Raw genomic sequence first — 72,089 nt, 5'->3', positions numbered from 1 at the left:
CTCTCATCTGTCATGCAGTCAAAGGACAAAGGGAAGCCCTCAGTGTCTGTCCCATGGTGCTTTCTACTCTGCTGCTATGATGGCATTTACATGTCAGCCACATAAAACAGCCCATTTACATGTGAGCGCTGCTGACATAATGCCATGTGGCATCTCTTTATAGACACAGTAGGCAGGCTGGATGATTAACTGACTGCATGCACGAGGCAGTGCCTTTGAATCTTTATTTCATGAAGGCAATCCAAACACTATTTTATTTTTAACATCTAAGAATGCAAATTAAACTACTTATTTAAAAAAAAAAATGTAGCTGATTAATTTGATCATTAAAGGATCTCAGCTTTAACCTCCCCACCACTGCTATCCTTTCAGGTAACAATGCCGCCGTCACTCTTCCTATAAATAAGCCCGGATCATGCTGGCAGGAAGGTGTTTGGAGTGATGGTGAAACAGCCCCGGTTTGATTAACAGCCACCTCCAATGTTCTCAGAAAATTAACAGGGTGTCGACCTGCCTGCTCCCCCCGAAACAGGCGACACAGAGGGTCTGCAGAAACCAGCTGACTGAAACAAACGGGGGTAAAAATACAGGAAAATCATTACAGTGGTGTACAATTCTTTGGGAAAACAGCATCCGAGTAAAAGCAACTGTACTTTTTTACAGAATAATACAGAATACTTTCTTTCATGCGTAGATTACAAACAGCAAGGAAGTGAATTTAGGCTAAAACTGAATTTTACTGTAACTGTTTATGAAGATTTCAGTAAAATAGCAGCGTCACTGAGAGTATTAAGCCGTAAATCTAATATTCTATACACAACAATGCTGTTATTTGTTTTTAGCGGTGCAGCTTCTCGACAGTTTAAGGATAAGGAGCTGAATTAGGGGTTTGTGAGCGACAGTATGAAGGTGTCTCCTACATTTAGATCAGTAAAATAGCAGCGTAATGCCAAACAAACTGACTGTATTAAACTGTAAAGGTCATATAGGCTATATTACATTAAAATATCTGTTTAATCCAGGAAAATCAAGCTTTCAGTCCTTTAATTTAACAGTTACATTTCTTGCAGTGTACATCTTAATAAAGTATTTATTTATTAATTTGCATTAATTATCTACAGTGAAAATATCGTCATAATAAAACAACGACAAACACAGCGATTAAAATAAAAATCATCACAGTGATGATACCATCTGAAAGAATGGGTGCAGTTTGGATTATCTGACAGCTTCAAAGACGACCCCTCGGTAAATAGAGACATTTACGCACAAGGGACACACAAACAATGTGTGTAAGTTGTGCGTCTACAGTGCTGGTGGCAGTGGAGCTACACCTCTGAAGTGTGGGATGCGAAGCGAGCAAGAAAATGCATGAGATAAAAAAAAAAAAGATGCTGGAGAAGATCAAGATGGGATGGAGAGAAGGGGAGACAGAAAGGAGAGGGAGGGCTGGTGGCTTTTCTTTTGTCTTGAGCTGCAGCCTGTTTCATTAGCACACCAGCCAGCCCACTCCACTCCTCCTCCTCCTCCTCTTCCTCCTCCTCGCTGGCTCCCCAGCCCCAGACGGTAGGCCTGGTTACTGTCCTAATGGCAGCTCTGTATTCATTATCACCTCCACATACGCCTCCACCCCCCAGCCCTGCCCGGGATGGGGGGCTGCCGTAATTGATAATTAAAGAGCAATAACACAGCGGTCAATGCAATCTCACCACAGGAGCGCCTGAGACCCCCACCTTTCTCTCTCTCTTTCACACAAACACACACACACACACACACACACACACACACACACACACACACACACACACACACACACACACACACACACACACAACAAGTGCACTGATCACTGCAGTTAACCCACAGACGACCTGCATAAGAAACACACACAGAAAAAAAAATTGTCACAAACGAGAACAAACGTATGCTCAAGTTTGTATGTGAATGCAAATAAATACACCCACACACCCCAGTAGCCATATCCATGATCACGCACACACGCACACGCACACACACACACACACACACACACACACACACACACACACACACACAGTGGGGGAAGAGTCAGGAAAAGAAACTAAATATAGAGAAAAACATGCTAATTTAGCAGCACAGTAGGATTGATGCCTCGGCGAGGAAGCAAGGCCGCGGCATTGTTGATTAACAGTGGGTCCTATTCTCTGCCTTTGGCTGTGTCAGTGCCTGTGTGTCAGCAGAGTTACATCTAGTAATATTCTTGACAAACGCCACTTCATTCAGGACAAAAGGAAATATTGTATAACTGGATTTTTGATAAAAATTTTAGAAAGTCTGACTCTTACGCGTCTGTGCAGATTCGGTGGCGAGCGTGAGTCGGTTTGTGGGTTTGTTTGATCGGGCTGTCGTATAAGGACCTCATTCTGTCACGCACACAGTGACTGACAGACAGACGACGGGGATGAGAGAAATGATCACGAAGGCACGAAGGATCACGAGATTTCTCTCGATCTCGGTCTCGCCTCTGGAAACTTGTTTAGCAGATTCAATCTGCCGCTTGATGCAGTACGAGGGGAAGTAATTACCGAAGGAAAGAACAAAGCAGAGCCTCCGCTGATTACAGAGAGAACTAATGATTATGTGTGTACTGTATGGCTGTGTGGGAGAAACACAGGTGATGTTTCCTCTGCGCTGTGTGAACATTTGGCAACTCTTTACATCGCAAAATAAAACATCTTTTGGATCAGTGGATTGAATCCTGATCTGGCATTTGTACAGGCTTCTCTGCTTTTGCATCAGCTGCACTACAGCACAGTACTGTGTTTGAACAGCTACACATCTTTGGCTCTCCGGGCTCTTTGAAAATACAACAGATACTGAATTAAAGTCTCAGTTTTAATTTTATCAGGTTTACAGACAAAACGAAGGCCTCTGAGTCGATGTTTAGCCCTTATTCCGGTCTTTAGTGAGAAGAATGTAGCGGGATTATTTCTGTTTCCGTACAGTGTCAAAGAAACTTCTCAGGAAGTCTAAGAAATACCCAGAACCTCATCCATCCATCTGAGGTTACATTTCTGGTGAAACATTAAATGCAAATCTCTTTATTTTAACATTATTTAACCTGGAAATGAAACTTCTTTTAAAGGCTGATGCACAAGCAGGAAACATGCAAACTCCACAGAGCAGGGACCTCCCCGGGTTTGAACACAGGATCCTCCTAAGGCAACAACGCAAACCACCAAACACACGTGCTGCAACCAACATCCTAAATGCAAATTATATTTGCTCATATTGCATTTTTAATATGGAACTAGGTTGTAATCATTAGCTGCCCTCCACATGGAGTGTCCCAGGTCAGGAAACAAAGTTACTCATTAACAGTAATACTGGTAACAAATCATGTAAGTATACGCAGCTATCAGCATGTTTGTTAAAACTCTCCAGTGCAATAAAACAGAGCACACACTGTCCATGTTGTTTTCACGTTGCACCTGAAAAACACATGAAGTCAACAGAACAAATTCCCAAATTGGGAAATCCTGTTTATTCTGTCGAGCAGTGAAACCATCAGTAATTTTTTTTTTTTTTTTGATAGTGAATGAATATGTTGATGTCAAAGCTCTGCAGGTCTCCTTTTGCTCTGTTTTTGTCCTCTGAGGTTGAAGATATAACGTTGTTTCTTGAGTGCTGCACCCTGGAGAGCATTCCTGGCACACTCTGCAGTCATAAAGGAAATTTTCTTCACTACGCAAAGAATTATATGCTTCGTCTATCACGTTGTTCATCATTTTTCTAACCCAAACCAATCATCTTGAGGTCCCTGACAGATTATTTTTTCATCTTCTTTGCTTGCATGATCAACATTTTCTTCCTCATGATGACAGACAGCTCTTCCTCGATCTAAGTAGCAACTCAATCAAACCATCTGTGAGCAGCAAATGTGCGACTGACCAAATACGACTTGTGGTCTGTTCTCTATTCATAATTCTCTGTTGTTTTCCTGCTCATTCGCAAAACAATCTCAAGGTTTGGAAACTTTACATGATGGTGGTTCTGTTTTTTTATGCGCAGCTAGTCGACTAGAAGATTAGTCAGCAATCCTCAAGTTACACTAATTATTTTTGTTTCATTAAAAAAAAAAAAAATGCTGAAATGCCACTGGCAGCACCTCTCTGACTGCGGTGGGAAGCTGTGCACGAGAGAGGTGGAAAGTGAGCAGATGACAGCTTTCCCGACCAGACTTAATGCAGAAAATGTTGTTTTCAAGCAAACTGACATATAAGCACTCGACCGGACCGATGGGCGACATCGTTCTGCTCAGGCGTGTGGACGTGAGCCTGCAAGGCAGAAAGGCTGCTGGCGTTCACCACGTTCAGCAAACGTAACTGATGCCTCATCTGCGTGCGATGATGTTATGCAGAGCGTAAAGTTTCAGGAACACTTAAAACATGATTATGACAGGATGTGATTAGCAGTTCTTAAAGGACACAAGCAGGTTTCTAATGTTTAACCTCAGCCTTGAGATCGGGCCACATTCTGACGACCTCTGCCATCCATCTATTCTCTTCTGCTTATCCTGTTCAGGGTCGCAGGGGGGCTGGAGCCTATCCCAGCTGTCATAGGGACGAGAGGAGGGGTACACCCTGTACAAGTCGCAAGCCTATCGCAGGGCTAACACAACTAACAGACAACTGCACACAATTTAGAGTCACCACACTCCACACAGAAAGGCCCGGGCCGAGGTGGATTCAAACCCAGACCTTCTAGCTGTGAGGCAACAGTGCTAATCACCACGCTAAGGTTAGCCAGACTCTGCAAACTAATCTAAGTAATGTCACACACGCGTCGCACATTTCAATAATATTTAAATGAGATTTGATTAATGAGGAATGTGATTAACAGTTTCATGCAGTTCAATTTAAATTTTCTGTAAAAAGGGGACCATGGTACCAGAGTTAGCTTAAAGCTAATTTACACCTGCAGTCCCTTAGTAGGTTACATATAAAAAAAATTAAGACGACAGTTTAGTTCCTAAAATATCCATCAAATGTTTGTTTGGTCATAGTGTAACCATTTATAGTGTGCTCATTTAGAGCAGATGACCAGTCTCAATTTTTTCCTCATGTTTTTTTTTTTTTTTTTTCACTCACAAATTTGTCATCATCCCTAATTCTAACAATCAGGCATCAAAAACTGTTTCTAAAATGATCTTTTTAGCTTTTCTCTAAGACATGCAGTAAGGGGCGGGGCTCGATTTGGGGTCATTACTGATAACAAGAGATAGTCATAGTCAGCTCATCCTCTCAGGATGAACTGACTGTGACTGACTAGTAACTTAGTCACCAACCATATCCCTAATTTGAAAATCCAGTGTCAGATTATAAAGCTTATTCATGGTTCATAATTTTACCTGATATAAAGAATACTAACATGACATCCGCTCTGCAATCATTAGTTCAAAGTGAACCTATTATCCTTGTATCTATGCTGTTACATCATTGGATGCTCAGAGTTTTAAATAATGAGGTCACTGGTTTTGTAATCCCTGTGAGCCAAGACTGCTCTAAACACTCAGATTCAGACAGTTTTTTACACCCTTGGCTCTGTGTGGTGTCACAGAGAGGGGATCTTATTAATATGGTCATCTTAGGCACAAAAGCCTCACAGAGCAGCTGTTCAAACCTTCTGTTCACAAGAGGCAGCCAATCACAAGAAAGATGGCTTAAAGAGATAGGAGCAAAAATGGCTCCGATAAAAATATGAGCATAATAACGTTTATTGTGAAGACGTCATACAGAACTGCTGTAGTAAGGCCTAAGAATAAAAAATATTAAAGTAGAAAAGAGCATAATAATAAAAGCCTTAATGAATTTATTCCCCTTGTATGAGTGGATTTCTGCTTTACTGAAGACACGCTGATCTGCACCTCATTAAACTAGAACTGAAACACAAATAATCCTGTCACTGAGAACAAGACCACAGTTATCATTTACAGTCGCTTCTAACCCTGATCAGATCAGGAAAGCCTAAAACATCGGGGCGCGCGCAGGTACACTGACTCTCTTTGTCATACGCATCGCAGATTTTAAAGTTTCCACATCGGCTCCTCGTCAGGCAGCCCCTCTGTGCAACATGTTACAGTTTACTGTCAACATATTTCAGCTCTGACACAACGCACTGCTTCACACACACACACACACACACACACACACACACACACACACACACACACACACACACACACACACAGTTACAGGGATTCACACCTGCGCGCTTTGCCACCATTTCCAACAATTCAAAGAGCTCGAGGCTGAATGGAAAAACTTTACAGCCTGTAGCAACATGCTTCGCTTGTTTGACACAAAAGTGGGCAGAGGGCTGGAAGAGGTTGACAAATCAAATCAGGTGTGGAGACGTGGCATTTCAGAGTGATGGACAGCTCAGGAACCCCTGAAAGACAGCCCGTACAGCCACGCAAAAGGTCAACGAAAACAACAGAAGACAGAAAAGAAAATTTCCCAGCCTCGCTCAGTGGCAACTTAATATTTTATAAGAGATGGAAGCCAGTCTCCACTTGCTTTCCCTTCACATTATACTCTATCCTCCTTTACTCAGTTTTCCTCATATTTATCTCATTTATATGCATCTGACTTGGACAGGTATTAATTTAATATAGACACAGAGATGGAAGAAATTAACAGAAGAGCAGAAAAGAAAGAGAGGCGAGCAAACGCATATGGCGGTGCATGTGTGAGCACTTGTGTGGGAGAGCCATATGCTGCAAAATGGCAGCCCAGAGGGGGTGAGAGACTGATAAAGATACAGTGAGAAGTGGAAACAGAGGGAGAGGCACGGAGAAAGAGTGCGTGGATGAGAGAAAGAGAGGAAAACCAGTGAAAAGAGAGAGAGCGAGCATGAGAAAGAGAGTTTGAAGACTAGACTGAGAACAGCAGAGCTGTCAGAGAGCTGCGTGTCACACAGGGCAGATGAAACCTGACATACTCGAGCTATCGCCCACTCCTCCCTCCATCGCCCGCTCTCTGCGGCCGCGGCGGCGAGAGTCCCTTTCAGCTCTTTTCTGGTGAGTGGTATTGACTGCGTCGGTTCGATGTTGGCTATTTCCATTTTCTCCTGCGGGGAGAGAGGAGACAAAGCAACAGACAGTGGATTTCACTTTCACCGCAGCTGAGGCTCAAACCAGTAACACATCAGTCACTGTGACATCCCTCGCTTCTACTATGTGTGTGTGAGATGTTTTAAAAGAAAAAATACACACATGAAACAGCTTTGGCACGCGCGCACACACACACACACACGCACGCACGCACGCACGCACGCACACACACACACACACACACACACACATACAAAGAGGCCCAAAGCGCTGAAATTCTGTTTGTAGTTCATCCCCAGGAGGAACTCAGATTGGAAGAGGGCGTAAACAAAGCCAGGTACGGCCGTCCATCGTTACCTCTCACACACACACACACACACACGTTTACATATGCAAAACACACCAACCGCACCAACGCAGACTTGTCATTCATGCATTAACACACAGACATACACTGACACTGAGGTCTAAGGCAGGGAGAACACACACACACACACACACACACACACGCACACCTCTGAGCTCAGCTGTGTGGAATGAGGCCACTTTGAAGTGCTTAAAAACATCCTCCCTCCATCTCCACCACTATCTGCTCCCCGCGGGATGTCTACTATGGCAACAAACACCACACACTCCTCACTTTTGGTCCACACACAAACACACAGCACATTAAGAGCATCGGCACCAGCACCTCGTTGCGATCATGTGGCATCTGATAAGAAAATACACAAATAAACACGCAGCTTCATTGTCAGACCTGATTTTATGATGGCAAAAAAGCGGCATGAAGCACCGACATGGTCACGCGCTCTACGGTGGAAAACAGGAAAGGTGTTAGTGAGGAGGAGAGGGAAGGATTCAAGGAAGAAAATTAGTGAAAGATAGAGAGGTTTTAGGATTCAGGTGAAGATTACAGATCTCACACCAAGGCGAGGCATTTGTCTGTCATCCGCTGCTTTGTAGCTCACAGCTGGTTGAATTCAGGCTCTGTATTATTTTCACTCAATTAATGCAGCACTATCAATCCGGCATAAAGCAAAAGGTGAGGCACACGTGGGTGGCAGAGCTGTGCTGGCCTTGGTGCTTCTGTGCTCGCACACAATGGGCGACAATAGAGAGAAAGACACAACGAGGAGTTAAATTCCCACTCTGAAGCCTGTACCAGAGCCCGTGATTGTGTGAAATACTTAAACTGGAAGTCTCCGATACAAGATTAAAAAAATGAAATAAATTCAATAAAATAATTCAAAATATTAGAAAAAATACTATTAAAGGGAAAAATATATAGTATAAAAGAATATAAATCACTGTACGGGAGGCGAATGCATCTGCAGATCTAAGTTTATCTTGCTTATGTGCGCGGATGCCTCAGGTCCTTCCTCAGGCCCAGCAGGCCCTCATGTAGCTTATTTAGTTGCAATTTCAAAATGTCATGTCATGACATTAATGTTTGGTTGATTCTTAGTCGATGTGGCCATGTTTATGAAATCAGTTTATTTACCAATAAAAAAGCTCAGGTTAAAAGGAAAGTGATGCTAAATGCTTCTTTAAGCTGAAATAAATCAGCAGAATATAATTTTAGTTTGCCGATATCATTAGCAGCTGCTTATTTTTGCACAGTGTGTTTGTATTTTTGGTTTTTGGGCTTCACGGTGACACACGGACCGTTGCTGGACCCGAGCGCAGGACTTTGTTGCTAACCGCCCCGACCCCTACAGCCGTTCTACGTCAGCTCACAGAGTCTCGCTTAAATCGCACAACTCTGGTTTTAATCTGTGCCATTTGCACTGTGATCAACCCTCACGCCCCCGCACACACATTCCTTCCAAACAAGCAGGCAGAGGTCGATACTACATCCTCTAATTCTGGCCCACAGGCACAGGCCACACACACCCCAAATCAAATTTTTGCCCCAGGCTTTTTTTCTCGGGGGGGGTGGGGGTGGGGGTGGGGGGGTCTCGTCTGTCAGAACAGGCAGGCTAGTTGCCTCTACTTCACAGGTAATCTCTCCTGTATTGACTTAATGGGTTCAGGCTCTGTAATAGAGGTCATTTAGCGCAATGGTTTAGTGCTGTGGAACATTATGGGTGAAAGTGGGGCTTACCAATCCTAATGTTACATTTTAGCTGCAATTTAGGGATATTTACGCCTTTCCTTCAATCCCTGAACCCCCATGGTAAGTCCCCCCGCCCGCCCGCCAAAAAAAAGCCCTGGAGCAGCACTCAAACAGCCTCTCGAGACCGCAGATTTACAGGATCATCTTCCTGTGTATGTGTGAGCGCCGAGCGGTTTGTGCATGGCTGAGGGGTATAGATTGATTTGGTTTTGTTAGGAAGAGAGGATTTGCACCGCAGCGAAGCTTTAGCTCTTTTAAAATCTCTCTCTCTCCTGATTTCTCTCCCACTCTCTTCCTCTTTTCAATGGGGACGGGGAAGTAATTAACAGCTACTTAAATTCCCTTGATGGATTTTGCGGACCGGGGAGCGAGGGGACGGGGGCATCATGGTGGAAGATGTGTAGTTTTTTTTTTCTCTCTCTGAAGCTTAATGCCACCATTTACAGAGTAATTTTGTTCTAGAGAATTTTCTTAAGATTAGTTGGGGAAAAAAATCTATTTCCTGATGTGGCATTATTCAGTAATGAAGCAGAATATTACAAGAAGCTGCTAATGCATTATGAAAACCTCTTTGAATTTATGCAGCCACCACTGATTGCATCAAAATTTTAACCGCCCTCAGTGCAGAGCTGCTTCTCATTGTTTGCTCTCCTATAAAGGCTTCTCTGCTGACTCTCTGCATCCTGAAAAATCAATTCCTAACACGTTTTAATGATTCACACCACAATCAGCTGCCACGTCCCCACTTGTCAACAGGAAGCCAATAAAGTCACTTTTTTTTTCAAACAGGTAAAGTCGATCACATTCACATTTGGTTCCCCCACATGGAAACCGCATCACTTCCTGTCAGCGAAGTTCACCTTCCCCTCCCCTCCCCAGTTCTAACTGCTGTGTCAAGTGTGTCAGGGCTGCCAGATCAGATGTCCCGGGTCCTGCGTGGATATCAAACCAGACAATGGACCTCCTGCTGCTGGCTGAGAAAATGCCGTCTACCAAGAAAGCATTCATTTCCCGTCCCGGGCTAATCCTCGATCCCAGGAGAGACGGGCGGGAGGCTAATGAATACAGAGGAGGAAATATGAGTCTGTGTGCGCCACACCATAGAGTGCACGCCATCTTCATATACACATACGCGCAGTGTTTGGACTGATGCATCAACACATCCACACATACTGCGCACTCGCACGGCGCTTAGTTTCCCTCAGCTGCTGGTCAGCGGCATAAATATTCATCACAGTGAAAGGGGAAATGCTCGACTGCGCGCACACAAACACACAGAGTTTATTTGCTGTGTCAAACTTATCCACGACGGGATCAGCGGTTAGGTAAGTCTCATTATGAAAGAGAGTGATTATGGAACTAACATGGCCTACTTTCCACACAGGTGAATGTGTGTGTGTGTGTGTGTGTGTGTGTGTGTGTGTGTGTGTGTGTGTGTGTGTGTGTGTGTGTGTGTGTGTGTTTAAGTTGCATAACTGTGCCAATGAAATATTCAATGACTGTCAACCTCAGTTAACCTTCTGCTGTTATACAGGCACACACTGATTTTCCCACCAAGTTACTTTTAATCTTTTCCATCTGTTTCCACTTAGATTAATTCCATAAATCCCCACACTGCTTCATAACATTATCATTTCTTTCATTATTATTCAGCCAAAGCAACTTATTTAATTTAAAATGGGAAATAAACATCTGTATTATATAAACCATGTGCTACTAATGTATATACAAAGCATTACAAATGTAAACTGAAACGGTACAGCTGTGGGCAGCTGGATTTCAAGTACGCCTGCACATCAGAAATGTTACCATGACATGGGAACAAACACCGCCATACTGAAAAAGCAGTTCACACAATGAGCTGCCACAGGTGCAGCGCTGACGTAGCAAAACGGGGTATTCAACGCATCACTGTTTAAAAGAAAAGTGTTTTGTGTTGACTGAATGCCGGGCGGATTTCATGGAGAGAATGGCTGTTCTACTGGTGTTCTACCAGCAGGAATCTTTAAACCTGAGGCCCTTTCACACAGGAAGCGGTGAGGCGCTGCGCTCTGAATCCCATTCTTTTCTATGGCCGCTGCATTGAGGAAAGCACAATGTAGAAAGATGTAGTACAGGCGGACGTCAGCGGTCAAACCAACACAAATTTTGGGGCCATTCGGTCAACCTGACACCGAGAGGGCCTTAGGCAGGGTGTAGGGGACAGGAGACGGGAGAAGGTGATGCGCTTTTGGTCCACAATATTTGTTACATTTTAACTAAATGTTTGTCATAAATGGACAAACAAGAAAAATAACATGTTTACAAGAAAGTAATCAAATGGAGGTCCTGATTTAAGCCAAAAAAAACATAAAAGGACTTTTGAGGATGCCAATGTTCCCATTTTGGACCGGGAGAACAGATGGTTTGAAAGAGGAGTAAAAGAAGCATCTATGTCCACTGTGAACAACCATCACTGAGCAGAGGAGGCGGATTATGTCACCACCTTTCTCCTGCTTACAGTCCGATCCTAAGCTTCCTCCCCAGGCACCTCAACCCCCATTCACACCTTTGTTCAGGTGGCCTCAATAGGTCACTTGATAGAATAGGGTGAAGACCCAAATTGGTTTCACCTGAAACCCCTGATTGTAATGACCCACACCTCCTATCATACCTTGGCACATGAACAATTGTGGGTCACAACCACCTCCAGGGGACTACGCCCACTGGGGTTTAAATAGCTGGGTCTCTCCATCTTTTGGTATGAGAACTGAAGAAGCCTTTTGGAGGAGAGGTGAAACATCTTCAAGAAGTCCAGTCGCCCTTTTTTTCAAGCTCCAGAGACTACACAAAAGACTATCATACTGGTGTGTCCATCAGCGGAGCTTATCACATACAAAGAGATGAAAGAGGCAAAAACATATACTGTAATTTATGCATCATTTATAATGCTGTACTCAGGATTTAAAGTGGACCAGAATGATCTGAAACAGTGTTTTGGTGCAGATGTGCATAAGCTGTGGTCACAATACTTCAGCATCTGGTTTGTGCTACAGAAGGGAAGCGAGCATAAAAGGAGTACGTTTTTTTTTTTTTTTTTAAGTGTCGGGTAATTTCAAACACAACGTTTGAAGTTGTCCCTCCATGTTAGGCTGGCCCAACACTAGAGGCCATTTCAAAATTAATACTACTTTCTAGTTAGTTTGTCAGTTTGGTCATTTTTTTGTCTTATTCTTTTCAGTTTTATTTATTGTATATATTAATGTTTAACGGTTACTGTTTTTATTTTTATTATTTTAAAATCTTTTCCTTTTTGTGTATTATCTGTGTTGTATTGTAGCGCTGTCTTTTATCTGGAAAGCACTTTGTTCAACTATGTTGTCCTCTTTAAAGTGCTCTATAAATAAAGTTGGATTGGATGATATATATATTTTTCATATTGTGAAACATCCTGCAAAACAAACTGAGGTATACCAACTTAGTGTTTTTCAAAGGTTTCATGGAAATACTGCAGTTTAGTGCAGGATAAACAGGTTAGTTTGCTGTACTGTGGTGACTTTACAGTAAAGCTCTGTGCTGGGCTGGTGCAGAGCAGCTGTGGTGTTCATGGTCAGAGTTACAGGTTACATCAGTGCAGCAAAGATGAGTTTGAATTTAAGCTGATGATGCTGAGATTCATTCACTGAATTCAACCTGTATACCAACTGTATGCTGTCAGTATGAAGACTGTATAAACATTATAGTGTTAGTGTAGGGGATGGAAATCAGCTGAGACAGGTTGTGGAACATCTGATTGTTGAATTCAGTTGTGTAAATTCACAAAGAGCAGCACACAAAGAAATAAAGCTCGCAATAGAAATTAAGTGAGCTGTGATTCTTTTTCCCACACTGATCTTAGGGTCCCCCCACCTGCTGAGTCCCGTGACTAGTCAATAAAGTTTGCATTTACATTAATAGATTATTTTTATATTAATAGAGCAGAGGTCCAGTTAGCTTTGCACCAAAGTAGCTGGTAGAAACGTCCTCCAGAGAGCTACTTTGAGTACTTTTAATTTCCTCTACTTTTTTGACTTTTACTTGAGTAAAGAAGCTGAATGTTCTTTGGGAGGTTCTGCGGGAGTATGGGGTGTCTGGCCCATTGTTGCGGGCCATTCAGTCCTTGTACAACCACAGTGAGAGCTTGGTCCGTATAGCCGGTAATAAGTCGGATTTGTTTCCTGTGGGTGTTGGACTCCGTCAGGGCTGCCCTTTGTCAGCGATTCTGTTCATAATTTTTATGGACAGAATTTCTAGGCGTAGCCAGGTGGCGGAAGGCTTCTTCCTTGGTGGCCTCAGAGTCACATCTCTGCTTTTTGCAGATGATGCGGTTCTGTTGGCTTCATCACGGGGGGGCCTCCAGCTCGCAGTGGAACGGTTCGCAGCCGAGTGTGAAGCGGCTGGCATGAGAATCAGCACCTCTAAGTCTGAGGCCATGGTCCTCAGCCGGAAAAGGGTGGAGTGCCATCTCCGGCTCAGGAACGAGTTCTTGCCTCAAGTGGAGGAGTTTAAGTATCTCGGGGTCTTGTTCACGAGTGATGGGAGAAGGGAACGGGAGATCGACAGGCGGATCGGGGCTGCTTCTGCAGTGATGCGGACGCTGCACCGGTCCGTCGTGGTGAAGAGGGAGCTTAGCGTAAAAGCGAGGCTCCTGATTTACCGGTCGATCTACGTTCCTACCCTCACCTATGGTCACGAGCTTTGGGTAGTGACCGAAAGAATAAGATCGCGAATACAAGCGGCAGAAATGAGTTTCCTTCGAAGGGTGGCTGGCCTCTCCCTTAGAGATAAGGTGAGGACTGCGGCCATCCGGGAGGGGCTCGGAGTAGAGCCGCTGCTCCTCCACATCGAAAGGAGCCAGTTGAGGTGGCTCGGGCATCTGATTAGGATGCCTCCTGGCCGCCTCCTGGGTGAGGTGTTCCGGGCATGTCCCACCGGGAGGAGGCCCCGTGGTAGACCCAGGACACGCTGGAGAGATTGTGTATCTCGGCTGGCCTGGGAACGCCTTGGGGTCCCTCCGGATGGGCTGGAGGAGGTGGCTGGGGAGAGGGAAGCTTGGGCTTCTCTGCTTAGGCTTCTGCCCCCGCGACCCGGCCCCGGATAAGCGGAAGAAAATGGATGGATGGATGGATGGAAGAAGCTGAATCAGTCCTTCAACTTTTACCAAAAATGGATTTGGCACTTACTCCCCTACCATAACCACTCTGAGTGGATCCCAGAGTACATCCATTAAATAATAACAATGGAAAGTTACATAATACAGTCCAGATAGTGTTTTAATATTTTCACAGTTTTTTTATTTTCAGGCCTTGGATGCTACAGCAATTAGCCAAAACATTAAAACCACAGTCAGGTGAAGTGGATCACACAGTGATAATCTCATCACAAAAGATGTTCTCCTTTAACAACTTACATCCTTGTGTTTGTGTGGATGTTGCTTAAACCAAACGCAGCCCTCCATGGCAACACAAACATCACCACCCAGGATTATGTGCCCCAACACACAATGAAAACTAGTGAGGAAAGAAAAAAAGAGCCAAAAGGTGCTGACGCAGCCTCCAAACTCCCCATTTCCCAGTCTGATTGAGGAATTGATCCGGCACAGAACCCCACAGATCTGCTGCCAATATCGCTGCTTCACATCTATTCAGGGCCAGTGTCCACGCTAAAGGGACGTGGACTTCAGAGTTATAACAGCATGCACACAACTGTGTAGTACACACAGTCTATTTAAAATATGGAGAAAAGGTTAAAAAGCAACCACCTGATGCAGAGCTGACATAAGAGCTCACGAGTAGCTAAGAAATCATCAAGAGCTTCCATTTAAATCTGTTGATTCACCAATAATCACATATTTAGTCACCACGGTGACTCTTTTCCAAAAATTCCCCAACATGACACCACTTGGATCTTTTATTTTCCTCGAGCCTGCTTTTAACTCATTGCACTATATTTACCCTTTACAGCGAAATAAGCTCATGTGGGTCTGATGATATCATGGTATTAGCTGTAATGTGAGTTGGCAGAAAAGGGAAAGAGTCTCGATTCTCTAAAAGTGAGGGCTGACACCTTGATAGCTACCTGTCCAACCACAAGCCTGTAATTTGCCTCCATCAGGTGTCTGATAACCCTGGATATAAATACCCACCATTACTGGGATGTTGCCAGGGGACCAATCGAACTGGAGCCGTGGCCTTCTTTACCACACACACACACACACACACACACACACACACACACACACACACACACACACACACACACACACACATAATACCACCTCTTCAACTGGTAATCACAAGCAAATGTTCTCAAAATAGAAGTGATAACTTCTACTTGAAGTCAATATATGGATCTAGTGAAGTGTAAAAGGCCTTGGTAATGCTTTCAGGCCCTAAATGAATAGGGGTGTGTGTGTGTGTGTGTGTGTGTGTGTGTGTGTGTGTGTGTGTGTGTGTGTGTGTGTGTGTGTGTGTGTGAGAGAGAGCGAGACAGAGAAAACCAGGACCACATCAAGCTGAGGGACAGGTGCCTCCCAACTGCCCTTCAGTGGATCGATAGCCCTCGCTCTAGGTTTTAATTAGCTAATCAGTGGAACATGGCCTTTTAAGCGTGGTGGGAGAACGTGGCTAAAACTTGGCGTCAATACCTATTAAAATGGTTGCCTTAAAACGAGGCTGGCATTGACCCAGAGCCATTACTTTTTGCGGTATTCACCAGCTTTAATGGTGTAACGAAACTGAGCAAAACAGCAGAGAATGGACACAAGCCTATATAGAAGTACTGGTTTGTTAATGTGTCACAAAACCTCATTAAATAACATTATTGTTCAATTTTTTATTATTGTTATCTCCTTAAGGCCTTTCTAAGAATAAAAACACATTTCCAGGATGAACTCTCCCAAGAGAGCACCAAACATTATTACGACACGAGACAAACATGACTACAAATGAGGGAAACACAATATCCAGTTCACGAGCAAAAGAAGAGCAACGTCAGGACGGCTCCAACTTCACACTGTGCAAATGCAACCGGTCTCATCCCGGGATGGGGAGGGTAACATAATGCCATTTTGTCTCCCTGTTACGCACAAGTTGTCCTTTGGCTTCAGTGTCTCGTTGAACCGGTTACAGCCTACAAAGTCCACAGGAGCAGACCGGAGGGACGGCGGTCATGCAAGTCGCAGGATTCAGCCAGAAGACTACAGTTCACTTCCCTGTGAAACCTTTATGTTTTGCTTTATGCCCTTTTCTTTAAAATGTGCACCTTTGCAACAGTAACTGACCGAGCTGAAAAATGAGCATACTAAAGCAAAATCTATTCAAATCCTCCCACAGGAACCAATCTCAGGTCCTTCTGTGTTTTATTACAGAAAAACAGAAATATATTTAAAAGCTTTTTTTGGAAATTCTGTTCTAATTCTGGGGACAAACATTTGTTAAATATTTTGAGAGCGAAGGCCGTGTTGATTTTGGGTTTTACATGTGCACACAGTCGAAAAGCCAAGCAATGAAAAATAAACTGAAGACACACAGATGATGGCATCATAGCATCAACAGTGGTGTAATAAACTAATAAGATGTAAAAGGGAAACCAGCTTATGTAGGTGCTGTAGCTGCTTTCATAAAGAGCAGGTAAAGGTGAAAAGTTGATGGAGAATCTGGATTTATTTAAAATAAATAAAAAGGTTTTTAACATGTGATGATAAATTCTGATCAATACCAAATACTAGAGATGCACCAACATCTTAGTATGGTTAACTGATATCAGTACATTGGCAAATAAAATAGCATTTATCAGTGTCAGTGTTTGATAATTATCTGTGATATAAGATCACATTTCACACTCGCAAAAGGTTACAAAATACAATAATGAGCTGAAATGACTTTTAAACCATAGCCGCCAACATTTAGGCTTCAGAATCTGGATGGTTGGTTGGTAGTGGTTTGAGAGGGGAAGAATTCAAGGCCTTTTCCCCCAGCTGAAGCATCACATTCATCTGACCTTTAAAACGTGAAGTGATTTTGATGACACAGTATAACAGTGAAGTCTGGTTTACGAGGCGCTAGTGTGATCTGCTGTGATGAATAGTTTAGAGATGGTGACAATGACAAAAACACAGGAGGCCAAGATGAAGGTGGCAGAGCTGAAGATGTGATTTTCATTAGCGGTGACCAGGATGGACAAGATTAGAAATGAGCACATCCGAATAACAGCTCGGGTCAAGTGCTTTAGAGACAAAGTTAGAGAGGCGGGGCTGAGATGATGGTTTGGTTTGGAGGGATGGAGCTTATATGGGACAAAGGATGTTGAAGATGGAGCTGCCAGGCAGGAGGAAAAGTGACCACAGAGAAGATTCGTGGATGTAGGGAAGGAGGGCATGCAGAGGATCGGTGTGCACACAAACACACCTATGGGCAATTTAGAATCACCAATTAACATAACCCCACTAACTGCAGGTCTCTGGACTGTGGGAGGAATCCAGATTCCCTGGAGAAAACCCACGCAGACACGGGAAGAACATGCAAACTCCACGCAGAAAGGCCGAGCCAGATGGGGTTACAGTGAAGTTATCAATATTAAATATTTCCAAATTAAATAGGCAAAAGGCTCTTTTTTTCCCCCAAAATGAAGTTCCTATAATAACCAACAGGAGACTAGCCATGTGTGAAATGATTTTCGCGACACTACGGTGCCTAAATTATCTATTTAAAAAAAAACTTTATAGATGTATGCCATTCTGCCTCTTTCCAACTGTAGAAAACATCCAACTCAGATCATTTTGATGAAAATTGCTGAAACTCCCTGTCTACGGTTGCTTTTGTTTTCATGTTTTAATTATGCATTAATATTCCTGAAGCTCAGATCGATGGAAATCGTTCCAAGTATAGATTTCCAAACATACAAGTCAAAAACTCCTTTAGTCACACATATTTATCCTGGTGTGTTTGTAAATTGTTGCACTTTACTCTGTCTTCATAGTTCACAGCGGTGGTGTGTCTGCACAGAGATTAGCATGTTGCTCTGTGTTTGGAACAACACTGATTGTGTAACAGAGGAGGATACTAGGGAGAGGATGAGATGGAAGCAGATGATCCACTGTGGCGACCCCTGAAGGGAGCAGCCGAAAGAAGAAGTACCCCTGAAGGGGTGAGCAATAGATAACTGTGTCATCTGCACAGAGAGGAAACACAGCATTTGATTTAGTGCCACCAAGAATATTTACATCAGTTGAGAACAGCAGTGGCCCAGGTACGGAGCTCTGAGGCACCTCTTATGATACGAGGAGGATGGAGAGAGAAGACTGAGCAAAGTTGGGAAAAAGTGCAGTTTTAGAAGCAGAATCTCTGATTGCACTGAGAACATTTACACATGGCTGTTCTGTTATTAAGGAACAAACCACCCACTTCCACGTCTCTGATGCTAAGCATAAATTAATCCAAACATCAGCAGATTAAAGGGTTAGAGAGTTGTGCTGAACTTTCAGTATCACAAATGTGGCTCTCTTTCACCCTGACTAAACTGTCATGATAACTTTTGCTGAACACATAACCTGGTCCAGAGATCCAGCTCCAAACTGACTGCAAAAAGCTCTGCATTGACCCTGGATTTCTTCCTGACACAGCAGAGTGAAATCACACGTCAGCTGCCCTGTTTTATGTGAGTGCACACAGAGCCTGCAGCAGAAAGTATCATCCTTCATGTGGCAAAATAATGTCATAAAACAACAGCTGGTTGGTTTGCAAGAATGTTACACATACAAAAAAAAATACGAAATGCAAATGCACATGAGGAGGATGTTTGTGTAAGAAAAAAAGAAAATTCAAAGCCCCGCCCCGTGAATCCTGGATGAATCGCTCTGTCACATACTGTAAATACCACAGGGATTAAGATGACAGAGTGACATGCAGCCAAGAGAGAGGCCGAGTACTCAGCAGCCACGATAAACTGTTTGGTAAATACGCTGCTGTGTGTATGTGTGCGTCAGAGGTTAGGATGACATGTTTGCTTTGTGTCACAGGGCTCTCACTCTCTGCACGTTGTGTCACATGCCCCAATTTATGTGCTTGTCAGAGGACTTACTGTGTGTATCTATTTGTATATGCATATGGACTGTGTGTGTGTGTGTGTGTTGGCAGGATTCACGTTTACCTTGAACTCGAGCCTGGAGGTGGTGTCTGATTTTGGGTGACAGCATGCTGGCGGTTTTCCTGAACCACATGATCACCAGTCAACTTTCAGGACAGGGAAGATACACTCCCTGCAGGGTGACAGAGAGAAACAGAGGTGTTGATAAAGGATCCAATAATGTCTGAACTGTGTTTTGTGGCTGTTGCAACAGAAAAGTTAAAGAGCTGTTACTTCTTGAACAGGTAGGCTCTGCTACCTGTGTCATACTTCCTCTTTCCTCTCTGTTTCACAGTGACCACTGAGCATCTGAGGGACAACTCCCTCACACCCACCAGTGGCCTGTAATCAGGACCTTGGTTTGATTCAGCTCCACTGTGATGATATAGCAGAGTTAGAAAAACACAACTGATGCAACCCAGAGCAACTGTTTAGTCTCTCACTGCTCAGACAGCATTTGCATTTCTACCACAGGAAAGAAACAGGATGAAACCGACTTTCTTTGTGCTGCCGAATATGAGCAAAAAACCCACTGGAGCAGATTTCATGAAGCCTTTAAGTGTCGAACACTTAAATCCCTACATTATGATGATTTGAATGCAGCATTGTGTGCCCCTTTATGCGTTAATTTATAGTGGAAATGTCTTTAAGAAAAAAAGCACAATTTACTTTATCCTGGGCATTCTTTTAATAATTGTTCTCAACTTCTGTCCTTTAAAAAGTCAACACACAAACATCGGCAGGAGCTGCTCTTCTGTCTACTTTCAGAAGCGAGAGTCAGAGTGTAACAAGTTGTGTCTGATATTGGAATGTTTTTGTGTCTCTTAGTTGTAGATGTAACCTGCTTAAATGTGCACGTTTGACCTGTTTTTAAATTCATTTACAGCCCTGTAAGTTTGAACAGCTCAGATTTCCACGACGTGAATCACGCCACGACAATAATACCAAAAATGTTTTGTATTATTTTTAGGTATCGTTTGCATATCTGCTACCTTACTGAACCTGAATAGAAAGCAGAAAAGCAGGAAGTGTTAGCTCTAAATTAGACACACTTACAATAGACTTGAAAGCATTAATTAAGATGTGTGTCATAAGTCAGTGCAAGCCTGCAGCTGGATTCCTGTTGGGAACATTTCCCCCATTTCACTCATCAACAATGAGGTAGAAACAGGAGGAGGTTTTGGCCACTGCTGCCCTTTGTGTGTGTGTGTGTGTGAGAGCAAAGGTTTGCTCTGAAAAACAACCCAAAACAAAGACTCGCCGCAGAATGTGGACACGGGCTTCATGTGAACCTGTGAAACAGTCAAATACATGAGAGGGGAGAGAAGCTGAGACACAAGATGAACTTAACCTGAAGTACCACTGTAGAAAACGTGCATCTACTCTGTGGTACCACTGCTCACCTGAATTAGATCCAGACATTATTATTAAGTGGAAACACGACCTAAACACCGTATTTTCTGTCTTTAAGATCCTACAACTGGTTTTTAAAAATCTGTGCTGTTGGTTTTTAACCTCGTTGCTGGTTTGACTAATTCAACATGTCGAGCTTCAGCAGCTTTAGCTGTCACACTGAAATCACTTGATTTTGAGGCCAGCATTAACGGGTTAAAAATGATCCTAAATGTTGGACCACCTCCTCCTTTTCTCTTTTTGCCTCCGCTCAGCTCTTCATAGACCTGCTGCAGCACCTCTGACGACTCTGAAGCAGGAAGCAGCAGGTATGTAGTGACGAGGAACAGGTGTGGCCAACACGAGCCTTTCAGAAACCAGAATATAGGTAACAAGCACACACTCGTTAACTAAAAATCGCATTTTGGAAATAAAAAAAAAACCCTCACCTAGCCTGAGTGATGTCACAGCATTTTCTTCTTTTACATCAGTCTTTATATGGCAGGCTGTTTTAATTTCAGATATCTGAAATTGATTTATGACTAGACGTATTAGTAAATTAAGATATCTCTAATTACATTCTGTGAGAGTGACCATCTCACAGGACCTGTCCTGGACTCATCACATAAACATCACTGTGAAGAAGGCCAGACAGCGTCTCTACCTCCTCAGGCGGCTGAGAGACTTCAAGCTCCCACTCAAGGTGCTCAGGAACTTTTACACCTGCACCATCGAGAGCATCATGCGTGGGAGCATCACCACCTGGATGGGAAACTGCACCAAGCAGGACTTCATGGCCCTAAAAAGGGTGGTTCGTTCAGCTGAACGGACCATCAGAACCACCCTCCCCAACCTGCAGGACATTTACACCAAGCAGTGCAGGCTGAGGGCCATGAAGATCCTAAAACAGCCCAGCCACCCTGGACACTCTCTCTTCTCCCTGCTCCCATCAGGCCGGCGTTACCGCTGCCTGAGGGCTAAGACTGAAAGGTTGAAGAAGAGTTTTTACCCACAAGCCATCCGTCTGCTCAACTCTGAGCCCTAACTGGACCATTATTGCACAATGTAAATATTATAATTTATAAAAGTGTGTATAGTGTATAGTATATAGAGTATAGTGTATAGTGTGAATTACTTTTAGTTTTTATTCTTCTTATTTATATGTGTGTGTATATATGGTTGCAGGTACAAAATACATTTCACTGTGCATTGTACTGTGTATAACTGTGCATGTGACAAATAAACACTATCTTAATCTTAATCTTAACATTCTGACTAGTAGAAATGACGTCAGATTTACCACTGAGCTGAATGGAGGCTTTAATTCAAGATACCTATAACGAATTACTGACTATATGAAACACATATTTCAGATATCTACAATTAAATTATGACTAGTCATAAAGTTAATTTGAGATATCTCGTTTGTCAAAATTCTAATTAAAGATATCTTAAATGTATTTTTAGATAGGCAACATTTAGTTTTGACTAGTGCAAATTAAATTCTAGATATCTTAAAGCAAATAATGACTATGCAAAACTAAATTAGAGATATCTAGAACGGTAATTTTGACTAGTCAAACTTCCCTTTAAGATATCTCAGATGAATTAGAGATATCTTAAATTATTGTTCTTACTAGTCAGAATGTAATTGCAGATATCTTAAATTCTGGATAGTCAAAATGCAGTTTTAGATACCTGAAATTACGGATAGTCAGACAAACGGATTTACGGCCTGCCGTAGTCTTACATCTCCTGCAGCCCCCCCCAAATCAACAGCTATGTGTTCAACTACACACAATAACAGCCCGTCTGTTACCACTACTGAAGATCATGACTCCGCTTATCTAAACTCCCTCATTTCACTTCAAATGATCCAACCTGCAGTTTAAGAAAGCATCAAAACAGCATTCAGCCTTTTCATCAGGTGTTGTTTAAAGCCATTAAACTTTATTGCTTTTCCATCTATAGCATTTTATATAAAGAGGACTACATCAGAGATGCAGATTAAGCATCTGCAGTGAAGAACGCTTTAAAGCAAGGATGCACTGAGCGGTATAATTTGATTTTAAGGCAAAAAGTGTGTTCATTTTTTTTCTATTCATAAGCCAATCCTGTGAAATGTTTGTGCGCCAATGTTTCCCGATAGAGACGTGTTACTATGTGATTACAGCATCACTGAGAGGTTATCAGTCCATCAGCGGCTGAGGAGATTACCCTGTGTGACATCATTACCATCCAAAGATTTAATTACACTTGCTCTTTTCAGTTCTCAGCTTTCACACTCGCTTCCCTCACTTTCCCTCCGTGCGTTTCAGTCCGTCCAATCTGAGGTGCGAGCGGGGGAGGCGAGGAAATCGCAGCAGGAGAGAGGAGTCGAAGCAGCAGGCGTTTAACAAAAATGAGACACCTTTGCTGGAGTCCCATTTTCAGGAGATGTAGATAGAATGTGTAGCACAGTTGCATCATCTGATATGTTCTTTTATTTTAATTCACAACGTGGCACAATATGAAAAAAAAATTAAAAATGTATCACACACCTTCACTCTCCGTTAACCCCGCCCACAAACAGGTTCCCAGCATGGGCTGGACGGGCACAAGTGAACAGACACACCTGTCCAGTCACCTCCTCTCTCTCCGCCTCTCCAGATGCCTTTCTGGGACATCCTTGAAGATGGCACACTGAGATAAATTTCCAGGTCAAAGGAGATGAGGAGCCTATGGAGGCGCTTTAGATGCCCTATTTTTTATTAAATCTCTTCAAACAAACACACCGCTGCTGTCAAAGAATTGAGGCAATCACAAAAACGCTGACTGGACTGACTGGTTTGTGTTTCGTGGCTCTGCTGAAATATTAACAAAAGCTTCACTTACAGCAAGACGCCAAAGACAAAAACAGGAACTTTTTTCAGCATTTCTGGTATTTTGGCACATTTAAGAGATAGCGCCTAATCTGCAAAGTAGTTTTAACTGTTATATTATATTATACAAGTAAATTTAAAATGTATGGAAACAAAAAATAGCTGAAAGGCTGTTTTTTTTTTCCCCTTCTACTCTGAGCCAGAAATCTCAGCTTACACACACCAAGCTCTCCATTCTTACTTCTATCTATATTTTAAAGTGTGTTTGTTTTATACAGAGGGGTTTGCTCATATATAATTCAAAGCCTGATTCAAAATGATGTTTTATTCCAAAAATAGACAGCAAAAGTCGACTCTTCTGCCTTTAAAGAAAAGAGAGATCAGAAATAGGTGAAACAGGAGTTTTGAACCAGATGTTATCCAGTATTTGTTGTTCAGGGAAAGAATTTAAAGGCCAGATTTAGATGAAAAATCTCATATTTAAACATGCAATACCAGAAACAACTGTCTTATTTGTTAAACATGTTACCAGTAAATTGTGTTTTCCAATAAAAATGTGAGATTTATCATTTTAAAATGATGTTTTTCTTCATTTGTGTACATGTTCTGATTTATAGTGTATATTTTACATATTATTTATCAATGCAATTTGCACTACTCTCTTGTACAATGTCAGCCTTAATATAACTCTTCATTACCTATGTTTTTTTATAGTTTATCTATTTTTGTTTCCATATGTATAGTTTTGCACTCATCGTTGGCACTCTCACTTTGATGTTTAGTTACTGTAGATTGTATTTTTTTTTTTTCTTGCTGCTGTATCACAATAATTTCCCTTGTGGGATCAACAAAGTATCCATTTATCCATCTAACCTCACACACACACACGGATTTCCAGTATTTTTTTCTTTGTGGTGTTTTTGTCTATACACCATTCAGAGCTTCATTTATAGATCAATTTAGTCCCAAAAATAATGCAAAAGTGTACTTTTCCTGGCTGTTCACCATAACATTTTTCTCTAATATGTCATCTCAACTAAACAAGAATTTGGAACTTGAAAATTATACATATTAGTTGAATATTTAAACATAAAAGCTCAGAAATCTTTTGTTACAAAACTTCACATTCCTGATGGAAGTAATCAACAGGAAGTTTTACCTTTTCCATGTTTCCTGCTTTAAAATCAATTATCAGAAATGATTTTGTATTCTGTTTGTAAAAACCACCAGACAGTCCTTTACAAGTCATTTTACATGCAAAGTACAATATTTAAATCAAACACCATATAAAAGATTAATTCGACTCTCCGTGCTAACACTGTGTGCTGCAGGCGCTCACGCTGTTTGCTCTGCCTCATCGCGCACCTGCTGCGGTGCACGAGATCACAGCACATTACCGCCCTGCAAATCCTCGGCCGCTTTTTATGAGGCGCGGCTCGGCCCTGAGAGCTCGATGGAATTCAATATTCTTCCAAAAGGTACAATACACACTGGCATCTGGCAATAAAAGAAAGAACAACAAAAGTGTCCAAAAAAAAAAACATGAGCGAAGCAGCAGCAGAGGGAATGGGTCGGAAAGGGAGGAGGAAGAGTGAGTTTCTATGTGGGGGTGAGGAAGATATGGAAAGGGGGGAGGGGGGGGTGGCTCTGTGCTTTAATATGATGACACCGGGCCGGCAGAGGCCATTATCAGGCTTGTAGGCTCGCCTGAACACAGACGTGGTGACAGAAAGAGAACGCACCCCCACTTTAATAAAAGAGGCCCTTTGTTGCAGTCTGATTAGAAATATCATTTCCTGACGCCCGTCTTTCCCCCTCGATTAAATTGGTCGGCGCTGTGCGGGGATAGACTGTATGTAATAAGCTGCAGGAGAGGGAGGACCGTAAAATAACTGAGGTGATAGACGGGGAACGGCCACACTGGCTGCTGCCTCAAACAGCCTAAGAGATCCACACACACACACACACACACACACACACACACACGTCTACACAGAGTTGTGCACTTGCTTAACCTGGTGGGCTGTGGGCGCTTTAATCTAAATCATCTGCTTCTGCTTTGATTTGCCTCCATGAGTTTAATCTCCTGCCTCTTCAGCCTGTCTCTCAAAGAAAACAGAGGCATAAATAAAACAGCGCACACACACACACACACACACACACACACACACACACACACACACACACACACACACACACACACACACACAGATCCAGGTGACCTGCACAATAAACCTGATGAGCATCATTAGCTACTGGTATCTTGTGGTGATGTGCTTGGCTGTAAATCACACTAACATTCATGTGTTCTCGCCGCTACTGAGACGACAGTCGTGTAAAACGTGTTGCGGCATCGAGCGTTTTCTTTTTTTTCCCGTTGCATTTCCTGCGATCGTTGCTTTCAATTAGTATCATCATAATTATTCATGAGGATAATTATCATGTCATTTTTCACATGTTTGTTAGCAGCGCTGCCACAGCAACTACATAATGATTACTATTATTAAATGGTTCATCTCCATATGTGTGTGTCTGTGTGCATCTCTGTGTGATTACATTATCGCCATGAGAAGGAATAGCCATTTTGCAATGAAAGAGACACTCCTTCTGAGCTGAGTGAGGGAGATGGCCTGATAAGTGGGGAGGTAATAAATAGCTTGATCTTGCTGTGAACTGTACACACACACACACACACACTCCTACTCTGCCTGTTTGGCCCCTTTGGCCAAAAAGGCATCTGCTGCTCATGCTGATGTCATCTGGAGATAATAACCAGGCCCAGCGTGGCACCAGGCCACAGCCAGTGTCTCAGACCCCCTCCACGCTGCATGGGGCTACCACGATCTGGCAACCTACATGTGGGGGTCTGAGGACTTGGCAACCTACATCTGGGGGTGTTGGGGGATGAATCCATTGAGAGGGGATGCAAAGCTGCTGAGCTGGTGTGTACCCACAGAGAACATTTGACTAGTCGCTCTGGGTACGCTCGTGGTCTGGCAGCCCGCATCTGGAACAGCTGCAGGGCTCCCACTGTGAGCCCGGCAGGCTCGGTGACCGTACAGCTGAGAAAGAGGCACCACCCGCAGCTGAGAGGGAAATTTTATGAACAACACACACAGTAAATACCTGGCAAAGCCAACATGTAAGCACAGCACTGCAGTGAACACAGCCAGGATTGCTGCGTTTGAGCTCAGGCTGGGCTTTGACAGGCTGGAGAGTTGACAGTGGTCAGAGTGATCACCAATAGCGTCGCCTTTTTTATCCACTTATAAAATATTTCAGAGGTTTTCTGCCAGAGCTTTTCCACACAAAGATGGCAGATAACAATCAGGCTTCTCTCAGCTCTGAGTTTAATCTCTGTCTCTGGGCTGTGACCCAGAAATGAAACTCAATGCATAAATGCACTATGTCAACGGATGTCCTAATTCCTAAAAAGCATCTGGAGGATCTATAACTGAGGATGGGCATACATATCCATAGCAGAGTTGTTTTTATCCATCATATGATAGACAGCTGTGCCACAGTGCTCAAATACTGAAGTGATGTCAGCATGAGAATGGCACAAATACATTTTTGCATTCAAACTGATCAAATTTCATGCTTTTCACCGTTTCTGTGTGAGATTAAAAAAAAAGCAGGCATTATTGTCAGTGTTAATAAATTAACCGAAGCAGGCAATAAAAAAGATATTCTATTCATGTAGCTCAGGCCCCTCAGAGGCTGACCGACAGAAACAGGTGACTGTGAACATAAACTGAAAAAAAAATGACTAATGTGGAGGAATTCATTAAGATAACAATTTAAACCTGCTATGTATGGAAGAAGGGGCGAATACACAACCTCGGATCTTTTGGTTGTTGTCATCCACAAGGAATTTCCCACTCATTTTAAAGGGAAGCTGCAAAGACGAATGTCACATCCACTGTTTCCTTTTCATTAAGCTGAAGTAAAGCAGCACAGTTTAGGGCATCCTGATACTTTGTAACTTCCAGGCTGTTAGAAATAGCAGCTGTGCAGTATGAGCAGTTCATGTCCACTGCACATCCAAAATAATGGTGGCTTTTGTAGGTCCTAATATGTGGTAAACATTTAGGACTCCTAGTAATTTCATGTGGAAGAGGGCATTTATAATATATAGCAGGCCACAATATTCCTTTTGAAGCTATAACATCCATTAAAGCTGGTGAATTATTAAAATCTCAGATTTTAAAAAAATAACTTTTTACCACATCTGGATATATGGTGAAGTAAAGTGGGTTGTGCTCACGTTGTGTGCAACGTACAGCACCCACATGCACGCACAGCTCCAGCTGACATTATATTACCGCGTGGTGGGACGCTCTCGCCGTAGTTCACCCCGCCGGAGTCCTCTGTGGGTCAGTAAATCTATCTGTGTACATGATCGCAGCGAGGTAAGAGCACGGTGTCCGCTCACCGCCCCGATGCGCTCAAAAGGGCTGAAACAAGAGAGCAGAACCGAGGAATTGAGTTACTGTGGACAGGATGGCTCCCTTTCCCGCTGCCCACCTAAACTGCGGTCCATTATAAGAGCTATTAAAGCAGCTGAGAGGCATCAATCTGTCCATTTGGACAGCAGTGAGTGGGTGGATTAATAAGTAGCTGCCTGTACGGCCTCTGCTATTCTCTCCCACTGACATCCTCAACCCGTTTTTCCCTCTCTGGTTTTGTCTGCTCATTGTTATTCCTATTTTGTGTCAGTCTTAATTACCTCGAATGCTTCAAACTTGCACCTTCCCTTTCTGTCTTTATCACTCGCGACCCTGCTTTGTTTCTCTGTCTGTTTCTGTCTGCATCTCCTGCTCTTCTCGGGAGTTGCTTGTCTGCTATTCTTGAGGATCAAACAGGCTCTCTCTCTCTCTCTGCTCCCTGCATCTGTGGAAGAGAAGGAAGCCTTGAAGAAGAAGAAATCAAATTGTCTCCCAGTGTCTAATTCCCCCCGACATCCACTTCAGCCTAGCTGTCTTTACCCGCATCCTGGAGGGAGGAGAGGGGGGGGGGGGAGAAGGGGTGCAGGAGGGGAGGGATGGAGGAGGCTGCGGAGGTAGTAGCAGGGGTGAATGCGCTTATGTGTGTGTGGAAGACAAGGTGTGGGGGTGTGGGGTAGTTGGCTGGAGGCGGACTCTGAATCCCTGTGCTTCTTGTCAGATCAACCGTGGATCAACCTGAGGCTCAGACCTCACCTCGGCATGAATTTGCAACACTGAGGGGCGCGCACAAGCACACACACACACACACACACACACACACACACACACACACACACACACACACACACACACACACACACACACACACACACACACACACACACACACACACACACTTCCTCATTACAAGGTCTGTACAAGCTTACAAACAAGCACCCAAAGTAGAGACTACTGCAGCCTTCTGCAAAGAGAGCCTTCAAATTAACAGCGTTACAGTCAGGGAATCGGTGGGTGAATATTAAACATTGTGGCTTGTAAGTGTAGTCTGATTTATATCCTATCCAGCACAGAAATACAGGTGTGAATATTAATTTAATCCCCTTTTAATACCTGATCTGTTTGTTAGGAATGTGTTCAGGTGTGCCGCTTACATCTGTGGCATTCATCTCAAAACTGAAAACATTCATTGTGGTTTAGCATCCTGTTAAAATAATCTAAATGCATGTTTAATAAGACCATTATGCTCATTAGCACGCTAATTTCCTACTACAGCAAACCAAAATCCTCTTTATTTATCGTAAACTGGGCTTTAGTGAAGCTCCACTATCTGAAACAAGCCACTCTAGCTCCCTTCCTCCTCCTCCTCCCTAATAAGCCTCGTTTAAATGGCCACCATATTGATTTTTGCAAGCTTCAACTGTGACATCACCATGGCCTCATGACCATTTATGCTGGTGTTTCAGGATTCACCTGAATGACAGGTCTCTCCACTCACGAGATCTCTGCATCACAGAAGGTGTCTGACCGCATTCCTCAGGGGATGTTATTTGGTGCCTGGCAGATTCAGTCCCATTCAGTCCCTGTACAACTGCAAGGAATGCTCGGTCTGCATTGCCAGCAGTCAGTTGGACTAGTTCCCAGTGGGTGTTGGGACTTCACCGGGGCTGGCCTGTGTCACTGATTCTGTTCATAATGTTTATGGGCAGAGACCTCGGTGGCTTCGGGATCTCGTCTTTCATCTGCTTTTTTGCAGACTATGTGGTTCTGCTGACTTCATCTGGTGGTGGCTTCCAGCTCGCACCCATTCGCAGCCGAGTGTGAAGCCAGTGTTCCCCGGATGAGCCGGAGGAGGTGGCTGGGGAGACTGAGGTCCCGATTCCTCTGCTTAGGCTGCTGACCCTGTGACCCGGCCACGGATAGAAAATGGATGGAAGGATATTTTCAAAGTTTTCTCCATTATGCATCCAAACACCTTTCAGTACATTATTAAAAGAAGCATCCAGGCCTCCATTATTTACAAAACTCTGCATGTGACCTGCATTAACTGCAGTCTGTTAATTAAATGCATCAATAAAATACAACACTGAAACAAAGTATACTGCGAGTACAGTAAACACACTTTGCCAGGACCTGCTGATGTTGTTCTGATATGCTGTTAGTCTAAAAAATGTACAGCCTCAACTTCTTGTTTTCAGAAACTAGATTCTAAAAAGTGAAACAAACCTTTGATCCTCTTTGATACTGTAACAAACAATACTCCGTCCTAATTTTAATTAAATGGGAACTTCAGTCACATTGAAGAATCACATTTATCACACCTTTATATGAATAAAATAAGCGTTGGGGGCTCAGGGACTGACAGGTGGAATCAGGCTAAATTAAACCTAAAACAATCAGCGATCTGCTGTTTTCTCTGCTATCGAAGCATGTTTGGCGCCACGCTAAAATCCAAATGAGTGGAAATAAAAAATCCCCACGCTGTGGAAAATCATCTATAAGAGGTGTAGATACCAAACAATGGCCCGACTGCCCAGGAGTGGCCCGAGAGCAGATCGCCTGATGTAAAGGGAAGCTGAACAGGGGGGCACAGGATGTCCAGGTAACTGTAACTGCTGGGGTCAAAGTGCAGGCATCACCAGACAGAGACTTGATCTGCATCAGCGGTGAGTCAGGGAGACTGACTGCTCTCCAAGAACAACATAGGAATGCTACAGTTTTTCAGTGGCCATATACAGAAATCAGAGACCAGGGGAACGATCCGTGTGCATGGGTTAGCATTTTAGCCAGATCAAATTATTGATCATTTGGTGCGACCACGAGGCCGTTATTGGGCTTTGGTAGCACAAAAAAACATGAATAAAATCAAACCTATGGAGCATTTTCATTCATTATCAAAAAAATTAAATTAGATGTGATGTCCATCCACGGCTGTTCCACCTCTCGCTCTTATCACTTTACTCTGAATTAAAGCGAATTTCCAAAAATTAAAGAGATTTTTTTTTAGGGCGGAAACTTTGCGTCCTTCCTTTCATCATTCCTGCGATTAAGGAGTCGATCCACAGTTTTCATTATAGATGTAGTTCCCCTAGTAAGTGATGACTGAACCTCGCTTCACTAATTTAATTCTCTTGCAGCTTTGAAGAACTGAGCAAACACAAAAACATAACCAGGATCAGCTGATCCCGTGTACCTACCCAGTATGTCATGAAGCACCTTGACAACAATGTGCTCTCGCCAAGCAGGACGGCGGACATGTTTGTCATGAAGCTGTGGAGCCTGCCGATGCCTGCTGAAGAGAGCAGCTTACTGCTATTTATTCAACTCAGAGACATAATATAAGGCCATTTGTCTAAAGATTAAAGCTAAACCAGAAGTATCTCTTTTATTTGGATAATGATCACTTAATGAGCAATGATAATGAGCACACTAGTAAATTCACTGCAGACTGGCACAGAAACGCAGGAAAATGAAGGACGTAGCCTCCATGACATCACGCACTGGTTTAAGAATTAACCTTCAATGTTGTTTTTTTGGGAGCCAGACTGAAGATATATCCACGGATAAGACAGCAGAGGGCAAAGTTTTCAGCTAATAGTCCAAAGCTTGGTTAGCAAACTGGATACATAAACTGTATGAGTGTAACAGGCAGAGACACATAACTACTTTGTTCCAAGTCAAAGACTAATACAATACTAGAATTTGATTGACCAAAAAGGAAGCACAGGCTTCTTGGACGGCCTGTGCTACAAAGTGAGCTGTAATATTAGTCATACACTGCATGAAAAATGATCCAAAACAGTGAAAGGTTTAATGACTCAAATAGAGGCCAAAGCTGCTTTTTTTCCCTCCCTACCAGGCTGTAAACATGCTTGTTAACGTGTTAAAATTGGCCATTTTAACATGAGAGTGTATGGGAATCGACTTCCTCTTGGAGTCAGCCTCACCTAAAGGAACTGCAGTTTTTCCAGTTTTGCTTCGGCTCCATTTTTTAACTCCGATGGTTGGCCATTGGTTGTAGACTGGCAGCCAAAAATCTTTTAAAACAGAGAGTACAGGTGAGAAACCACATCAACATCAGCAACTGGAAGAATTTAGCATGAAAAAGAAAACACTTTCCACCTGATGCTTTTCTTTTTAAAGGATAAATATCGATTCATGTTGATTACATGTTGCAAAGAGTTGAGACAAAGCCATGAAATGAGGCAATAACAAGTCTGGTCATTATCTATGGTTTACTGCAAGTAAATGACATCATTATCGGAAAGTATTGATCGTCTTGTGGCTGCGTGGCAGCAGGTCAGTTAATAGATGGCGGTTATTCCAGCTGAGCCAAGTTTATAGAGTGGAGAGCTTCAGACCCAAGAATTAGCACTTCAGAGGAGACGAGCAGCAAACTAGAAGATGTGATTATCGAACAGAACATCATCATGTCTATTTAAAGACTTTCTCAACAAAATTAAACCTGCTCTGCCTGCATCAAAGCACTATTCAGATATGTTTTAATAACCACAACCCATTCGCACACATTGAGACATTTGAACAAACAGGAAAAAAAAAAGAAATCACTGTGAAGGTGATAAAACACACACACAGAGTATAATCATTTTAAGGTTTATACCAAGCTACACTGCTACAAAGTACATTATGATTTTTATAATTGGTATTGTTATTATTTCATTTTCCAAAATATCTAAAATCTTTTTTTTTTCTTCCCTTCATTTTTCAAAAGCTTGTTTACAAACTGAACAGAGTTCAACACAAACTCACTCATTTAGTTATTTCAGTGTTTACACCAATATGTACTTTTAATTGTTACATTGTCATCTATTGTTCCATGTCATGTGACGCTTAAAAAAAAAACCAAAAAAACAAAACATAAAATTAATATATTATTTTAAAAATGACAGTGGCTTTCAGCATGAGTAACCACAGTAATGTATTTATACTTACTGTTTCTAAAGTAATTCCCAGTTTAAACAATAAATAAAATTAAAGCCGCAAGCGGCGATGAGCGGGCCCTCGCACCCGGCGCGCGTCGACCCCTGGCGCGCTCCAGCCAAGCCGCGCGTCGACCCCTGGCACGCTCCAGCCGAGCCGCGCTCGGAGGTTCTCGCAGACGAGAGAGTAGCGGGCTCACCCGGCTGCTGACGGCTCAGCAGGCTAGCCGTACTTCGCGTCGATCGTCTCCCGCTTCCACTAGGTGGCGTCGGTGAGTGCCCACTAATTAATATGTCACAATGCTCTATGTAATGCCTGCAGCCATCAATGAAACTGTAATGACCATAGGATGATGAGTATCAGTGTCCTACTGATTTCCTGTTGCCACTAGGTGGCGTTATGAGTGTGAAACAAAGCTGATAGAGGGGTGTGTCCGGTCTCCCTTACCCTCCCATTAAGCCTGTGAAGTTTGAGGCAGATCGGACAATGTATGTCAGAGATGTAACAATTTGGTGCACTGTGGTATATGAGTAAAATCCCACATTTAGAGGGTTGCTACGGCAACACCGTTCAATATTCTACAAAACCATGAATATCTTTTGATGGGCTACTTGTGTAGATGATCTGGAGCCATTTTGGTGTGACTGGATGAAAAGCTGTAGTAGAAGATGATTCAAATAGCAGGCCTGAAAAATGTGAAAAATGCTGCAAAAATGACACCTTAATTAGAACATGTCAGGCTTCCTGTTGGATTTCGGCTATCGGTCCAAGAGACTTTTTTGTACGTCTTAGGATGTTACTTCAGCATGCACGATTTCAGGTACACAGACCAAGCACTGCCCTGGGGCTGATGTTTAGAACCTATCTGGGCCTGAAATGGAAAAAAAGTCCAAATTGAGAGGGTTGCTACGGCAACACCGTTCAATATTCTACAAAACCATGAATATCTTTTGATGGGCTACTTGTGTGGATGATCTGGAGCCATTTTGGTGTCACTGGGTCAAATGCCCTAGGAGGAGTTGAGGCAAAAAGGCCTGAAAAAGGCGAAAAATGCTGCAAAAATGACACTTTAAAGTGAACGTGGCTGACTTCCTGTTGGGTTTCGGCTATCGGTCCAAGAGACTTTTTTGTAGATGTTAGCATCTTACATCAGCAGGCACATTTTCAGATACACAGAGAAAGCACAGCCCAGGGGCTGATGTTTAGAATATCTGTGAATTTGAAATTGAAAAAAGTCCAAATTCAGAGGGTTGCCATGGAAACACCGTTCAATATTCTACAAAACCATGAATAACTTTTGATGGGCTACTTGTGTAGATGATCTGGAGCCAATTTGGTGTCAGTGGGTGAAATGCCCTAGGACAAGTTCGTTCAAATAGCAGGCGTGGAAATCGCAAAAATTGACACCTTCAATTGAAGATGGCCGACTTCCTGTAGGGTTTGGGGTATGGGTCCAAGAGACTTTTTTGTACGTCTTAGTATGTTACATGAGCATGTACATTTTCATACATGTAGATAAAACGTAGCTCCGGGGCTACTCAAAAAACTTGCTATTTTAAGATATTCCGAGCTGCCACTAGGCGGCGCTCTAACGTTTATGGACTTTATGCATATCAGTGTGTTCAGGACAGGGTGCTTATCACACCACTGAAGTTTGAGCCAGATTGGGCAAGTTGGCTTTGAGTTACAGCCATTTTTGTGTTCATGGCGAATCATCGAACTTTGCCGTCCCATAAGGGTCACGCCCTTTTGTCAAAAACTCACAGTTTTGAAAACACAGTAAGTCCAACTTCTTAAGGCTTTCCAGGTGAAATTTGAGATGGTTCTGCTAAACCACCTTGGAGCTGGACCTCCAAGTGTAAAATATGGCATTTCCTGTTCCCACTAGGTGGCGCTGCGAGTGATATTAAATATTGTCATATGTATGTGTTCAGGGGGGCACCCTCATCCTACTGGAGAAGTTTGATGCACATTGGATCATGTAGGTATGAATGAGAGGCAATCAAAATTTCATGGCGAATGATCAAAGTTCAAAGGGGCATAAGGACCCCTCCCCCTTGGCAAAAACTCACCATTTTCGAGATTTAGATTCCCCTGGGGGTGTAGGTTACACAAACCAAATATGAAGATGATAACGTCTAAAACCTCTGAGTTATTAGAAAAAGTGTGAGGGCTGCAAATCGCCAAATTTGCATAATTAATTCAAAATGGCGGACTTCCTGTTGGGTTTAGGGCATGGCTCCAAGAGGATTTTTTGTGCGCCTGGACATGATATACATGTGTATGAAGTTTCATTCATGTACGTGAAACACAGCGGTGGGGCTCCAGTTTAGGGGGCGCTAGCGAGCCATTTGGGCGCGCCCTTGCCCGAGCCCATTAAAATACTTAAATTTTCACCAGGTGTGACGCATGTGCAAAGTTTCATGAGTTTTTGAATATGATAAAGCCCCCAAAAAGCCAATTCATTTGCCTGAATAATAATAAAAATAAAAAAAATAATAATAAAAATAATAAACGAAGCAATTACAATAGGGCCTTCGCACAGTTCGTGCTCGGGCCCTAATAAACACTCCAAAGGTTCTACCCCAGTGTGTTTAGCGGGGTTAGCACTATCAACAAACTAAGTAGCTTGCTAAAGTTAAACGTTAAATGCGCCCGCTTGCTAATTGAGTGATGGTGAACAGTTAGGCCTGAATTAAACTTCTGCCTTGAGTCTTTGCTGGGCCTACATACCTAACCGGAAATCACCTCTGAAGCCTTCCGGTTACGTATGTAGGACCGACGCAGAACTCTAATTTAGGCCTTATTAGATGATAGTGCTATAATTCTTTTTGCATATAAACCAGATAAGTTACACTTACATATCACGCATTCAGCATGTCCCAGAGCACCCTTTCCTTCCACTAATGGATTTGCAGAAATCAAGTAAAAAAATGTACACAACAAAAAACATTATAATCCAGGTGTTTTATCATCCAATCAGCTCCTAACAGCACTTCCTACGTTCGAATTTCCGTCATCACGTTGTCAGCATGACAAGGCCTCTCACAGCTCCTGTGTTTAATAGGAAGCTCAAAATTGTCCTTTGTCTCTTTTTCCCCCCTCGCGTTCACGCTGGCCGTCACCGGTGCACATTGTGCCCGGTTGTAGATTGTAAATTGCTGTGAAATAATATAGTGCAGCGATCTAGTCAGAGAAAAGAAAATCTGAGTCTGGTATTGGTGACAGGGCGGAGTCTGCCCTCGTTTGCTAATTGCAGTGATAGAGGAGCACCAAGGCGATGATATACCGCTGGCTAGAACCCTGCACTCAGCAGAGTCCAGACCTGCGTCCTAAATTGTATTCAAGTGGATTCTTAACTATATAATAAATTTCATCAGACAAATCAAATGGTTAATGCATGGACATCTCAACCTTTCCTGATTAAAAATATTATTAGTTCTATCATTAGAATCAAAATATTGACCACTAGCTGACAACGATGAGTGCTTGAGGAAAAACGCTCCCTATTAGTGCTACATGGATCAGTATTACCGCTGCAGATGTTTGATGCTGCGCTCATTTCAAGTGCTTTATATTCTGTCATGCATCATATAAAGTCATATGTCTGTAGTGTCTGCACCTGATGTTCCCTCAAAGCTCTCATTGCTTACATGCCAAAAGTTTTTACACTCTAACTTCTCTGCACAACACATGTTGGCCAAAGTGATCAGTAATAATTTTTTTAAAAAAGCTATCGATTAAGATGATAAATCACAGAGTATTCATGCTCCACACATCTGTGCTCTGATCCCAGAGCAGTGAAAGCAGAGCCAGGAGCAGCCTGTCTAGTCCGCAGGACTTTGTTCACAATAACATCTGTACGATTCGGAGGCTTTTTCTGCTTTTCAGGGATTGCCACAGTGCTGCCTCTAAACATGCCTTCCCCCTGTCCTCATCTCTCTTCCCTGGTAGTCAACCTCAGCAGTGGCAGTCACTGTTAATCCAGGCTTAGACCAATCCGGTGTGTGGATTTTATTGATGCATGTTTGATTTGGTAAAGACTTTATGCCAGATGCCCTTCCTGATGCAACCCTCCCCATGTATTTCGTATTCAGACTGAATACACTGCCCCAGGCTATCCTGTGTTTCTCTACTTGCAGGCTGGCATGAATCACACAAGCCACATTTTTTAGATGTTAAACTGCAATATTTGACAAGTTGACTTCAAGTCAGTACTTCATACATAAGCAATCCACAGTTCCACTCCCTGTGTTTCCTGCCGTGTGTTACTGCAGAAGTAACAAACCCTCAAACTGAATATTTTCTTCTTGATAAATGACCAAAAAGATCAGAAACACAAAAAATCTGATTACCATTTTTTGCAACTCCATTAGGACCAGGGGCGGCTGCAGCTCAGGAGAATTAGTAATGGGAAGGTTGGTGGTTCAATCCTCATGTCCATAAGTCCCTAGTTTGACCCGGATCTATCCATGAGAGTGTGAGTGCTGATAAGCTGGACACACTGCGCAGTTTACGCAGCGTTTTTCTGACTGTGAAGCGCAGAAATTCACATCACAGTTTTTGCCTGAAAAATTTTTATCAGCTTGAAATATTCTCATTTTTCCTGATATGATTTTTGAAGAAAACTATGTGTTGAGGAAAAACTTTGCTGTATTCTGGCCATTCAAATTCATGTTGCTGATTAAAATTATTATTTTTACCACTGCTCGGCTCGCGACTCAGACTGTGGCTTCAATTTTGGCTCGTCTTGTGACTGAGTCTGACAGCCCTGGCCTAGAATAAAGTGCTGTGACTGAATCTTGCAGTCTAAAAAAGTGCAGCAAGTGCTCACTCACGGTGCACTTACATTCACAAGGACGCAGTTATTTTAATGGCTTTTTACCAAATTCAAGCAGTATTTAAAATTCTTTTTAGCTGTCCTTTATGAGCGATTCTGTCTCTCTATTTCAATATGAAAATATTACAAATTGCACGATTTAAAAACACTTTTTTCTGCTTTCTGTATATATTTTTTATTTTTCAGATATTTAAAAGTGAATTACCTTGAAACTGTGTTCTTGGCTTTTATTCTGCAGAGCGTTTGTACTGTTTAAGCTCTCTGTGCCTGCGCCTCTCTCTGTGACTCATTCTGTTCCTGATTGCGGTTCGTCTGGCTCAGTAAGACATGACTGACAAGCAGCCGGCCGATCGCTGCTTTGACTCTGACTGTGATGCTGTGCATTGCTGACTCTTCTTGACCTCTGGGCACAATGTCTCCGTTGAAGGCCCTCGAGGCTTCCTCAGTGTCAGAAACTAGGGGGGAGAGAAAGAAACAGGTGACAGAGGGTGGAGGAAGGGAAAGGACTAAAAGGATCCATGTGTGTGCAAAGGGTGGGGTAAGTCATACTGTTGTTAAATACATATCAAATAAACTGCAATGTTGCAAAAATGAAATATTTCTCCTTACGGAGTGAAAATATCTTTTGGTCTATATCCTTTGTGTTCTTGCAGGATGTACTGTGACGCAAGTTCAACATATCCAGGTTTTCTTTGCTTAAGCAGGCTTAACAAAACCTAAAACCACCGTCAGAGATAACGGGTATCACAACGGTGGTTATCAGCTTTCTTTGTTAACCCAGACTTTCTGCTTCAGGCTCACGTTCTGTAAGAGGAGGCGTTTAACATGCCATTCCTCCCAAAATGGATCAGCTGAGCTTCACCTTTGCTACTCCAGTCAGACAGTTTATCAAAGGAACAGGCAGCAGAGATCTCTGAAGAACGAGAACAACAGTAAACTACAACACCCATGCTACAAGCAAGATAAGAGTAATGCTGCAGGAAATCATTAATCTTGCATTTTGCAGAAAAGACTAAATCTAATAATAGGGGTGGCATAGTGGCATGGTGGGTAGCACTGTTGCCTCACAGTGAGAAGGTCTGTGGTTCAAACCCGCCTGGACCTTTCTGTGTGGAGTTTACATGTTCTCCCCGTGTTTGCATGGGTTTCCTCTGGTTTCCTCCTACCATTCAAAGACATGCAGTTACTGGGGTTAAGTTAATTGGTGATTCTGAATTGCCTGTAGGTGTGAGTATGAATGGTTGTCTGTCTCTCTGTGTTAGGCTAGCGACCTGTACGGGATGTACCCCCTCGCCCCATGACAGCTGGGATAGGCTCCAGACCCCCCCACAACCCTGAAAAGGATAAGTGGAAGCAAATGGATGTTTCTAATGTGACACTTGCATATTAGAGTTCTGGAACTTTAAAATGCATACCGGGGGTGGGTAATATAGTTTCATATCTTGGGATATAATAGAAACAATGTTTTATCGATGACTGAAACTTGAAGGCCACAGTCAAATCAAAGGGTATTTCCATTCCTGCTTTTCCAATGAGCGGATTTGTTCAGCAGTGGTATAAAAGCCCTGTGGGCACAAGATGCTGGCAAGGGTGATACCCTGTACCTCCGTCCTGATGCTAGTAATGTGTGTATTGAACATGAAGAGGGTGTCTCGCCCCTTTCCCACCACTCGGGACTCCTGAAATTGCATCATACTGTGTTGTTGCAGACCTGCATTCTCACTGCTTTAGCTACTGAGTTTGTTCTTATTAACCAATTAGAATGAAATTAGAAAGAAAGTGTACATCTACCCACACCAAACTGTCTCAGCTTCCATGTAAATGCTGTAATTCTTTCCATCTGCATATAGGAAACACATTATTACAGCAGGAAACCTGAATAGCACTCAAATTGTACTGTAAATATGTCTAAATGTGACGCTTCCAGCCCAGCTCATAACCTGCTCCAGACCAGGTTATGTGTTCAGTCACCTTCGTAACACCGAATAATCTGACCTTAAGCTCAACATCTCTGTGGTACATCACGCTTCAACATGCTGAAATATTAAACCACTAGTCAACACTTCCTAAACATGTCCTTTTATATCAGCTGGAACATTCTGGATATTTATATATGTGGGCACTTCACTTTGGAATTCAGTGGGATCCACATGCTGTGCTTTAGCAATAATGGGACTGAAGCATAGCATAATAATGTGTGGGTCTCAGCAAGAATGTGTGCAGACAAGTTTGTAGTAAATGGTCCGCAGTGAAGAGGAAGAGATGCCAAGAGTCCCGTATCTGCCTGTTTTCATTTCCTCTTTGATTTTTCTTGTTTTCTTATTTTTCTCTTTCACTTTATAATCCTTTGCTTAACATTTGTTTATGGGTTTTCCATCGTTAATGATCATTAGTTATCGGTGTGCTGGTGTATTACGTAGCACAAGCAAATCGAGGCATTTTTTTGTCGCTAAGAAAAATCTGTGGGTTTGTCAAAGCAGATCAAAGGCAAAGAGAAAAAAATGCTGCGAAGCGGAGCAACATGTCACACTGGGTACATCTTCCATAGAGTTCTGTACAACTGAGACTTCTGAGGAGTCGCCCCCTGCTGGCTAATTACAAAACACAGGTTTTAGGCGCTTCTACGTTGACTTGACTTTGAGCAGCTTTGCTTTACATAATTACAGTGGCCCCTGAGAGAAGAGTAAACAAACTCCAACATCAACAGAAAAACGTCCAAAATCAGGAAATATTACAAAAAACACATCATTTGCATATTTCCCCGTAGAATGGCTGAGCAATTACATTTGACTTTCAACTTTCACTGATTGTGAAGGCACCATAATTGGGATTAAAATGATTACTTTTTGGCACTTACCTGCGCTATGAGGCTCTCTCGCTAAAAGCCCAAACTCACTAACAGGTTAAGTCAGTTCAAACCAACATGGCAGAACGGGAACTTTCATGCAAGAAGAAGGAAAAAAACCTGTCTAAGGATCATTAACCTGTCCCCGTCTCCCATCTAGTCAGCAGTGTTCAGCCAGCTCTCCAGCCTCCTGCTACCCTGGGTCTAATGCACACCACCTCTTTTTTAAATTTATTTATCTATCATTTTTTATTTTATTTTTTCTTGAAATTCAGGAAAATCCCCTGTAAAAACTGAATAAATGTGTTAAATAATGAAAATGAATTACTGGCCAGCCCTAGCCTGTACTGCTGTGTCTCCCTCAAGACTGTTTTGGTGTTAATTTCCCATTTCTGGGGATATGACACACCATAGTGATATCTGCCTTCACTTGAGTATAACGGACGCAGAAGCCACAGTGTCTCTTTAAGAGATCTCATGGCATGATCTGACATGAATGTTAGTTTGTGGCTAAAAGATAAAATGTTTCATTTATATTTTGCTAACTTTGATGTATGAGTGTTCAGATTATTAGTGTGTCCTGATATTTTCACATGCCCTCAGATGGCTTTTGTCATGAGGAGAACATTTTTACAGTAATGATGACGAGTGACACCGAACGGCTGCACCTGAAACCTTCAGCCTGGTCGCGCCCTCTTCGCATCACTATGTTGGTTTTAGTGTAAAAAGACGCATTCGCTTGAATTCAATGCGATTTTATTTCTACAGCATCAAATCACAGCAAATGTTTGCCTCGTGGAGTTTTATATTATAAAGTAGAGACCCTGCAGTAATCTGGTGTCATTTTATCACTACAGTATCACACTGGCATTTGCTTCTCTGATCAGGGGCAAACATGTTACAACAGAACTCTGTTTTTATTCTGGTCTGTGTCATGAGGTTACGTGCGTTTCTTTAGGGTTTATAAAGAAAGCTCAGATAAAAGACTCGGGATCTTTACTGTTGATACACTGAGAAACTGTTGACTGAGCAGAGCTCCCGTGAGGGTTTAATCCATGCTGGTACACAGAGAGACAAGGCCGCCCTCAAGGTGAGGCATGACTGTGTGTGCTTGTGTGTGTCTGTGTGTGAGAGAGAGAGAGAGAGAGAGAGAGAGAGAGAGACTCACCCATGGTTGAGGACAGTCCTGTGTGGCATGTTTCACTCGGGGGTCATCTGAGGGTCAGGACTTAGTGTGGAAGAGCCAGACAGAGACAGAGAGATATTTTTGTTTTAGCTTTAAATATCATCCACAACACCAACAACAAAGAAAAGCGTTTGAAGACGATATCTGAGGTTTTATCTGGTGCTGCGACACGTTTCTTTGTAGCTTTAATGCCACGTCTAAACCTAGCACATGAAGTAAGGACATTTGTGTTTGCTGGATTATTTTCTTTGTTGCAACGATGCTTCTCGGTGCCACATTTATAAAGAAGATGCATCTGTGGGTTGAGTATGTCGACTACGCCCATGAAAAACTTGCCAAGTCGTCTCTGCCACACAGCTGATTCTGGATAGGATTGGATGATTGAGGTCTGAAGCAACAAGAAATACTGGTAATTTACCACTTTACTTGAGCCTGTCTTCCTTTACTTAAATGACCTCATAGGTTGTTTCGACAGGCACGTCTTTCAATCAATATCTACATTTTAACATAAAATTAAAATGGTAAAAAAAAAAAAATCCATGACTTACATATCATCAAGTTTCCATCTCAGATTCTACAGGCCTCAGTTAGCATGTTAAAAACCCCAGTTCATAACAGCACGGTTAAAAAAACACTGAACAAGTACGGCATTTTTGGAAGAGTTACCAGGAGAAAGTCTCTTCACACTTAGGTTTGCAAAGTTCTCCCCAAAGAAACCAACTTGTGGAACAACGTTCTTTGGACGGATGAAACCAAAGGGGAAATGTTTGGCTGCACAGCACCACGTTTGGAGAAAGCCGAACACAACATATTGGCACACACCTCACACCAGCTGTCAGCACGGTGCTGGAGGGGTGATGAGTTGGGCTTGTTTTGCAGGATCCTACAAACTCTGTACAGAAAATTATTTTAGAGTCAAATTTGAGGCCATCTGACTGACAGCTAAAGTTCAACCCACACGGCACCAGTGTTAATTTTGTTGAAGAAATATTTTCGTCATAGTTTTCGTCAACGACCCTTTTTTCATGACAAAAACGAGACAATAAATAAAAACTACCTAAAAGGATAAAAACGATGACAAATTTAATTGACACTTTCGTCAACAAATGAAAACGAGATGAAAATGCTTGGCGGGGACGACATCCAATTAGAACTTATTTAATTTGTGAAAGGCGGGGACAAGTTAGGAAAACATCCAATCAGAACTGTTTTAATTTTGTGACAGGGCAGGACAAGTCAGGAAAACATCCAATCAAACGCACAGTTGCACAAATTTGCTCTAAACCCGGGAAGGACAAACTAGCCTGTGATTGGTCGTTACTTCCGATAGAACTAAGTGATGTAACCAATGTCAGCAGGGAGAAAGAGAAGAGCCGATGTATGGACACATTTGTCCTTTGATGCTGTGACAAACAAAACGATGTGTAAACCATGTGGGGCGACTATCTCGGGTAAAAACACGACAAAGCTTAAACAGCATCTGCAAACCAGTCACCCAGATCTCCATGCAAAGGTCAGCATTTTAATGTCATGCAGGGTAAAGTGTTTTTCCCAGTTTGTGTTTAGAGAAAATCTCCACACCGCGGTGGATTAGCCTTTATAATCTTAGTCCTGAACACTGCCCTGTACCTTTCAGAGCGTCCTGCTGTAAAACACTCGGATTATCTCAGTGAGGTGGTGTTAATGATCAGGTGTGTGGGAAGCAGGTGAAACGCTAATGTTAATATTATTATTAATATTCCATAACTTTGAATAAATGTTTAATTTTGTGTAAGTGTGTATAATGACTAATTCAAGGGAACTGAAGAAAAAGCATTTTACACCCTTTATATTTTAGTCGACTGAATCGACTGTAGATTTAGTCGACTGTATTCTTATGATAATTCGTCGACTAAAACTAAAACTATTAAGATACTAAATTATGACTAAAACTAAGTTACAGTTTTGTCAAAAGACTATGACTAAAACTAAATCAAAATTTGCTGTCAAAATTAACAGTGCGCGGCACAAGCACAGCAGCAAACCTACAGCAGAAAGAAAAGAATCAGGATGCTGCAATTTAACACCTCCGAATTTTAAAGGGTTCTTTTTTAATTTCTTGCCTGTCATCGTGGATGGCAGCTCACTGGCACACTGTCATTACTGGGACACTTGAATAGTCAACATTAGTAACACCTGTGCTTTTCTTATTATTACAAGTCAAAACAGCTGTTGTCAGGCTCATTCACAAAGACAAGCTTAACAAAGTGGTGGGCAATAATCAACTAATTAAGCAAACAGAGTCGTGTCTGTCAATAGCAGTGTTCAAGAGACCTTAACTTCCATATTCCTTTTCTCTCATGCACAAATTGAGCGACTGCACTTAATTAACACCTGTTAGTCCTGCAGAGGATTGTGAGCTGCTGCAAGAAAAAAGTGTTTACTGCTTAGCACTTTTCTTTCCTTCCTCTTTCCTCCACTTTTCCTCATTAGCTTCCAGACTTGTCCCAAAACAAATGAAAGGAGCTACAGTACACCTACTTGCAGGTCTATTAAAATATTGGGGCTGAGGTTTCTCGTACTGCACCGTTGAAATGTGCGCATGCACAGAAGCAGAGCTCAGGACGGCCCTGTTGATTTTAATTAATGTGACACTTTTTCAGCACGAGAGGAATTTGGCAGCGAAAGGTGTTTCTGACTCTCGTACGAGCACATTCACACTTAAGAGTACTCGCAGACAACTCCTGGCAGCAAATCTCTCACACACACACACACACGGACGCTGAGACGTACATACACACACACACGGACGCTGAGACGTACACACACACATTTTCATGATTTAGGGTAATTGCAAATAACAAGTCTTTTGCTCCGACATCCAGCCTCTATCAATTAAACATCAAATATTCTCCTCCAACAGTTTTGCTGCCAAACACATTCCTCATTCCTTTAATCCCAAAAGCTGAAACTGAGGAAGAGAGAAGACAGAGCGAGAGAGAAAGGGAGGAGGTGTTGAGGGGGGGGCATGTTAATCAAGCCCTACAGTGCAGTATGTGTTTACAGGGAGACGGTGCATGAGAGAAAAATGGAGCTAGAGTAGATGTGCATGTAGTATCTTTTCTTCTCCATCTCCTTCTTCCAGGCTCTCCAGCCAAGGTTCCTCTCTCTGTCTCTCTCTCTGTCTCTCTCTCTGTCTCTCTCTCTCTCATGTCACTGTCTCTAATGCACTTTGACAACACACAAATCACTGGAGTGGTTTCCCAGCAACAGGAGGGAGGGATTGGGGTTTCTGGACCCTGATGGAGCCAAAAACGTCTTCCAGGAGAGGAAATTGATTCAGTGGAAGTCTTAGGGAAAAAAAAATCCTTCAGATCCAGTCAATAATCACCACCAGATAAAAAGGAGGGAAGGAAGAGTGTGTGGGGTGTGTGGGGGGTTGATTATGCTTGTTTAGTGCCGCTCGGTACATGCACGGACAGTATAAGCAGGAGCTGGGAAACAGCCAACACAACAGCATGACAGTCTGATGAAAGACAGTGGTGTTGTAGGTTTGTGGTCAGAAAAGCACACACACACACACACACACACACACACACACACACACACACACACACACACACACACACTCGCTCTTTCTTCTAAACCCCCCCCCCCCCGCTTCTGTCTCTCAGTAGGAACCATGTTTTCCACCTTCAACCACTCCCTCCAAGTCCACATTCATGACTCTCTGCCTCCCCCATCAGGCCACTCTCAGCAATGACAGCAATTTCACCTCTAAATGTTCTTGAAATCCATGTCCCACAATTTTAAATCAAGCAATCAAAATTTGATTGAAGTGCAGACTTTCAGCTTTAACTCAGGGGCTTTAACAGGAATGACAGACATTTTTAAACACAAGACCCCATTTTCAGAGGCTCAGCTCAAACTGCATAAGCAATTTCAGGACCAGGTTAGGACCAAAGAAATTAAGCAGGCAAAGGTTTGGGGTTTGATTCCAAGTGTTGAACTTGCATTTGGCATCTTTTCACTGGAACTCCCATTATGAGGTCCAAAGACACGTAAATGCAAGTAAAGGAGGACATCATCAGGAGGGGCCAATTCAATTCTGTTTACTTCAATTTTATCTATATAGCGCCAAATCACAACAAACAGTTGCCTCAAGGCACTTCATATTGTAAGGTAAAGACTGTGCAATAATACAGAGAAAACCCCAACAATCAAAACGACCCCCTGTGAGCAGCACTTGGTGCGAGCGGGAAAGAAAAACTCCCTTTTAACAGGAAGAAACTTCAGGCAGGACTAAGGGCAGTCACCTGCCACAACCCGCTGGGAGGGAGACGGGACAAAAGACATGCTGTGGTCTAGAGGAATCTAGTACATTCTTAAAAAGAAGGAATGCACTGACAAGCTTAGCAACAACCCGAAGACCTGAACGGCCACAGAAGACAACTAAAGTGGATGACCATTTAATTATTTCTGCGATGAAGAAAAACCCTTCACAACATCTAACCGAGGCTGCTCATTATCAAGGTCGCCAGGCAAAAGACATATTCATGAATGGAAACACTGAGGTCTTACAACTAGTGTTGCAGTACTCAAGATCGGTCTTGGTCTCGAGACCATTTTTTGATGGTCTCGGTCTTGTCATGGACTCGGACATTGCGGACTCGGGATTTTATTTCAAGACCAGTCAAGACCACAGCTCTGGAAATATCACTAAATTGCCAACATATTGTCCAATTTGTTTGTTAACATCCTTGCATTTATTAGATGCAAAACATACTGATTCAAATCCAACAAAGATTGCGCTCATCTGCCTCTCAAAGGAGCGCACCTTGCAGACTCCACCCTGGCTAGGTCGCAATCTACCACAGAGCACGGGCAGTTTCATTCACAACGTGTATGTTTGATCTCACTATGGCCGTGTGTGCACTTGATTTCGTGGTCTACAGAAATTAAAATGACAGCCGATATGAAGGCAAGAAGTAAGAAAATGAAGATCAAAGGAAGATTTCAGGCTTCCTATTCAACAAAAAAATCCCAGCATGAAAGGTAAATACCAACCTTCATGTATTTGATACACAAACTGAAAATTTAATGCAAATTTTAGGGCTGCAACGATCCTTAATTCCTTAATTCGATTATTAAAATTCCTCGACCCAAATTTGTTGACACAAAGTGCGTAATCTCTCTGTGTTTACCTCTGTGCTGCACACACATGCTGCAGTAGTTTGGTTTGCACCGTAAAGTATGTTCACAGCACAAGAAAGGGGAGCGTGCTCTCCCACACTCATATGTAAAGGAGCAGTTCACGAAGCGCATTCTTATGCATTTCGCCAGTTCATTTAAACCAGCACCAGTACTGGCACGAGCACCGGCACCTCTGCGGTGGAAAAGTAGCAACGGTGAGCTCAGGTGGAGCGAAAGGAGCTCTTGTTCCCGTAACCACCTTAAAACATTTACTGTGAAACAGCTGGAGGTCCTTCATCAACCACCTGATCAGCAACATGAAGAAAAGAGAACTTTGTAGCTGCTCCATCCACCCTGTTTGTTTCACACAGAGAAACATCTGCAGTACAGAAGTTAAAATATGCTGATGAATTGTTAAAATGAAATATGATTTCTTATCCAATTACTTGATTAATTGATGGAGTAATCAATTGAATACTTGATTACTAAAATAATTGATAGTTGCAGCCCTACTTGTATTCAGAAAGCCATAGTCAAACATTAGTTTTCAGCACCAGAGGAGCTATGAAAGGCCTTCAAGAATAAAGTGCAGTTCCCAGGAAGATGTCACTTCCTGTTGTTGCATTAAAAAAAATTGATAGTTTATGCTCACAACATGGTGGCTGATATTCAAATGTAGGAAATGCTTTTAGCAGCTGATTGTTAAAAAAATCTGGATTATATTTTTGTTGTGTATGTTTTTTTATGTGATTTCTGCAAACACATTAGTGGAAAGAAACGGCACTCTGGGACACATTAAATGCTTGATATATAAATGTAACTTTTCTGGATTATATGCAAAAAATTATCATTCTATCGATCTAATAAGGCCTGATTTAGAGTTCTGCATTGGTCCTTCGTACATAACTAAAAACCTAACCTGACATGCACCTCGAGAAATGTAACTACACGTCCACAAAGACTGTGAGTACTGCCTAGGCTTCAGAGGTGCTTTCCAGTTACATCGAAGGCCCAGTCACTCAGTTAACAAGCGGGAGCGGCAGGCCCAGCATCAGGCACTGGTCTGGGTCTTGTCTCGGTCTCTCCGTCCCTCAGTCTTGGTCTTGACTCAGTCTTGGACCCCAAAAGTCTTGGTCTTGTCTCGGTCTCAGGTTAGGTTGTCTTGACTACAACACTGCTTACACAATGAGGTGAAAAGCACTGAAGAACAAGACGGCCATATTAGACCAGGAAGCATCTGAAAGAACCTGCACATTTCTATATTGAAAACAAGATGAACTTGTATCAGAATGATGGGAAAGTATGGAGAAGGAACAGCTGCACACTATCCATCAAACATGGCGGAGGCAATGTGATAGCATGGGCTTGTATGGGTGCCAGTGGGGTTTAATTCTGGCATCTTAAACGGTTTGTATTGTGTTTGATTGTGAGTGTCTGAAGAGGAAAACATGAGACTGGGAGTGCAGATGCATTAAAAGAAATTACAGTGTTACTGTAAACACTTGGTGTTCAGATCCAAGATGCCGCCTGTGTTTGGCTTCGCCGTCACTGCTGATCAATCAGCTGTTCATTTTGTTTCTATTTTGATGATGTTGATGTAATTTCCCGTCTACGATGGCCTTGCAGCCCTTTGGGTGTGTGATCGACAGGCTCTGCTGAACATCTGCACTTATATGGGGAACTACTATGCTCCTTTTTTCCATCTTGGTGGTGCAGCCTCTTTTTTTGCCCTTGTTTACCTCACTAACCAAAGGTGATGGTGCTGGTCGCCTGCAGTTGGCCCAAAATGCAGCTGTGATTCTACTTAATAGATCTCCTAAGTGGTCTCATGTGACACCTATTTTGTCATCTCTGCACTGGCTCCCCATAAGGTTCAAATACCAGTTTCAGATCTCGGTGATCACTTTCAGAGCGCTCCGTGGGTCAACTGCCTGTGCACATTAACGAGCTCTTACACCCATACATGACGTACAGACCACTGAGGTCTTCTGACCAAAATCTGTTGTTGGTTCCTCGCTCTAGACTAAAAACTAAAGGAAACCGTTCGTTTGAGGTTGGAGCTCCTAAACTTTGGAATGCACTGCCATCACACCTGAGATCTGCGGCTCTACTGAATCTTTTAAAGAACAGCTCAGGACTCATTTGTACAGCCTAGTGGTTTGTGTGTGTTTACTGTGTATCACTGTTTTCCTTTGATTGTTGTGAAGCACTTTGTGATTTTTATCTAGAAAGATGCTATATAAATAAAATTTTACTTACTTAAACACTGTGGTTAAATATTTTAATGTCATAAATGTTGCACGGACAACAGTATTAAATACTCCAGCAGGTTTCAGAGTATTTAGGAGCACAGTAAGTCCTGAATTATTTTCATCATAAATGAAGTCTATCATATGTTAATGGCATAAATATTGTTCATAATGACTTTATTTTAATTTTCATATTAAGAAGAATCATGTTGAATTCTGTGAATGATTAAAAAATTCCCACCCTGCTGCCTTATTTTGCAACCTTGTTTCCAAAACTCATTGCAAAGTTTTAAAATTATTCAGATACTCAGTGGCGGATCTAGGATTTTTCTGAATAAGGGGCCATCAAGGGGCCACAGTATTCATAGAGGGGCCAAGTATTTGTGGTAAACGTGGTTATATACGGACCAATAAAAATTAAACTCATTACAATAAAGTTATGGTAAATCTTATCACCATGAGTTGTAAGAATTCAGTGAACTTATGTGCCATTTCAATAAATAACAATATCAGACATTTCATACATTACAGCATTAACTGTTGTTTCTCTCCCTAAATGATTTCTGACCTGATGAAAAGGGACTGGAGGTGCCCTGTTCCTGACCAGCCTCTGGTCTACTGTGTCCTGCTGCTCTCTCCCTCCTCTCACCTGCTCATTTTCAGCTGGCAGACTCAGTCTTTGGTCAAAAACTGCTGAATTCCCGCCAGAGACTGACCGTTTCTTTTCATATTCTTCTCTGTCACTGCCAAACATTATAGTTAATGTTAACACACAAATGCAAATTACAAAGAAGTACATGATTTAGTATTACATGAATTAGTGAAATGCTAACATTCATGTCCAAACAATTCAATTCAATTCAATTTTATTTATATAGCGTAAAGCTGAGTATCATCTGCATAACAATGAAAACTGATGCAGTGCTTTCTAATAATACTGCCTAAGGGAAGCATGTATAATGTAAATAAAATTGGTCCTAGCACAGAACCCTGTGGAACTCCATAATTAACCTTAGTGTGTGAAGAAGACTCCCCATTTACATGAACAAATTGGAGTCTATGAGATAAATATGATTCAAACCACTGCAGTGCAGTACCTTTAATACCTATAGAAAGCTCTAATCTCTGTAATAAAATGTTATGGTCAACAGTATCAAAAGCTGCACTGAGGTCCAACAGGACAAGCACAGAGATGAGTCCACTGTCAGAGGCTGTAAGAAGATCATTTGTAACCTTCACTAATGCTGTTTCTGTACTGTGATGACTTCTGAAACCTGACTGAAACTCTTCAAATAAACCGTTCCTCTGCAGATGATCAGTTAGCTGTTTTACAACTACTCTTTCAAGAATCTTTGAGAGAAAAGGAAGGTTGGAGATTGGCCTATAATTAGCTAAGACAGCTGGGTCAGTGATGGCTTTTTAAGTAGAGGTTTAATTACAGCCACCTTGAAGGTCTGTGGTACATAGCTAACTAATAAAGACTGATTGATCATTTTTAAGATTGAAGCATCAATAATTGGAAAGACTTCTTTGAACAGTCTAGTAGGAATGGGATCTAATAAATATGTTGCTGGTTTGGAGGAAGTAACTATTGAAGTTAACTCTGAAAGATCAACTGGAGCAAAAGAGTCTAAACAAATACCAGCAGTGCTGAAAGCAGCCGAACATGAAGAATAATCTTTGAGATGGTTATGAATAATTTTTTCTCTAATGTCTAAAATTTTATTTGTAAAGAAATCCATGAAGTCACTACTAGTTAACGTGAAAGGAATACTCGGCTCTACAGAGCTCTGACTCTTTGTCAGCCTGGCTACAGTGCTGAAAAGAAACCTGGGGTTGTTCTTATTTTCTTCAATTAATGATGAATAGTAAGATGTCCTAGCTTTACGGAGGGCTTTTTTATAGAGCAACAAACTCTTTTTCCAGGCTAAATGAGCATCTTCTAATTTAGTGAGACGCCATTCCCTCTCCAGCTTTCGGGTTATCTGCTTTAAGCTGTGCGTTTGTGAATTATACCACGGAGTCAGGCACTTCTGATTTGAAGCTTTCCTTTTCAGAGGAGCCACAGTATCCAAAGTTATACGCAGTGAGGATGTAAAACTATTGACAAGATAATCGACCTCACTGGGAGCAGAGTTTAGGTAGCTGCTCTGTACTGTGTTGGCACTGAAGAGCATAACAATGAAGGAATTAGATCCTTAAACTTAGTTACAGCACTTTCAGAAAGACTTCTACTGTAATAAAACTTATTCCCCACTGCTGTGTAATCCATTAAAGTAAATGTAAATGTTACTAAGAAATGATCAGACAGGAGGGGGCTTTCAGGGAATACTGTTAAGTCTTCAGTTTCTATGCCATATGTTAGGACAAGATCCAGAGTATGATTAAAGTGGTGGGTGGGCTCCTTTACATTTTGAGAGAAGCCAATTGAATCTAACAATACATTAAATGCAGTGTTGAGGCTGTCATTCTCAGCATCTACATGGATGTTAAAATCACCCACTATAATTTTTTTATCTGAACTGAGCACTAAATCAGATAAAAAGTCTGAGAAATCAGACAGAAACTCTGAGTAGGGACCAGGTGGACGATAGATAATAACAAATAAAACAGGTTTTTGATTTTCCCAATCAGGATGGACAAGACTAAGAGTCAGGCTTTCAAAAGAATGAAAACTTTGTCTGGGTCTTTGATTAATTAATAAGCTGGAATTGAAGATTGGAGCTAATCCTCCTCCTCGACCTGTGCTTCGAGGATTCTGACAGTTACTGTGACTCGGGGGTGTTGATTCATTTAAACTAACATATTCATCCTGCTGTAACCAGGTTTCTGTAAGGCACAATAAATCAATACGTTGATCAATTATTAAATCATTTACTAATAGGGACTTGGAAGAGAGAGACCTAATGTTTAATAATCCACATTTATTTTTTGGTGCAGTTGATGAAGCTGTATTATTTATTGTTTTTGAATTTTTATGCTTAAATAGCTTTTTGCTGATTTTAGCTTTGTTTTTTGGTGGTCTGGGAGCAGGCACCGAGTCTATGGGGATGGGGTTTTGGGGGGATGGCAGGAGGAGAGAAGCTGCAGAGAGGCGTGTAAAACTGCAACTCTGCTTCCTGGTCTCAACCCTGGGCAGTCAGGTTTCAGGGTTAATAAATTTGGCCATATTTCTAGAAATGAGAGCTGCTCCATCCAAAGTGGGATGGATGCCGTCTCTCCTAACAAGAGCAGGTTTTCCCCAGAAACTTTGCCAATTATCTATGAAGCCCACGTTGTTTTTTGGACACCACTCAGACAGCCAGCGATTCAAGGAGAACATGCGGCTAAACATGTCGCTCCTGGTCTGATTGGGGAGGGGCCCAGAGAAAACTACAGAGTCCGACATCGTTTTTGCAAAGTTACACACCGAGTCAATATTAATTTTAGTGACCTCCGATTGGCGTAACCGGGTGTCATTACTGCCGACGTGAATAACATCTTACCAAATCTACGATTAGCCTTAGCCAGCAGGTTCAAATTTCCACGAATGCCGCCTGCTCTGGCCCCTGGAAGACATTTGGCTGGTGTCTCTAGCTTCACGTTTCTCAAAACAGAGTCGCCAATAACCAGAGTTTGTTCCTCGGCGGGTGTGTCGCCGAGTGGAGAAAAACGGTTAGAGACGTTAACAGGTTGGTGGTGTACCCGGGGCTTCTGCTTAGGACTACGCTTCCTCCTCACCGTCACCCAGCCGGCCTGTTTACCCTGCTGCTCGGGATCTGCTGGGGGGGGAGCTAACGGCGGCTAAGCTACCATGGTCCGCACCCGCTACAGGGGCCTGGCTAGATACAGGATTTTCCAGGGTGCGGAGCCGAGTCTCCAATTCAGAAAGCCTGGCCTCCAGAGCTACAAACAGACTACATTTATTACAAGTACCGTTACTACTAAAGGAGGCCGAGGAGTAACTAAACATGTGACACCCAGAGCAGGAAAGTGCAGGAGAGACAGGAGAAGAAGCCATGCTGGTAGTGAGTCGGCTAAGGGCTAAGCTACTAGCTGAGCTAAGCTAGCGAATTTCTAAAAACAAATAAAGTGAGTAATGTGAATACAGGTCATTCAGCAAAGAGTATGCTATTTAAAGTAGGTGAAGATTACACTAAAATGTTATTATCCAGATAAATCGAGTTATACAGATATAACAGCTAACAGACAGCAAAACACTGTGCTCCGAAACAGGAACAGGAAGTGATACAATACCGCAGTGAGAGCCAACACCAAGTGACAGCGCCAGCTAGCTAGATGATCACATGTAGGGCCTCAGTTAACATTACTCTTAAATAACTTTGCTTCTTAATTTAATGTTTGTCAGACTTACGCTGTGTGACAGCTCTGAGTAAAAAGGAATTCATATATTATGATTACCGACAAATTCCTCAAAATATACACTGGCATTGGTTGTCGGTTAAAAAACTTTCTCCGCGAGATCATTCAGATCTTTTTCTTCTGTAAGCTTTATTCATGCTGGACATTCCTATTTGGCTCATTAGCGCTACTGGTGTTTCGGCATGGAATTGCATCCACCTATAATTTGATCCTCGCTCTTGGACAGATGAGTGACAGGACAGGGGCCCTTCAGGGGGCCAATCAGATTTCAGATGGGGCCAATGCCCCTGTGCCCCGCCCTAGAACTGCCCCTGTGCCCCGCCCCTAGAACTGCCCCTGCAGACACTAGTTTAATCAAATTTTAGTGTCTTTGGCCATTAACTATTAATTTTTTTTTTTCATAGAACCAGTGAGCAGTCCAAGCTCAGTTTGTGTGGGTCACAATGTTTGCCTCCATCTAGTGGTTGATTGGAGTCACTGCAAACCAGTTCACTAGACCGGGGGTCACAAGTTTACTACAAAAAAGCATTTTAAAGCAATTCTCGACATCAATCTAGGGCAACAAAAACATAATTAAGCCTTATGATAGCTGCTTATTTACACTATCTGTTGTATGTTTGTGGTTTTTAACTTTAATTTTTTAAACATATTTTGACTAAAGAATTTCCCAACTTCAGGCCAATAAAGTATATCTGTAACCTATCCCAGCTGTCACAGGGAGAGAGGCAGAGCACACCCTGGAATAAATGTGTTCATACTAAATACTGACTTTCAAGCTTGTTAGAAGTGTGCAAACTCTTGTTTTTGTCTTATATACTGTGCTTCCATTCATGTTTGTACATTTCAATAAATAACTGCACCTGTTTCCAATTTTCCCAGCAAAATCATACTGTAATGCGTATGTACGTATGTTTGTATAGTTCCCATTTTGACTGGACCGATCTTGATGAAATTCTGCATCAACATTGCCAACTGTGAGTGCCAACATGTATATGACACGTATAAATACTTTATACAAATCCCACAGTCGTGTATGTATTTGTACATTTGACACTTGGAGAACGGAATATCAGATTATTATGATGTCACAATAAAATGTATCACAGCCTCATACTGTAATGATAGTAGCGTGTGTATTTATGTACGTTTATATGTTCCACGTCTCTCCCGGTGTGGCGCGGGGGTTTGCTAGTATGGATAAATGAGGGGCAGTCACAGACTTTTGCACAGCGCTGCTAGAATTGTTAACCCCTTATGTATTTGATTACAGAATAATTGTGACATGAAAGGAAAAAACTATCGAGCATCATGTTTAAGTGGAGTTGAGCACCGTCAGTCTGGCCGAACTGGTGCAAATGAATCAAATTTGACTAAACCTGTTCTGATACTGTGTAAAACATACAGAGGCTTAGACACTTATAAAATAGGAAAGGAAAAAGGACATTGAAATTCAGTTCCAATTTGTTTTATTTTCCAATTTGTTTTTGACATTTTTTGAGTTTCATGAAGAAACACAGGAACGTGGGGAGAACGTGCAAACTGCACACCAGAGAGGCTGAGGAAGACAAATACCCTCCAGCCTTCCTCCAGTGAGCCCCACAGAAACACAACAGTGCTTATAGTCCAATTTGATGCTATATATACACAGTAACAGTCACTGGTACTGTGTATATATAGCATCAAATCAAACCTTTATATTGTCAGGCAAAGGACCCAACAATACAAGAGAAAAACCCCAACAATCAAAACGACCCCCTGTGAGCAAGCACTCAGCGACAGTGGGAAGGAAAAACTCCCTTAAACAGGAAGAAACCTCCGGCAGAACCGGGCTCAGGGAGGGGCAGTCATCTGCCGCGACCGGTTGGGGGGTGAGAAAAGTTGGTACGCTCACTCAAAAAAATGCACTATAATCATTATTATCTATGTGCACTGTTTTAAAATAGCTGCAAATATCCCAACATTTTTGAAAAGACAGCTGTCTTTTCAAAAATGTCTTTTCAGGCTCATTTTTCAAGATATAAAAAAAATACAATGTACGGCTGAGTTCTGCTCTGTCAAATTAAATTTCTCAAAAGTATTTTAACAAAGCCTACATTGTATTTTTTTATATCTTGACAAATTAGCCTGTGATCATTGTTAAAGAAGAGGGTTTGTCCAAACTGGTGATGTGACTGTAAAGTCAAGTCTGTGAATTTCTGCTATTAAAGAAATCCACAACGTTAGAACCCCAGCGTGAAAGCTTCTTCCGCACGGTTCTGCCCAGTGATCGTTTTGGAGGTGAGAACGATGTTTGTTCGCCCCGTTCTTCACTCTGGGATTCTGGTGTTTGAACCTCAGGCACTGGAGGAAGGTTCCTGGACTTGAAAGGCCTCCATCTTTTCTTGGTCTTCTGTTTCATGAGCTGTGATTTTAAAGTCTCAGAAACAGCAAACTCAAACGTGTCATCACCTGATTCCATGACGGCCTGCAGCACGTATTTGGATCGAAATTTCAGGCACAGCTCTTTGTACATTCTGATGTGCAGTTTGGCAACATTTTTTGGGGGAGCAAGATTCAGCACGCCCTCGGTCCTCACTGTTACACCATACACTAATTGCTCAAGATCCATGTTTAGTATGGATGTTTTGGTTTTCACAGCAATGTGGTCAACCAGCTTCCCAAGAAGCACAGTAAGGAAGGTCTGGTTGATTTGGAAATCAGGAGACCGTGAACGTGATGAAGAACTATCCATCATGTCTGAACCCAGGGTGTCATGTGATTCTGAGCGATCAGAAACCTGTGGAGCTGGCTCGGGATTCAAATTATCCATGCAGACTGAACTCGCTGCTAACCTTTTTTCAAGATCCTCAAAGTCAAAACACCAGCACTCCTTGGATTTACAGTAGGAGCATGGCTGCTTGTCACATGACTCGTCCTTCATCTGTGGAGCTGGCTCTCGATTCAGATTATCCATGCAGGCTAAAAGCTCTGCTAACCTTTTCTCAAAACCCTCAAAGTCAAAACAGCAACACTGCTTGCAGTCACAGCCCAGGCACGGCAGCTCGTCACATGGCTCACCTTTGACTCTTCTGCGGCCTTCCAACATGGATTTAAAAATGTTTCCCATGTTAGAGACCATCTGAAAAATGCATTCTGATGTCGGCCAGTAATAAACGTCAGAGGACGGAGCTGAGCCTGTGATTTGGGCCAGCGATGAGTTTACTCTTTTAGTAATCTCTGCTGAAAACAGCCTCACTAACTGATCTAAGGTGTGGGAGCTTTCCTGTGCTACGTGCAGGGCTTCACCAAAACAGTCATAAAGGCTGTTTCTACAGCAGGCTCGAATATTCATCTCTGTCACCCTGCAGTAACTCCACCCACCCGGCACAGTTACATTATCGCCACATGCGTGATGGTGGCCCCAGGCAAGAACCTGAGGCTCCACATCCTGCAGGACCAAGGAGCTGATTTCACCTATGACGGCACAGCACATGTCGGACAGCGCAGTGACAGCCTTTGATCCAGTATCACTGGCATCCAAAGACATCCACTCACTGAAACGAAAACAGACAAATACGGTTGAGCAAAAACAAACTAACCAGCATATGCATGAGTATATTTAGTGATAAATTCTGCTGCTTGTTTGCTTGATGACTTTAAACTTGTGACTTACTCGTCTGAAATATCTTGCATACAGGAGCTGATGACTTTTCCAAGGAATTTTGGGGTCACCTGAGGCAACTTTAAATGCATTAAATCCAGTGCTCCCATTTCTCCTGATATCTAGAAAGACAATCAGATTTTTAGGTATTTATGACACATCAACAAGAAATTTGGTGATGGGACTTTAAAGTAATCACTGTTAACCAAATTTAAAAGCTTTCCGCATCCAAAAAAAAAAGCTCAACTTGTTTTGTTTGTCTTACCTTATTCTGTTTGTGTGAAAATATGTTTTTCATAATATTCCACCTTTTCCAGCAATGTAGTCAGTTTGGTACAACTGTTAAATGCACATTTCTCCGGGTAATTTCCAAATGTTTGGTGCTTTCTGCCACGAAAAATCTCTGCAGCATCTGAGAGGTCTGGATTCTACTTAAAGGCTTAGATCAAAGGACGTCGCACCCGTTCCATTCTCCTCTGTGTGACGTAACGCCGCTCCTCCCCCAAAACAAAAAAAAACAAAACCAAAAAGTGACGCCGGTCACATTCAATATATTCGACGTGCATGCGCACGCGTACGTGCCACGCGCACCCGCCTCACAGTTTTCCACTTCGGTTCGGCAATCGTTGGCGGAGGGACATTAAGAGAATATAGAGCACTTTTCCCCCACGTGAACTCACTGCTGCGGATTGATATGGCTGTCAGATGCGGCAGTAAACATTTGTTTTGCCTCAGCTTTTAGCCGGAAGTGGGAAGTAACGAAATACAAATACTTCGTTACTCTACCTAAGTAAAATTTGCAGGTATCTGTACTTTAGTTGAGTATTAATTTTTCTGAGAACTTTTTATTTTTACTCCCTACATTTTTACACAAAGATCGCTACTTTCTACTCCGGACACTTTCAAAATAGGCTCCTTACTTTAGGTTTAACATCTGGGAAAGTTTTCATATTCCAGGAAGCATGTTCAACAAACTCTGAGTCTACAAACATACTCTGAGTTTCCCATTCCAGAACAGCTGATCAGAGTTAGTTTAATCAACTCTGACTATGATAACCCTGAGTTAGCGCGTGCGTGAGAAAGATACCAGGATTCACCATGGCAACGGGTAAATAAAGAGCGGAACCTCCATTTAAATCCGATGGATGGAGGATCGCACGTGTCAGTGTGGAGCATGACGAGTCACTTTAATCCAGCGTTTTTCAACTAGTATGCCGTGGGAGATCGTCAGGTATGCCGTGGGAAATTATCCAGTTTCACCTAATATGCCATGAGTGTCTGTGCTGTAGTAGTGACTGGGAGCATAATCGTGTAATACTCTTCCATAATCACTAGACTAGCAGGTAGCGAACTGCATTGTACATAGGGACAAGATAATTAAGCCGCGTTTACATACGGAACGACTCGCCGCGATTTGACAGCATCTCCATTAGAATCAGGTACACTTTGCCGGTCTGTTCCTACTCACCCGAGGTTCTAAGCGATCCCAGGCGATACAAAAATATGACGTGGAGTCAGTGGTGGACAGTAACGAAGTACAAATACTTTGTTAAGACTTTTTATCTGATTTAGTGCTCAGTTCAGATAAAATAATTATAGTGGGTGATTTTAACATCCATGTAGATGCTGAGAATGACAGCCTCAACACTGCATGTAATCTAGTGTTAGATTCAATTGGCTTCTCTCAAAATGTAAAGGAGCCCACCCACCACTTTAATCATACTCTGGATCTTGTCCTGACATATGGCATAGAAACTGAAGACTTAACAGTATTCCCTGAAAGCCCCCTCCTGTCTGATCATTTCTTAGTAACATTTACATTTACTTTAATGGATTACACAGCAGTGGGGAATAAGTTTTATTACAGTAGAAGTCTTTCTGAAAGTGCTGTAACTAAGTTTAAGGATCTAATTCCTTCATTGTTATGCTCTTCAGTGCCAACACAGTACAGAGCAGCTACCTAAACTCTGCTCCCAGTGAGGTCGTTTATCTCGTCAATAGTTTTACATCCTCACTGCGTATAACTTTGGATACTGTGGCTCCTCTGAAAAGGAAAGCTTCAAATCAGAAGTGCCTGACTCCGTGGTATAATTCACAAACACACAGCTTAAAGCAGATAACCCGAAAGCTGGAGAGGGAATGGCGTCTCACTAAATTAGAAGATGCTCATTTAGCCTGGAAAAAGAGTTTGTTGCTCTATAAAAAAGCCCTCCGTAAAGCTAGGACATCTTACTACTCATCATTAATTGAAGAAAATAAGAACAACCCCAGGTTTCTTTTCAGCACTGTAGCCAGGCTGACAAAGAGTCAGAGCTCTGTAGAGCCGAGTATTCCTTTCACGTTAACTAGTAGTGACTTCATGGATTTCTTTACAAATAAAATTTTAGACATTAGAGAAAAAAAAAATTATTCATAACCATCTCAAAGATTATTCTTCATGTCCGGCTGCTTTCAGCACTGCTGGTATTTGTTTAGACTCTTTTGCTCCAGTTGATCTTATGGAGTTAACTTCAATAGTTACTTCCTCCAAACCAGCAACATGTTTGTTAGATCCCATTCCTACTAGACTGTTCAAAGAAGTCTTTCCAATTATTGATGCTTCAATCTTAAAAATGATCAGTCTTTATTAGTTGGCTATGTACCACAGACCTTCAAGGTGGCTGTAAAAAAACATACACAACAAAAATATAATCCAGATTTTTTTAACAATCAGCTGCTAAAAGCATTTCCTACATTTGAATATCAGCCACCATGTTGTGAGCATAAACTATCAAGTTTTTTTAATGCAACAACAGGAAGTGACATCTTCCTGGGAACTGCACTTTATTCTTGAAGGCCTTTCATAGCTCCTCTGGTGCTGAAAACTAATGTTTGATTATTCTCTGGAGCTTGAAAAAGGCGACTGGACTTCTTTTTGTTTCTTGAAGACGTTTCACCTCTCATCCGAAAGGCTTCTTCAGTTCTCAACCAAATGGTGGAGAGACCCAGGTATTTAAACCCCTGTGGGCGTAGTCCCCTGGAGGTGGTTATGACCCTCTATTGATCATGTGCGTGAACACATGTGCCCAGGTGTGAAGGGGGCGTGGGTCATATTTAATCAGTGGTTTCAGTTGAAACCAATTTAGGACTCCGCTCCATTGTTTCCTGTGGCCTATTGAGGTCACTGGAACAAAGGTGTGAATGGGGGTTGAGACGTCTGGGAAGGGAGCTCAGGACAGCACTGTACGCGGGGGAAAGTTGGTGACGTAATCCACCTCCTCTGTTCAATGATGGTTGTTCACAGTGGACATAGATGGCTTCTTTCACTCCTCTTTCAAACCATCTGTTTTCCCTGTCCAAAATGTGGACATTGGCATCCTCAAAAGAGTGCCCTTTTTCCTTCAGATGCAGATGTACTGCTGAATCTTGTCCTGTCGAGGTGGCTCTTCTATGTTGTGCCATTCGTTTGTGAAGAGGCTGTTTGGTTTCACCAATGTAGAGGTCCGAGCACTCTTCACTGCACTGAACAGCATACACTACATCGCTGATCTTGTGTTTGGCGGGTTTGTCCTTGGGATGAACCAGTTTTTGTCTTAGGGTGTGACTTGGTTTGAAGTATACTGAGATGTCATGCTTGGAGAAAATTCTTCTGAGTTTCTCTGACAAGCCTGACACATATGGGATGACAATGTCGTTCCTCTTGTCCTTCCTATTCTCTGTAGTTTGTGTTTGGCCTTCATTCCTGTGCATCTTAGCTGATTTGATGAAGGCCCAGTTGGGGTAACCGCATGTTTTGAGGGCTTTCTTAATGTGTGTGTGTTCCTTATGCTTCCCTTCTGCCTTAGAGGGAACACTTTCCGCACGGTGTTGTAGGGTCCTGGGGTTTAAATACCTGGGTCTCTCCACCATTTGGTTGAGAACTGAAGAAGCCTTTCGGATGAGAGGTGAAACGTCTTCAAGAAACAAAAAGAAGTCCAGTCGCCTTTTTCAAGCTCCAGAGACTACTATGACCTGGATGACTGAGAATCTACACAGACAATGTTTGATTATGGCTTTCTGAATACAAGTAGGGCTGCAACTATCAATTATTTTAGTAATCAAGTATTCAATTGATTACTCCATCAATTAATCAATTCAATTCAATTCAATTCAATTCAATTTTATTTATATAGCACCAAATCACAACAAACTGTCGCCTCAAGGCGCTTTGTATTATGGGTAAAGACCCTACAATAATACAGAGAAAACCCAACAGTCAAAACGGCCCCCTATGAGCAGCACTTGGCGACAGTGGAAAGGAAAAACTCCCTTTTAACAGGAAGAAACCTCCAGCAGAACCAGGCTCAGGGAGGGGCAGTATTCTGCCGCGACCGGTTGGGCTGAGGGGAGAGAAAAGACATGCTGTGGAAGAGAGCCAGAGATTAATATCAATTAATGATTAAATGCAGAGTGGAGTATAAACAAAGTAAATAAGGTGAATGAGAAGAAACAGTGCATTATGTGAACCCCCCAGCAGACTAGGCCTATAGCAGCATAACTAAGGGATGGTTCAGGGTCACCTGATCCAGCCCTAACTATAAGCTTGATCATAAAGGAAAGTTTTAAGCCTAATCTTAAAAATAGAGAGGGTGTCTGACTCCTGAATCCAAGCTGGAAGCTGGTTCCACAGAAGAGGGGCCTGAAAGCTGAAGGCTCTGCCTCCCATTCTACTCTTAAGTATCCTAGGAACCACAAGTAAGCCAGCAGTCTGAGAGCGAAGTGCTCTATTGGGGTGATATGGTACTATGCTCTAAGAAGATCATTTGTAACCTTCACTAATGCTGTTTCTGTACTGTGATGAATTCTGAAACCTGACTGAAACTCTTCAAATAAACCGTTCCTCTGCAGATGATCAGTTAGCTGTTTTACAACTACTCTTTCAAGAATCTTTGAGAGAAAAGGAAGGTTGGAGATTGGCCTATAATTAGCTAAGACAGCTGGGTCAGTGATGGCTTTTTAAGTAGAGGTTTAATTACAGCCACCTTGAAGGTCTGTGGTACATAGCCAACTAATAAAGACTGATTGATCATTTTTAAGATTGAAGCATCAATAATTGGAAAGACTTCTTTGAACAGTCTAGTAGGAATGGGATCTAATAAATATGTTGCTGGTTTGGAGGAAGTAACTATTGAAGTTAACTCTGAAAGATCAACTGGAGCAAAAGAGTCTAAACAAATACCAGCAGTGCTGAAAGCAGCCGAACATGAAGAATAATCTTTGAGATGGTTATGAATAATTTTTTCTCTAATGTCTAAAATTTTATTTGTAAAGAAATCCATGAAGTCACTACTAGTTAACGTGAAAGGAATACTCGGCTCTACAGAGCTCTGACTCTTTGTCAGCCTGGCTACAGTGCTGAAAACAAACCTGGGGTTGTTCTTATTTTCTTCAATTAATGATGAATAGTAAGATGTCCTAGCTTTATGGAGGGCTTTTTTATAGAGCAACAAACTCTTTTTCCAGGCTAAATGAGCATCTTCTAATTTAGTGAGACGCCATTCCCTCTCCAGCTTTCGGGTTATCTGCTTTAAACTGTGCGTTTGTGAATTATACCACGGAGTCAGGCACTTCTGATTTGAAGCTTTCCTTTTCAGAGGAGCCACAGTATCCAAAATTATACGCAGTGAGGATGTAAAACTATTGACAAGATAATCGACCTCACTGGGAGCAGAGTTTAGGTAGCTGCTCTGTACTGTGTTGGCACTGAAGAGCATAACAATGAAGGAATTAGATCCTTAAACTTAGTTACAGCACTTTCAGAAAGACTTCTACTGTAATAAAACTTATTCCCCACTGCTGTGTAATCCATTAAAGTAAATGTAAATGTTACTAAGAAATGATCAGACAGGAGGGGGCTTTCAGGGAATACTGTTAAGTCTTCAGTTTCTATGCCATATGTTAGGACAAGATCCAGAGTATGATTAAAGTGGTGGGTGGGCTCCTTTACATTTTGAGAGAAGCCAATTGAATCTAACAATAGATTAAATGCAGTGTTGAGGCTGTCATTCTCAGCATCTACATGGATGTTAAAATCACCCACTATAATTTTTTTATCTGAACTGAGCACTAAATCAGATAAAAAGTCTGAGAAATCAGACAGAAACTCTGAGTAGGGACCAGGTGGACGATAGATAATAACAAATAAAACAGGTTTTTGATTTTCCCAATCAGGATGGACAAGACTAAGAGTCAGGCTTTCAAAAGAATGAAAACTTTGTCTGGGTCTTTGATTAATTAATAAGCTGGAATTGAAGATTGGAGCTAATCCTCCTCCTCGACCTGTGCTTCGAGCATTCTGACAGTTACTGTGACTCGGGGGTGTTGATTCATTTAAACTAACATATTCATCCTGCTGTAACCAGGTTTCTGTAAGGCACAATAAATCAATACGTTGATCAATTATTAAATCATTTACTAATAGGGACTTGGAAGAGAGAGACCTAATGTTTAATAATCCACATTTATTTTTTGGTGCAGTTGATGAAGCTGTATTATTTATTGTTTTTGAATTTTTATGCTTAAATAGTTTTTTGCTGATTTTAGCTTTGTTTTTTGGTGGTCTGGGAGCAGGCACCGACTCTATGGGGAGGGGGTTTTGGGGGGATGGCAGGAGGAGAGAAGCTGCAGAGAGGCGTGTAAAACTGCAACTCTGCTTCCTGGTCTCAACCCTGGGCAGTCAGGTTTCAGGGTTAATAAATTTGGCCATATTTCTAGAAATGAGAGCTGCTCCATCCAAAGTGGGATGGATGCCGTCTCTCATAACAAGAGCAGGTTTTCCCCAGAAACTTTGCCAATTATCTATGAAGCCCACGTTGTTTTTTGGACACCACTCAGACAGCCAGCGATTCAAGGAGAACATGCGGCTAAACATGTCGCTCCTGGTCTGATTGGGGAGGGGCCCAGAGAAAACTACAGAGTCCGACATCGTTTTTGCAAAGTTACACACCGAGTCAATATTAATTTTAGTGACCTCCGATTGGCGTAACCGGGTGTCATTACTGCCGACGTGAATAACATCTTACCAAATCTACGATTAGCCTTAGCCAGCAGGTTCAAATTTCCACGAATGTCGCCTGCTCTGGCCCCTGGAAGACATTTGACTATGGTCGCTGGTGTCTCTAGCTTCACGTTTCTCAAAACAGAGTCGCCAATAACCAGAGTTTGTTCCTCGGCGGGTGTGTCGCCGAGTGGAGAAAAACGGTTAGAGACGTTAACAGGTTGGTGGTGTACCCGGGGCTTCTGCTTAGGACTACGCTTCCTCCTCACCGTCACCCAGCTGGCCTGTTTACCCTGCTGCTCGGGATCTGCTGGGGGGGGAGCTAACGGCGGCTAAGCTACCATGGTCCGCACCCGCTACAGGGGCCTGGCTAGATACAGGATTTTCCAGGGTGCGGAGCCGAGTCTCCAATTCAGAAAGCCTGGCCTCCAGAGCTACAAACAGACTACATTTATTACAAGTACCGTTACTACTAAAGGAGGCCGAGGAGTAACTAAACATGTGACACCCAGAGCAGGAAAGTGCAGGAGAGACAGGAGAAGAAGCCATGCTGGTAGTGAGTCGGCTAAGGGCTAAGCTACTAGCTGAGCTAAGCTAGCGAATTTCTAAAAACAAATAAAGTGAGTAATGTGAATACAGGTGATTCAGCAAAGAGTATGCTATTTAAAGTAGGTGAAGATTACACTAAAATGTTATTATCCAGATAAATCGAGTTATACAGATATAACAGCTAACAGACAGCAAAACACTGTGCTCCGAAACAGGAACAGGAAGTGATACAATACCGCAGTGAGAGCCAACACCAAGTGACAGCGCCAGCTAGCTAGATGATCACATGTAGGGCCTCAGTTAACATTACTCTTAAATAACTTTGCTTCTTAATTTAATGTTTGTCAGACTTACGCTGTGTGACAGCTCTGAGTAAAAAGGAATTCATGTATTATGATTACCGACAAATTCCTCAAAATATACACTGGCATTGGTTGTCGGTTAAAAAACTTTCTCCGCGAGATCGTTCAGATCTTTTTCTTCTGTAAGCTTTATTCATGCTGGACATTCCTATTTGGCTCATTAGCGCTACTGGTGTTTCGGCATGGAATTGCATCCACCTATAATTTGATCCTCGCTCTTGGACAGATGAGTGACAGGACAGGGGCCCTTCAGGGGGCCAATCAGATTTCAGATGGGGCCAATGCCCCGGTGCCCCGCCCTAGAACTGCCCCTGTGCCCCGCCCCTAGAACTGCCCCTGCAGACACTAGTTTAATCAAATTTTAGTGTCTTTGGCCATTAACTATTAATTTTTTTTTTTCATAGAACCAGTGAGCAGTCCAAGCTCAGTTTGTGTGGGTCACAATGTTTGCCTCCATCTAGTGGTTGATTGGAGTCACTGCAAACCAGTTCACTAGACCGGGGGTCACAAGTTTACTACAAAAAAGCATTTTAAAGCAATTCTCGACATCAATCTAGGGCAACAAAAACATAATTAAGCCTTATGATAGCTGCTTATTTACACTATCTGTTGTATGTTTGTGGTTTTTAACTTTAATTTTTTAAACATATTTTGACTAAAGAATTTCCCAACTTCAGGCCAATAAAGTATATCTGTAACCTATCCCAGCTGTCACAGGGAGAGAGGCAGAGCACACCCTGGAATAAATGTGTTCATACTAAATACTGACTTTCAAGCTTGTTAGAAGTGTGCAAACTCTTGTTTTTGTCTTATATACTGTGCTTCCATTCATGTTTGTACATTTCAATAAATAACTGCACCTGTTTCCAATTTTCCCAGCAAAATCATACTGTAATGCGTATGTACGTATGTTTGTATAGTTCCCATTTTGACTGGACCGATCTTGATGAAATTCTGCATCAACATTGCCAACTGTGAGTGCCAACATGTATATGACACGTATAAATACTTTATACAAATCCCACAGTCGTGTATGTATTTGTACATTTGACACTTGGAGAACGGAATATCAGATTATTATGATGTCACAATAAAATGTATCACAGCCTCATACTGTAATGATAGTAGCGTGTGTATTTATGTACGTTTATATGTTCCACGTCTCTCCTGGTGTGGCGCGGGGGTTTGCTAGTATGGATAAATGAGGGGCAGTCACAGACTTTTGCACAGCGCTGCTAGAATTGTTAACCCCTTATGTATTTGATTACAGAATAATTGTGACATGAAAGGAAAAAACTATCGAGCATCATGTTTAAGTGGAGTTGAGCACCGTCAGTCTGGCCGAACTGGTGCAAATGAATCAAATTTGACTAAACCTGTTCTGATACTGTGTAAAACATACAGAGGCTTAGACACTTATAAAATAGGAAAGGAAAAAGGACATTGAAATTCAGTTCCAATTTGTTTTATTTTCCAATTTGTTTTTGACATTTTTTGAGTTTCATGAAGAAACACAGGAACGTGGGGAGAACGTGCAAACTGCGCACCAGAGAGGCTGAGGAAGACAAATACCCTCCAGCCTTCCTCCAGTGAGCCCCACAGAAACACAACAGTGCTTATAGTCCAATTTGATGCTATATATACACAGTAACAGTCACTGGTACTGTGTATATATAGCATCAAATCAAACCTTAATATTGTCAGGCAAAGGACCCAACAATAAAAGAGAAAAACCCCAAAAATCAAAACGACCCCCTGTGAGCAAGCACTCAGCGACAGTGGGAAGGAAAAACTCCCTTAAACAGGAAGAAACCTCCGGCAGAACCGGGCTCAGGGAGGGGCAGTCATCTGCCGCGACCGGTTGGGGGGTGAGAAAAGTTGGTACGCTCACTCAAAAAAATGCACTATAATCATTATTATCTATGTGCACTGTTTTAAAATAGCTGCAAATATCCCAACATTTTTGAAAAGACAGCTGTCTTTTCAAAAATGTCTTTTCAGGCTCATTTTTCAAGATATAAAAAAAATACAATGTACGGCTGAGTTCTGCTCTGTCAAATTAAATTTCTCAAAAGTATTTTAACAAAGCCTACATTGTATTTTTTTATATCTTGACAAATTAGCCTGTGATCATTGTTAAAGAAGAGGGTTTGTCCAAACTGGTGATGTGACTGTAAAGTCAAGTCTGTGAATTTCTGCTATTAAAGAAATCCACAACGTTAGAACCCCAGCGTGAAAGCTTCTTCCGCACGGTTCTGCCCAGTGATCGTTTTGGAGGTGAGAACGATGTTTGTTCGCCCCGTTCTTCACTCTGGGATTCTGGTGTTTGAACCTCAGGCCCTGGAGGAAGGTTCCTGGACTTGAAAGGCCTCCATCTTTTCTTGGTCTTCTGTTTCATGAGCTGTGATTTTAAAGTCTCAGAAACAGCAAACTCAAACGTGTCATCACCTGATTCCATGACGGCCTGCAGCACGTATTTGGATCGAAATTTCAGGCACAGCTCTTTGTACATTCTGATGTGCAGTTTGGCAACATTTTTTGGGGGAGCAAGATTCAGCACGCCCTCGGTCCTCACTGTTACACCATACACTAATTGCTCAAGATCCATGTTTAGTATGGATGTTTTGGTTTTCACAGCAATGTGGTCAACCAGCTTCCCAAGAAGCACAGTAAGGAAGGTCTGGTTGATTTGGAAATCAGGAGACCGTGAACGTGATGAAGAACTATCCATCATGTCTGAACCCAGGGTGTCATGTGATTCTGAGTGATCAGAAACCTGTGGAGCTGGCTCGGGATTCAAATTATCCATGCAGACTGAACTCGCTGCTAACCTTTTTTCAAGATCCTCAAAGTCAAAACACCAGCACTCCTTGGATTTACAGTAGGAGCATGGCTGCTTGTCACATGACTCGTCCTTCATCTGTGGAGCTGGCTCTCGATTCAGATTATCCATGCAGGCTAAAAGCTCTGCTAACCTTTTCTCAAAACCCTCAAAGTCAAAACAGCAACACTGCTTGCAGTCACAGCCCAGGCACGGCAGCTCGTCACATGGCTCACCTTTGACTCTTCTGCGGCCTTCCAACATGGATTTAAAAATGTTTCCCATGTTAGAGACCATCTGAAAAATGCATTCTGATGTCGGCCAGTAATAAACGTCAGAGGACGGAGCTGAGCCTGTGATTTGGGCCAGCGATGAGTTTACTCTTTTAGTAATCTCTGCTGAAAACAGCCTCACTAACTGATCTAAGGTGTGGGAGCTTTCCTGTGCTACGTGCAGGGCTTCACCAAAACAGTCATAAAGGCTGTTTCTACAGCAGGCTCGAATATTCATCTCTGTCACCCTGCAGTAACTCCACCCACCCGGCACAGTTACATTATCGCCACATGCGTGATGGTGGCCCCAGGCAAGAACCTGAGGCTCCACATCCTGCAGGACCAAGGAGCTGATTTCACCTATGACGGCACAGCACATGTCGGACAGCGCAGTGACAGCCTTTGATCCAGTATCACTGGCATCCAAAGACATCCACTCACTGAAAGGAAAACAGACAAATACGGTTGAGCAAAAACAAACTAACCAGCATATGCATGAGTATATTTAGTGATAAATTCTGCTGCTTGTTTGCTTGATGACTTTAAACTTGTGACTTACTCGTCTGAAATATCTTGCATACAGGAGCTGATGACTTTTCCAAGGAATTTTGGGGTCACCTGAGGCAACTTTAAATGCATTAAATCCAGTGCTCCCATTTCTCCTGATATCTAGAAAGACAATCAGATTTTTAGGTATTTATGACACATCAACAAGAAATTTGGTGATGGGACTTTAAAGTAATCACTGTTAACCAAATTTAAAAGCTTTCCGCATCCAAAAAAAAAAGCTCAACTTGTTTTGTTTGTCTTACCTTATTATGTTTGTGTGAAAATATGTTTTTCATAATATTCCACCTTTTCCAGCAATGTAGTCAGTTTGGTACAACTGTTAAATGCACATTTCTCCGGGTAATTTCCAAATGTTTGGTGCTTTCTGCCACGAAAAATCTCTGCAGCATCTGAGAGGTCTGGATTCTACTTAAAGGCTTAGATCAAAGGACGTCGCACCCGTTCCATTCTCCTCTGTGTGACGTAACGCCGCTCCTCCCCCAAAACAAAAAAAAACAAAACCAAAAAGTGACGCCGGTCACATTCAATATATTCGACGTGCATGCGCACGCGTACGTGCCACGCGCACCCGCCTCACAGTTTTCCACTTCGGTTCGGCAATCGTTGGCGGAGGGACATTAAGAGAATATAGAGCACTTTTCCCCCACGTGAACTCACTGCTGCGGATTGATATGGCTGTCAGATGCGGCAGTAAACATTTGTTTTGCCTCAGCTTTTAGCCGGAAGTGGGAAGTAACGAAATACAAATACTTCGTTACTCTACCTAAGTAAAATTTGCAGGTATCTGTACTTTAGTTGAGTATTAATTTTTCTGAGAACTTTTTATTTTTACTCCCTACATTTTTACACAAAGATCGCTACTTTCTACTCCGGACACTTTCAAAATAGGCTCCTTACTTTAGGTTTAACATCTGGGAAAGTTTTCATATTCCAGGAAGCATGTTCAACAAACTCTGAGTCTACAAACATACTCTGAGTTTCCCATTCCAGAACAGCTGATCAGAGTTAGTTTAATCAACTCTGACTATGATAACCCTGAGTTAGCGCGTGCGTGAGAAAGATACCAGGATTCACCATGGCAACGGGTAAATAAAGAGCGGAACCTCCATTTAAATCCGATGGATGGAGGATCGCACGTGTCAGTGTGGAGCATGACGAGTCACTTTAATCCAGCGTTTTTCAACTAGTATGCCGTGGGAGATCGTCAGGTATGCCGTGGGAAATTATCCAGTTTCACCTAATATGCCATGAGTGTCTGTGCTGTAGTAGTGACTGGGAGCATAATCGTGTAATACTCTTCCATAATCACTAGACTAGCAGGTAGCGAACTGCATTGTACATAGGGACAAGATAATTAAGCCGCGTTTACATACGGAACGACTCGCCGCGATTTGACAGCATCTCCATTAGAATCAGGTACACTTTGCCGGTCTGTTCCTACTCACTCACCCGAGGTTCTAAGCGATCCCAGGCGATACAAAAATATGACGTGGAGTCAGTGGTGGACAGTAACGAAGTACAAATACTTTGTTAAGACTTTTTATCTGATTTAGTGCTCAGTTCAGATAAAATAATTATAGTGGGTGATTTTAACATCCATGTAGATGCTGAGAATGACAGCCTCAACACTGCATGTAATCTAGTGTTAGATTCAATTGGCTTCTCTCAAAATGTAAAGGAGCCCACCCACCACTTTAATCATACTCTGGATCTTGTCCTAACATATGGCATAGAAACTGAAGACTTAACAGTATTCCCTGAAAGCCCCCTCCTGTCTGATCATTTCTTAGTAACATTTACATTTACTTTAATGGATTACACAGCAGTGGGGAATAAGTTTTATTACAGTAGAAGTCTTTCTGAAAGTGCTGTAACTAAGTTTAAGGATCTAATTCCTTCATTGTTATGCTCTTCAGTGCCAACACAGTACAGAGCAGCTACCTAAACTCTGCTCCCAGTGAGGTCGTTTATCTCGTCAATAGTTTTACATCCTCACTGCGTATAACTTTGGATACTGTGGCTCCTCTGAAAAGGAAAGCTTCAAATCAGAAGTGCCTGACTCCGTGGTATAATTCACAAACACACAGCTTAAAGCAGATAACCCGAAAGCTGGAAAGGGAATGGCGTCTCACTAAATTAGAAGATGCTGATTTAGCCTGGAAAAAGAGTTTGTTGCTCTATAAAAAAGCTTTCCGTAAAGCTAGGACATCTTACTACTCATCATTAATTGAAGAAAATAAGAACAACCCCAGGTTTCTTTTCAGCACTGTAGCCAGGCTGACAAAGAGTCAGAGCTCTGTAGAGCCGAGTATTCCTTTCACGTTAACTAGTAGTGACTTCATGGATTTCTTTACAAATAAAATTTTAGACATTAGAGAAAAAAAAAATTATTCATAACCATCTCAAAGATTATTCTTCATGTCCGGCTGCTTTCAGCACTGCTGGTATTTGTTTAGACTCTTTTGCTCCAGTTGATCTTTCAGAGTTAACTTCAATAGTTACTTCCTCCAAACCAGCAACATGTTTGTTAGATCCCATTCCTACTAGACTGTTCAAAGAAGTCTTTCCAATTATTGATGCTTCAATCTTAAAAATGATCAATCAGTCTTTATTAGTTGGCTATGTACCACAGACCTTCAAGGTGGCTGTAAAAAAACATACACAACAAAAATATAATCCAGATTTTTTTAACAATCAGCTGCTAAAAGCATTTCCTACATTTGAATATCAGCCACCATGTTGTGAGCATAAACTATCAAGTTTTTTTAATGCAACAACAGGAAGTGACATCTTCCTGGGAACTGCACTTTATTCTTGAAGGCCTTTCATAGCTCCTCTGGTGCTGAAAACTAATGTTTGATTATTCTCTGGAGCTTGAAAAAGGCGACTGGACTTCTTTTTGTTTCTTGAAGACGTTTCACCTCTCATCCGAAAGGCTTCTTCAGTTCTCAACCAAATGGTGGAGAGACCCAGGTATTTAAACCCCTGTGGGCGTAGTCCCCTGGAGGTGATTATGACCCTCTATTGATCATGTGCGTGAACACATGTGCCCAGGTGTGAAGGGGGCGTGGGTCATATTTAATCAGTGGTTTCATCCATCCATCCATCCATTTTCTTCCGCTTATCCGGGGCCGGGTCGCGGGGGCAGAAGCCTAAGCAGAGAAGCCCAAGCTTCCCTCTCCCCAGCCACCTCCTCCAGCTCATCCGGAGGGACC

General features: G+C 42.3%; 2 protein-coding genes and 1 long non-coding RNA gene across 3 annotated transcripts; all 3 read right to left on the bottom strand.

Moving 5' to 3' along the window:
- Positions 1-31,302: 31,302 nt before the first annotated feature.
- Positions 31,303-41,919, bottom strand: LOC115789797 (uncharacterized). Its single transcript, XR_004020725.1, has 4 exons — positions 41,845-41,919; positions 38,037-38,286; positions 31,998-32,087; positions 31,303-31,339 (listed from the first exon to the last, which is right to left on the bottom strand). It is a non-coding gene; the product is annotated as an uncharacterized LOC115789797 (long non-coding RNA).
- A 13,206-nt stretch (positions 41,920-55,125) lies between these two features.
- On the bottom strand, positions 55,126-58,805 carry LOC115787546 (uncharacterized). Its single transcript, XM_030740284.1, has 3 exons — positions 57,551-58,805; positions 57,298-57,407; positions 55,126-57,178 (listed from the first exon to the last, which is right to left on the bottom strand). The coding sequence occupies exons 1-3, from the start codon at positions 57,581-57,583 to the stop codon at positions 55,825-55,827; spliced, it is 1,497 nt and encodes a 498-aa protein (XP_030596144.1). The 5' UTR covers positions 57,584-58,805; the 3' UTR covers positions 55,126-55,824.
- Positions 58,806-67,390: 8,585 nt separating this feature from the next.
- On the bottom strand, positions 67,391-69,066 carry LOC115778428 (uncharacterized). Its single transcript, XM_030726507.1, has 2 exons — positions 68,864-69,066; positions 67,391-68,744 (listed from the first exon to the last, which is right to left on the bottom strand). Exons 1-2 carry the CDS (start codon positions 68,959-68,961, stop codon positions 67,391-67,393), a joined length of 1,452 nt encoding a protein of 483 aa, XP_030582367.1. The 5' UTR covers positions 68,962-69,066.
- Positions 69,067-72,089: the final 3,023 nt, after the last annotated feature.

The sequence above is a fragment of the Archocentrus centrarchus genome, chromosome 1, assembly GCF_007364275.1.
Source record: "Archocentrus centrarchus isolate MPI-CPG fArcCen1 chromosome 1, fArcCen1, whole genome shotgun sequence".
Lineage (NCBI taxonomy): Eukaryota > Metazoa > Chordata > Actinopteri > Cichliformes > Cichlidae > Archocentrus > Archocentrus centrarchus.
The sequence above is the reverse complement of the archived record's forward strand: the minus strand, read 5'-3'. Positions and strand labels throughout refer to the sequence as shown.

What these genes read in the sequence shown, in the direction of transcription:
- LOC115778428 (XM_030726507.1), bottom strand. Translation starts at nt 68,961, where the DNA reads ATGGGAGCACTGGATTTAATGCATTTAAAGTTGCCTCAGGTGACCCCA. An exon ending in ATGCAAGATATTTCAGACGA is followed by an intron (nt 68,745 to 68,863) that starts GTAAGTCACAAG and finishes TTTTCCTTTCAG; the next exon opens with TGAGTGGATGTCTTTGGATG.
- LOC115787546 (XM_030740284.1), bottom strand. Translation starts at nt 57,583, where the DNA reads ATGAAAAACATATTTTCACACAAACAGAATAAG. An exon ending in TTTCACACAAACAGAATAAG is followed by an intron (nt 57,408 to 57,550) that starts GTAAGACAAACA and finishes TTGTCTTTCTAG; the next exon opens with ATATCAGGAGAAATGGGAGC. An exon ending in ATGCAAGATATTTCAGACGA is followed by an intron (nt 57,179 to 57,297) that starts GTAAGTCACAAG and finishes TTTTCGTTTCAG; the next exon opens with TGAGTGGATGTCTTTGGATG.